The 72,089-nt window shown below is 38.0% G+C and overlaps 4 protein-coding genes across 5 annotated transcripts; 1 reads left to right on the forward strand and 3 right to left on the reverse strand.

Moving 5' to 3' along the window:
• Positions 1-7,971: 7,971 nt before the first annotated feature.
• Positions 7,972-14,456, forward strand: LOC104448972 (squamosa promoter-binding-like protein 14). 2 transcript variants are annotated; one of them, XM_010062946.3, is made up of 11 exons: positions 7,972-8,662; positions 8,970-9,578; positions 9,916-10,109; positions 10,186-11,027; positions 11,112-11,189; positions 11,311-11,418; positions 11,490-11,607; positions 11,811-11,943; positions 12,029-12,170; positions 12,351-12,971; positions 13,288-14,456. In XM_010062946.3, exons 2-11 carry the CDS (start codon positions 9,007-9,009, stop codon positions 13,714-13,716), a joined length of 3,237 nt encoding a protein of 1,078 aa, XP_010061248.2. In that variant the 5' UTR covers positions 7,972-8,662; positions 8,970-9,006; the 3' UTR covers positions 13,717-14,456. The 2 variants fall into 2 exon arrangements, with proteins under 2 accessions (XP_010061248.2, XP_010061247.2); XM_010062945.3 differs by having other exon boundaries at positions 7,972-9,578.
• A 2,112-nt stretch (positions 14,457-16,568) lies between these two features.
• On the reverse strand, positions 16,569-22,288 carry LOC104451714 (wall-associated receptor kinase 4). The gene is made up of 3 exons (XM_039315810.1): positions 21,362-22,288; positions 19,614-19,700; positions 16,569-17,894 (listed from the first exon to the last, which is right to left on the reverse strand). Exons 1-3 carry the CDS (start codon positions 22,227-22,229, stop codon positions 17,353-17,355), a joined length of 1,497 nt encoding a protein of 498 aa, XP_039171744.1. The 5' UTR covers positions 22,230-22,288; the 3' UTR covers positions 16,569-17,352.
• Positions 22,289-46,341: 24,053 nt separating this feature from the next.
• LOC120294381 (wall-associated receptor kinase 5-like) lies at positions 46,342-47,403 on the reverse strand. The gene has a single exon (XM_039314440.1). It carries the CDS (start codon positions 47,401-47,403, stop codon positions 46,342-46,344), a length of 1,062 nt encoding a protein of 353 aa, XP_039170374.1.
• Positions 47,404-49,194: 1,791 nt separating this feature from the next.
• LOC104448971 (wall-associated receptor kinase 2) lies at positions 49,195-50,892 on the reverse strand. The gene is made up of 2 exons (XM_010062944.3): positions 50,032-50,892; positions 49,195-49,272 (listed from the first exon to the last, which is right to left on the reverse strand). The coding sequence occupies exons 1-2, from the start codon at positions 50,890-50,892 to the stop codon at positions 49,195-49,197; spliced, it is 939 nt and encodes a 312-aa protein (XP_010061246.3).
• Positions 50,893-72,089: the final 21,197 nt, after the last annotated feature.

The raw sequence follows: 72,089 nt of genomic DNA on the forward strand, positions 1-72,089 counted from the left end.
AAGGCCGTCGCCGTTGATCCCGGAGAAATTATCGTCTGAACTCGGATGACGTTAGCCCACTTCATTTCGTCCGTGACTCAACGAGCACTCACGTGATCTAATGGCTGATACGGAATGGGCTTGCGCGTATCGTGTACATACCAATACTTGCAAATGTACGAACGAAATGCGAGCACAACGAGACCCCTCTTTTGGAGGGGGAGCCCATTTCATTTCCTGTACCTTGACCCGGTATTTCGCGGAGATAAGGCGTCGCGGGATCCAGGATGGGATCCTTGCCCTTTCCCCCCTAAAGAGGGATTAGGTTGTGACAGAGAGCCCTATATTATGTGAGCAGTTTAAGGATCTGCTCAGGTCCAAATGTAAACAGCACTTTGTCAAATCACAATACTTGACCTAATTACGATATCTTAACAAATCTAAGGAGGTTTTTAATACAATAATTCTCGCGTTAATCGAATCTAGTGTTGAGAAACTGATCGAATATCACGGAATACAATATACAAAAATTCAAACCCATGCATAACTGCGTGATTTTAGGTAGGATATGTAATGGGAACCATCCAAACCGGGAATAGATCACCCATAATTTTTTATTCCAACGGTTCTTAGGTTTTTAGGTTTGTCAAGAAAAAATTCTTATTTCAAGTGATACGAAAAAATCTCATAACAAATTTTAAAAATTTATTTGACAAATGGTTTAAATACTGATATTCCATTTCTCTCGTGAAAAATGACTGATTTGAAATATATATATTTTTAAATAATTTATTTTATTACTCAAAATAATTAATCAATAAAAATATTATCATTAATAAAAACAATTTCTTCTTTTTTTTTTTTATATATTCATTCACTTTTGTAAGTCATTACTTTAAAGAAAATGTCTTTCAAATTAGTTATTTTTCGTGAAGCTTATGGAATTTTAACTCGCTGATTTCGTGAATTGAATTGTAGTCACTTTTTTCGGTTGATCCGCACTTCACCAGCAGGGAGATTTCTCGTGCCTTTTTTAGTTTTTTTTTTGGGGAACTGTTTCATTCAGCATCCTTATAGTAAGATATTGGAATATACCCTCTTTCTTTTCTTTTTTTTTTTTCCTTTTTCGTGCTTCTTTTTTTTTTTTTTTTGGGTGGGAGGATATGTTCTTTATGCCTACCACGTTGTTAAAACACGACAACGATGGAAAGTGTCGGATTCGATAAAAGCCAAATTGGACCCCATCCTCCTTCCGTCCGGCTTTAGAGGGACCGAGAAAACTAGCATTTGCTCGCACGCGCGCACGGAATATAGATAATTTATATGATTTTATCAAGAATAAAATCGGTGGTGTATGTATATCTTTACACACTACATATATATTACTGTATATTATGAAAATTGACAATTTTTTATATTTAAAGAATTTTACATTTTTGCCCACGAATAATATATATTTAACTCTAAATAAAACGTTGCGAATACTCAATGAAGAAATATATGGAATTAGTTTCCTAAGAAGTAGGAACTACTCTTCTTTTATATGCTATAGTGAAGATAACAGTTTGACCGACGTATGAATTTTTTTTGTTTTCGTAGTATCCTGGGTGCTTATGGACTTTGACTCTCTTTTTTTTTTTTTCATGTTATTAGTTTATTGACCTTAAAATGATTCATTATGAATCCAATCCATAGCGTTAAAGTAATTTAAGTTTTATAGGAAACTGAACTAGTTGCTCATATAAATTAGTCCCAAACACATTGGACATGGTTTAGTCGTATTCTTATTTCCCAATTTTTAATGTTATAATTTCTATTGATATAGAGGGATTTTACAATGAAAACAAAGGAGCTTATTCTCTTGTTCATCTACCGCAATAAGAAGAAAAAATCAACAACAACACAACCTTCCCACAAATTTTAAAATCTGTACATAACATTTTACGCGTGTTGCCTAATTACAGCATATTTTATGTGGAGAAACTTCGAGATAGCTAGCATCGTGGAGTTGAAATGATGAGTTTGCCAATCTCAGCTTTCGAATCGTCAGTAGTGCGCAGCAATAATTATTTAGACTAAATATTCCGCAACGAGTGTGAAACTCTTACAGAAACGTTAAAAAATGATTATTGGTGTTGACCGCCCTTCGCATCATCAATATGCTATACCCTTCCTTTGATTCGGTGAGCATAGAAGAATTGGCTGTTCGTTGCTTTTCCCTCGCGAAGCCAATATGAAAAATGTGGGTGTCTTAATTGCAAAAACGTAAATTGCCGCCCAAAAAATAAAAATGAAAAATCGATAACGTTGTGAACAAAATTTCATCAATAAATGAAAAAGGACTTACCCTTTTCGAAATCCACAAACATCATCAAATTCGCATAATTATCACGTCTCGACACTATGGTAAATCGATGGAAAAACGGCCGTCACTATGGCTTTTATCTTAGAAAAAATAGACGTCCTTTATCCGACTTTATAACAACAAATGCTGTGGGACTTCCTTTACCAAAAGAAAAAAAAAATGCTGTGGGACTTCGGTCAATAAATTCCAAAAAAGAAAAATGAAGAAAAAATATAAAAAAAAGGACAGGCACATAAATATAAGCCGGACCAGATGCATAGCATTTGGAGGAGGGACCGTACCCGAATACAGCTGGTTCCCTCTCTCCCTTTTGTCCGGACGATAAGGTCATAACATCGCCCCTTCCCCGCCTACCTTTAACCCACCCTACCAAAGAAAAGTCCCCCCACGTGCTGTAAGGCTACTTTCGTCATTTCACGCTTACTCCGTCCCTTAATTTCTGCAAACTTTCATTCGACCGTGGAGGAAGAAGTCTTGTCCGGACCGGATCCGTGGGACCAAACGAGCACGGGCCGTCGATCGCGTGAGGTTCACATGTGGATCCAGAGTCGGGGCAGTACTTGCCTCGACGGGGCCTCGTTTGAGTAAAATGGAAATAGAGAGAGTTCTTCGAGTTTAGGTGAACGAGGAGCATCGCGTAGATGTCTTCCGCATGTCTGGCTTTCCTCCAGGAGCATCATTAGGGGTGTCAGAGGTTCGGCTCAGTTCGATATGTTAAGAAACCCGAATCAAAACGAACTGTTTAAGTGTGTATTAACTTTGAATCGAATCTCATCATGAAAGAAAAACTCTATTTGGCTCGAATTGAATTGCTTTGATATTTTATTTTCAAATATTAAAAAAAGGTTTGGTGGAAAATGAGAGAAATTGTGCAAATTGCACTATTAAGAAAATGGACAGTTTTCGGTTCGGTTCGAAGCCGGAATAAAAAGAAAAGAAGAAGAAATGGTTGCTTTTTAATTATCCGATTTGAAAATGCATGAAAATTTAGTTTTGTTCGGATCGGTTATAATTTCGTTTTGGTTTTTTTGATTTGGGTATTGATCCCCTACTCACAATACGACACGGTCATTTATTTTCTTTAGAAAACTCAATGTCACTTTAGACTCTTTAATCAAGTAGGTTAGGGTCTATCGGGGAGTTAATCATCTGTCATGCACCTTGCGGCTCAAATTCATTTTCATTTGAAGGGTCGCGACACGTGAAGTACAACGGACATTTCATGTGCCGCGTGCTTTATAGAAAAGGTACGACAAAAATGAACAAGGGTTTCGAAGGGTACACCAGGAAATGGTCCCTCCTGAAAGATCGTACCAAATAATTTTTTGGACTCGTTAGTCAAGATTTATACTATTCGTTATTTATTGAATTATGAAAAAAGCTTTTATACAAATTTAGGTTTTGTGGTTCATAGTTTTTAAAGTTTTAAAGCGCTACTTGACATAAAAAAGAATCTGAAGTCAACTACAGATGAGCGGGATGATAATAGAAAAGTCACGAGTACTTACGTGTTATTTATTCATCTAAAAAAAGAATTTAATTAACCAATTTATTAGATGGGAATAAGAATCCAGATATTACTGCAATATTCAGAGTGATCTCGAGCCTTGATTGAGGTTTTTTTATTTTATTTTAAATCTTGAATTATTGACTAACGAGCAAAATCTTAAATGATGTTGCATTTATCTTCTTTTTCATCTTTAATTTTTCAGAATTGCAGCATGGAAGTTTTTTTTTTTGATTGATTATCCATAGATATTTTCCTCGTGTTTTGATGCTCGTCATGAATTTACTGATTATCTATTGTTTTGATTGATTTCTTCAGTTTCCTTTACAAGCGATGGGCGTGCTCCTTTTCTAGTACCATATGAATGGAAAGCTTTCTTCAAAAAGAAAATAATAGTTCTGTAAACCACATACAGAATTCTTAGAATTACATTTATACGGTTTTTGAAATTCAACTAATTCGAACTTTTTTTTTTCATTTTTTATACTTAAAAAATGCAGCCTTTATCAATCATCCAAATGGAAAATCAAACCAAAAAGCATAAATTGATTAGTAAAGGGAGATTGCACGAATATATAGAGCGTATATGACCCGTTATCAATGAATGAGGGACAATCTTTCAACACTTCCTTACGTGCAAGCCGAATTAGAAGCGTCATGTAGAATTCAGCCGATGGAAGTTCGATTCGCATCTGTGAAAGGGACAGCACCAGCTTTGAATGTGTGGAAACCAAAATTGTAAATATGAAGTCACAAAAATGTCAGCTTTCGCGAGTCTAATTTCTCTCCTCATCTGGCTTTTGGAAGTATGAAACCATATGCTTTGTCAATTCCGAGTACGGCGATCTTTTTTTTCTCCGTGTAAAGTCACACATTCACATTTCTTAGCTGCCAAAAAATAAAAAGGCGTAGAAAATAGAAAAAATTGAAATGAAGTCAAAAATTTCACTATCGGTGGCGTGAAATCTTGACTGTTTTCACTTATCCAATGCCATAAATTCTTGAGTTTATCCAGAATAAATACGACTTTTTGTCACTTATAGCTGCTCCTGTCTTTTTTTTTTTTTTTTATTTATTTCCGGTGGCCCAAGAAAAAAATCTGAGATCAAGTCCAGGAGAAGAGGGGAGATCATGAATGGACTTTGTAAAAGGGGGAAAAAGTGGTAGGATAAATTGTCCATTATTTGAGAGGAGAGGAGGAAAAACAAAGATGATAAATTCGAAAAATATTCATCTACTTATACACCAAGATAAAAATAACTCACTTTTCAGATAACTCGAAATAGGATAAATTGTCCATTATTTGAGAGGACAGGAGAAACAAAATGCCTATACGAAAGATATTTATCTACTTATACGTCGGGATAAAAGTAACTCACTTTTTCAGATAACCCAAAAAAGTATGAATTTTCATTTGTGGGACAAAATCTAGTGAACCAATATTAGATAAATATTGTTTGGTGTAACTAAGCATTGAATTTTTCTAAAAATACGTTTAAATAAACTAAAACAAATAAATTGATTTTGTGGGTTATAAATGAAAACAAAATAATTTGACAAAACCAAGCCTAAGTACTTAAATTGGTTTCGGGTATTTGGCCAAACTAAAGAGAATAAAATTTGAGAAAAAAAATCATTCCATTAGGCTCCAATCGGCCAATATTTCGTCCTTAATTTATGGGGGAAATCCAAAATAAACCTCAAAAAAATGAAGATAGAAGACAAATTGGGAGAGTACTGTATAGTACTGTTAAGATAATGAACGATTTGTTCTTCGTCCAAACAACTTTGGGACTTTTCTTTCAAGTCTTCCAAACAACAATATGTCATGGGTATCCCTTCGACCCCTTTCACTTTTCCATGTCCAATCCCTTTATTTATTTATTTTTTTCCTAACTTTGTTTCTAAGGTAAACATGGTGGGTTTTCGATAAAATTTTTTAAAAAATAAGGACACAATTGTAACGACTGTGGATACAGAAAATTAAAAGATAAATTTGGAGGATAATAGCTGAAAAGATATAAATATAGTTGTTGGGCTTTACGCAATTAAGTGAATCATTTAAATATCTCTCCGAGACAACATGATTTATTAGATAAATCTTACAAAATATGAAATTGTGGACAGTGTGGGTACGTCTTACAAATCCAAATAATCGACAATAATCTAAATCTCACTAGATATATGTAGTTGAATGAAATAAGTAACCTCTTTTTTACTAAATTCGGTGTAGATTTTGACTTAACAAATATTTTAAATTGAATTCCTATTTCATTATTAGACATGCTAAATCTCATTGAATTCTTTGATTTTTAACACTTTAGGGGGTTTTTGAATAAACTTGACATTTGATTTTTTTTTTCTTAAGTAGGTGCGAAAAGTAAAAATTAAAAACATAGGAATGGAGAAATGATTTCCATCTTATCGCTCGTTAAAACTGGAAAGTAATGTAAGGAAAGTGAAGAGAGTTGAAATGATCTTGCGTGAAAAGAGAGGGAAAAATAAAGGGGACAATGAATATTTATTTCAAGTTACTATTGCATCCAGTCACCATCTTATGTTTTACTTTTACTTTTTGGGTTAAGTGGGCAGAATGTAACAACTTTCCACTCTAGCCCACTTTGGTCGTCCTGCTTGTTTTTTTTTGGTAGTGTTGGTCGTCCTGCCTTTTTTTTTTTTGGTAATGTTGGTCGTCCTGCTTGTTTCACTAAACGTATCATTTTTCCTTGAGATCACGAGTTTGATTCACATTGTTAGCGAATCTTTCAAAGGTCTATGCCATGTTATTCAACTGTATCATACCTTATGCCAAAGACTTCTTAATTGTCAATTTTAGACTTTTGGATTGAAAGTAGCGTAAAACAATTATTGTTGAATTAAAATATCATGACACGTGTAAAATCTCAGATAGTAATGTCAACAAAAAAATGGCTAGTACTGATAAGCACTTTCCTTTGTTTTTGGTCCATACGAAAATCCTGATAATTGAAAATTATGGCCATTTCGTTTTCTTCACGAGATTAACCCCAGCAATTCCTTTGCTTCTTCCGAACAAAAAAACATATTCTCATTCCAACTTTGCATCATCAGGAACCGCCTTGCAAGAATTCCACCTCTGTCAAGCACAGTATTAACCAACTGTTTTTTTTTTTTTTTTTTGGGGTCAAATATTCAATTGTTTAATCACTGCTTTTTCCACACTGATTTTTCTTTTAGCTTAGCATTATGAATTTCCCACTTCTAAAAAATGGGCATCGAAACTATTACAATTATCAAAATTTCATAATTTTTTTAGCATGCGCAATAAAAATCAAAACCGGACTCGACTAAACCCGAAACTCTTGACATTAATTTAGCACGGCCTAAGATCCCCAAAAGTCTTCATATTTGATTTTCAACACGTGCGAATAAAAAAAAAAAAAAAAAAAAAAGCTTTCTTACCGCTCGACTTAACCTGAACCCACGGTGTGAATTCAGGCCGCGACGGCGAGACGCCTTGCCCCGATTAAAAAGAAAAGCAAAAATCTCATTGTCCGGACCACCAACCTTAAAGTAACATAACCAGGACCGCCGAACGTTTTAAAATAAGCCGGGGGATAATAATGCATTAACCCAATTCCTAAATATTCCAAAAGAAAAAAAAGAAAAAGGAAAAGAAGGCCCACCACCAGTTGCTCTCCCTTGCGTAAAAGTCGTAGCCTGGGGGAAAACCTAATAACGCATTAATTATTCTTTAGGATTACGAAACCCCGTCAAATAAAGTATTAATCCGGGCAGCAGCAGCTGCAGCTGCAGCTGCCCCCACCTATGCCCAGCCAATGACGCGACGCCCTCTCCTGTCCCCAGTACGCCGGTACAGCCCCGGCTCGTACGGCACCCCAGAAGAGAGAGAGCGCGCGGCTCGAATTTTTACGTAAAGGGTAATCCTCAAGATCCTCTTTTTTTTTTTTTTTTTTTTGCCTTTTTCCTGCCCTTTTCTCCCCGTTCGCCATTTCTCGTTTTCTCGTTTTCCCATTGTTTTTTTTTTAAATTCTTTTTCGTTGCTGTTGTATGCGTTTAAGAAAAGGCAAGTTGATAATTACTGCATGGGAAGGAGGGAGGGAAGGAAGGAAGGAAGGAATTGGAGGAAAGAGAAAGAGGGGGGAGAGAGAGGGGGGCACCTTTGCGAGCGTGAGAAGGCTCTTGGATTCTTCGTTCCGTCCCCTCGGTCGGCATAGGTTCGGAGGCCCCCGTCGTTGCTTGGATTTACGGTTCCTGCCACCCCCTCCTCCTTTCCCTTCCCTTCGCACAGACGCACGCACACGCTTGCCCGCACACACACACACCGAAAGAGAAGTTTGTTGGAAGGGAGGTGAGAGAGAGAGAGAGAGAGAGAGAGAGAGAGAGAGGGGCACGAGAAAAGGTGAAGGGAAGGGGAGAGGAGGGAAGGAGGGAGGAAGGGATAAAAAGAAAAGGAGAAAGCCAAAAAGGAAAGTTGCTCTTGGTGCTGCTGTTGCTGTTAATGGTGGTGGTGGTTCGTCCTTCAAAGTTGAGATTTTTTTCTTTCTTCTCAGCGTTTTGCGGATTGGTCCTCTGTCAGTCAAGTATTGGGAAATTTCGGGGGGCGATTTTCTCTTCTGGGTTCTGATCCATTCTCTCTGGCGTTGTTCGTCTGCCTTTTGTTCTCTTCTTTCCCCCTTTGAGAAGCAAGAGGCTTGAAGGGTTATGCTCCAGATTTGAGTTTCGTGTGGATATTTAGATCTGAGCCCAAGCGGCGAGTTGTCCTGTGCTGAGCAAGATGTGGAACTGGTCGTCTCTGTGATTACTTTGAGGTATGGATTGATTTTGTCTTTGATTTCCACTGTTCATCTGCTTCCGGGGATTGTTCAAGACATGACCTTTGTGTGAAAGGATGAATCTGTGCTCAGTATTTACGTATGCCTGAAACAAAGACGCTCAAATCTGATTGAATTTGGTATAGTACGGATATGGACCTGAAAGTCCTGACTTCTCCTATATTGGGTCTGTTTTGAAGACCAGATTTAGCGTTTCTCTCTCTTGTTTGTGATGTGAATTTCCATGTATGGAGAGGTATACCATCATGAAAAGTCAATAAGGAAATTTTCTTGTTGGGTCCAGGTCGGTGGGATAGAAAAAGGTTCAATTTTTCTGAGCTATGGAGGAGGTGGGAGCTCAAGTAGCAGCTCCTATGTACGTCCATAGTGCTCTTCCTAGCAGATACTGTGAAGCCCCTCCTATGGCAAAGAAGCGTGATTATCTTTATCATCAATATCAGCCTGAGCAAATGCAACAGCAGATTCCCCAGATTCAAGATCTCAGAGACAATTGGAGCCCCAGTTCCTGGAATTGGGACAACGTTAGTTTTGTGGCGAAGCCGCTGGAATCTGCGATTTTACGGCCTGGCATGGCCACGGCTGAGCATAAGAATAAAGAGAGGGCTAATGGGTTGGAAAAGAATGGTGTTGGAGATGAAGCTGACGAGAACTTGAGGTTGAATCTGGGCGGTGGTTTGAAATATGTGGAGGAGCCGGTGTCGAGGGCCCCCAAAAGGGTGCGGTCTGGGTCACCGGGTGGTAACTACCCAATGTGTCAGGTGGACGACTGTGATGAAGATCTTTCGAATGCCAAGGACTATCACCGGCGCCATAAGGTTTGCGAGCTCCATAGCAAGTCTGCTAAAGCCCCGGTGGGGAAGCAGATGCAGAGGTTTTGCCAACAGTGCAGCAGGTTGAACATTTAATTGATCCCTTTGTCATGCATTTGTAGTTTCTGCTCGTTATGTGTTAATGAAATAGTTCCATTATTTCTCCTGGGTGTTTGATTTTATGGCGAAGACGGTGATCATAACTAATTTATGCATCTGTGAAAGTGGACAGCATTCCTGCTTGAGCTTGTAGTTGTGAAGCCTAGTGATAAAATAGTTAGTATTTTTTATCCGTAGCATTACATGTACTACTTGTTTCTGGCAATTTTGCTCTATTTGATGTTGGAAGTTGGGTTGATGCAATCTCATTTTCCCCGCCGGGGAATGATGCAAGTAACGCGTAAAATATTTTCTAAACAGGTTCCACCCCCTGTCCGAATTTGATGAGGGAAAGAGAAGTTGTAGACGCAGGCTTGCTGGTCACAATCGCAGGAGAAGGAAAACACAAGCAGAGGACGTTAATTCGAGGCCTTTAGTCCATGGAAATCAAGAGAGCACTGCTCCTGAAAATTTAGATATTGTCAACTTGTTAGCTTCTTTAGCTCGCCTCCAAGGTAATTTGGCAGTTTAGCAGCTTTTATTATTCGAACCTATGTTTCTCATTTTAATGTGAAGTCGCTTGTGCTGTAGGGAAAACTGACGAGAGGAGTGTCAATAATACGTTGGTTCCTGACAAAGAGCATATTATGAAGATTCTTAGCAAGATGAACTCCTTGACTTTGCCGAGGGACCTTGCTGCTAGGCTTTCCACTTTCAAAAACTTGGATGGGGCAGTGATGGGGCAAACATCTTCAAAGCATCAGGATGGATCAAACCATGATATGTCCTCACCGTCTACTATGGACTTGCTTCAAGTGCTTTCAGCCACTCTTGCTTCATCTGCTCCAAATGCACTTTCGGCTCTATCTCAAGGAAGCAGCCAAAGTAGCGATTCTGATAGAACTAAGATGAAAAGCCCTGACCCGTCCACTGGTGCCGTCATGCAGAGGGGTATTGTTGACTTAACTTCAGTCAGAGGAGAGAGGAGCAGTTCCAGCTACCAATCTCCAGTTGAAGATTCAGATTGCCAAATCCAAGAAACGCGGCCTAATCTACCATTGCAGTTATTTAGCTCATCACCCGAGGATGACAGCCCACCGAAATTAGCAACTTCTGGGAAGTACTACTCTTCTGACAGCAGTAATCCTACTGAAGAGCGATCTCCATTGTCTTCTCCTCTGATGGTGCAGAAGCTGTTTCCCATGCGGACCTTGAAAGAAGCTATTGAACCTGAGAAGATGTCAACCGGCAGGGAGATAAATGGGAGTGTTGAGCTTACTCAGAATTGTGTTCATACGGTGCCTCTTGAGCTCTTTAGGGATTCTGATAAAGGACCTGACTGTGGCCCGTATCAAAGTTCTCCATATCAGACTGGTTATACGTCCTCATCTGGGTCCGACCATTCGCCTTCTAGCTTAACTTTGGATTCCCAGGTAGCTTAGTTCCGTCAGTCATTTCTCTCAATGGTGGCCTGCAAGCATCACACTGAGTTTTATTTGGTTTCTTTTGTTTTTAAGCTGGATCGGACAGGCCGGATAATGTTTAAGCTATTTGACAAGGATCCCAGTCATTTCCCTGGGACATTGCGGTCACAGGTACTGTGTTTACAGCTCACTTAAAGTTGGTTTACTTTGTATAATTGACACACACCGCAATGGTCTAAGGCTCTTAGCCAGTGCGAAATCTATCGTCTGATTGCCAAATTACCTGTTTCAGATCTTCAATTGGCTTTCTAACAGTCCTTTGGAAATGGAGAGCTACATAAGACCTGGTTGTGTGGTTCTTTCTGTCTATATGTCAATGTCATCTGCTGCTTGGGAGCAAGTGAGTGAACTCTGTTTAAGGTGATTACCACATTTTATGTGGCTATTGTCTAACTCTCTAATAATTTGCAGCTTGAAGGAAACCTGCTCGAGCGCCTTCAGAGTTTGGTTCAAAATTCAGATACCGACTTTTGGAGAAGTGGAAGATTTTTAGTGCATACAGGCAAAAAGTTAGCATCACATAATGGCGGTGAGTAAAGGAAGAGCGGATGTTATTGCTTTCATTCTCACTCTTTGCTTCAATATCTGTATGATTTTAGGACTTTGGAAAGAGTTGCTAAATGTGGTATATATGATAAGCGATAGAGATGGAAATTTTGTGTAAGTGGGCCTTATTGTTACAACTGCCTTCAATTTTAATAATTCCTGATCGTTGTCGTTTGTAAATTTCAGGAAAGCTTCACCTATGTAGATCCTGGAAAACTTGTTCTCCGGAATTGGTGTTGGTATCTCCATTGGCCATTGTGGGTGGGCAAGAGACTTCACTTTTATTGCGGGGAAGGAATCTTGATAATCCTGGGACAAGGTAAGTTGGATCTGTTTTGTAGCTGAGCTTGTCTTATATAACTAATTCCTACATTGTGCTAGATATTTGCGTTTGACTTGTGCAGGATTCATTTGACATACGAGGGTGGATATATATCGAAAGAAGTCACTCAAGTGAGTAGTCAGGGATCCTTCAATGAAATAACTGTGGGGGCTTTCAAAATTAATGCCGGGCTGCCCAATGCTTTTAGTCGCTGTTTCATTGAGGTAGTACTTCTCCCATTAGATTTATGCCCCTTATTCGGGGCTTATTTCGATTTGTTGTAATTCGAGGGAATGGTGTTTGGTGGGTGGATGTTTCTGCACTTCGACATGTCATCATCTTAGTCAGCTTAGTTCATTGGTTTCTGATATTCATAGTGTCTTTCACATCGATTTTACCAACAGGTTGAAAATGGTTTCAAAGGCAACAGTTTTCCTGTGATCGTAGCTGATGCTAAAATATGCAAGGAATTGAGATCGCTTGAGTCTGAACTGGAGGAAGAGCCAAGATCAAGGGATGGCAGTCCAGATAAGGCAAATCAAGATTCTGGTTGTCGGGTCAGCTCGAGAGCTGAAATCCTGCATTTCTTGAACGAACTTGGATGGCTATTTCAAAGGAATACAACCTCTTCAATGCTTAGGGATCCTGACTATTCTCTCCGCCGCTACAAATATTTGTTCACTTTCGCAGTGGAAAGAGACTGTTGTGCCCTGGTCAAGACACTCCTTGATATATCGGTATCAGGGTACTTAGATGCGGATGGTCAATCAAGTGAGCCCGTGAAGGCTTTGTTGGAAATTCAACTCTTGAATCGGGCAGTAAGAAGAAAGTGCAGGAAAATGGTTGACATGCTTCTGCAGTACCATATAATTACCAGCGAGGGCTCTGGCAGCAAGGGCTCTGGCAAAACATACATTTTCGCTCCAAATATGGAGGGACCTGGTAGTATTACGCCTTTACATGTGGCTGCTTGTACATCAGGCTCAGTTGAGATAGTTGATGCCCTGACAAATGATCCACAAGAGGTATTAAAATTCAACTTGGTCATATTTTAGTGGCATGAAAAATTGTATTATGACGTAACCATGTAGGGCAACGCAAATCTATACCATACGTATCCCTTTTCTAGATAGCATGCAGTTTCTTTTTCATATGTGATGCTGAATACTTAGGTATTAATTGCTTATTATTATTATTATTTTTTTTTTTTTATATGTAGTAAGTTTTATGAAGTAGACATATGTTAAGTATAGGCGTACGCACATTAGCATGTACTCATGTGGTTGCTAGATCTTTACATCGGTCCTAACACTTACTATTATCATTTTTGTCTCTTTCTAGATCGGATTAAATGGCTGGAACTCCCTTCTGGATGCAAATGGGCAGTCGCCGTATTCCTATGCTGTGATGAGGAATAATCACTCCTACAATGAGCTTGTGTCCTGTAAACTTGCTGACAGGAAGAACAGTCAAATTTCTGTGATAATTGGAAGTGAAATGGAGGAATTGCAGCCATCAGTTGTGCAAGAGTCTGGCCAGTGTGCCCAGTCTCAGTTGAGTGCGGGCTCGTGCACGAGATGTGCGGTCGCGGCAGCAAAATATGGTAGGAGATTTCCAGCCTCGCGTGGGCTGCTTCATCGGCCCTATATCCATTCGATGCTTCTTGTTGCTGCTGTCTGCGTCTGTGTTTGCCTTTTCTACAGAAATTTACAGAAGGTTGGTTGTCATGCTCCCTTCAATTGGAAAGATTTGGATTATGGTGCTAGTTAGGGAGTACATCTACTAACATATAAGAGGAAGCAAAAGGAAGCTAATGTAAATATGAAGGCAGACTGGAGTGCATTTGTACCTGGAGAGGAACTGCTTCGTGATGACTAATGCAAGTGCAAGGTTTCAACACCCATCAAGAAATTAAGCAGGGTTTGGCATATCTGAATTTGCATACCCCTCTTTTAATAAGCTGTGATGTGAGAAGTACCGAGTCTTCTCTGACCTGGTGGTTCTGGAGAATACTTGGACATAGGAATCAGTTAAATTCTGTGTGTATCGCAGCACGAGAGTAATTTGGGAATGAGATGAGAGGAAAGATGTTGGGCGAATTACAACTGAATATATGTGGCGAGCCGGACAAAATGCGCTTTGCCATAATGCTGAAATCGAGGGAGGATGTCTGCAGAATGGGGATGAGCTAAAAAATTCTTTATCACAGAGGAAGTACTAATGTGGTAAGTTATATGTTTGTTATTTCTGTTCCTTTTTGGGTTTTTGGTTTCTGATTTCTTTGACTCATGGGTGCTAAACTAGCGATGCCGACTCTGGACGAGTAACTGAGTTTGTTTTAACTGTAAAGTTGATCACGACTCCTTAGGGCTGTTGAGATTATTGTATTATTTTATTAGTTGAAAATATTTGTTCGGGTATATCTTGCAATCTGCTGTATTTCCTCCTGGCCTGTTCGGTCATCACTGAATCTCGATGGCTTCCAACTTCGTTTGGGCGCTCGGTTTGGATGTTTGGTGCTTCTGTATCTTTGCTTATTAATTTGCAGTTGAGAATGAGACGCGAAATGGTCATTGGGACTTTGGATGGCACGTATCTGCATTCTTTACTGCACCGGACTTTCAATAATCGTTCTTCATTTTAGTTTGGAAAATTGCCTCTGTTCTAGCATCCTGAGGTAACGAAGTTTGGAGCCTATGTCCTTTAATTGTGAAATGTCTGACAGTGTTTGAAGATTAGATGTGATTAGGGCTTCCCGGGAAGATGGAGATTCTGGGATGTCCTTGTTCATTTTATAGATCGGTCGCATACTAATATGGTGCAAAAAGTCGATCAAGATGTTTATGCGCTGTGGATTCTAATCGACCTTGCGTCCGAGTTTTGAAAGATTGTGTTGCACTTTGACATTTTGGGTGGGTTCACGGATAGGAACTCTGGCGAATTGTTTTCTTGATTACTTCTGGAGATGCTGGATTTGTCCGTGTAATATGTCTAGTCATGCACCGATTCCATCGGCACGTCTTCAGCTTTTCGAATTGACAATGCCAAGGTCTGCTTTTTTTTTTTTTTTATCGATTTAGCTTTGTGAGAGTGATTTTGAGGGGAATATTCGATTAGCCTTATTGTTGTTTTGGGCTACGAGGAAATGTTCAAACTCACCAAATAGGACGAGAATTTTCTCAGAGATCTGCAAATATCTATTTAATCATCGTTGTAGGCAACCACTGTATACACCATTTCGGTACTGGAAAATCACAAAAATGGTGATGAACCTGTTGCAAATGTACCGATTCTGTTCTAATTCATTTTTTTTTCCAGTTAGGTCTTAAATTTTTTGTATTTGTATCAATTTAGTCAATTCGGCTAATTTCGAGCGGAAATTATTAACATGGACGCTGGTTGTGATAATGACTTGTGCTAACGTGGATAATTTTTAAATAATATTTTAGTATTTTTTCGATTTATTTATTTATTTTCTTTTTATTTTCTTCCCTTCTTCCTCCGGTTGGTTGTTGAGGTCCACTCGTGCCAAGATGACAAGCATAATATCAAAGATTTCCGGTCAAATTTGGCAAAGTTGATTCAATTAGCAATATTTGAAAAAGGTTTAGGATAAAATTGACATGATTAAAATGTTTATGACCGAATTAACTAAATTAATTCAATTGCGATAAGTTTTAAGATTTTTTTTGGTTACTCTTCCTATTAACAATAATTGCCTCTGAAATTGATTGTCAATTAATCGGCATGTCACCAAGAACTATTTCACTTTTTTCATGTATTTTCACAAGTAATTGCCTTTCTTGAATGTCTGCTCCTCCTTAATGTATGGTCGGTTCCACCCCCCCCCAACTTAATGAGGTTTCTTGCATTTGCTTTTGTTTTGTCTTTCGTTTGTGGTGATTATATTAATTTTAGCTTTCTTTAATTAATTTGATTGTTAGTTATGTGTTAATATTGTAATTAGCAATTCTTATTCTTTTTGCCGTCATCATATTTTTCACTCATCACTGAACTCTGGAGGTTTCGCACTCCATTAAGCCAAAATAAGTTATCCCCACTAATCTATTCCTTTAATTTCTGTTAATTTTCATTCGATTTTGTTACTTTTTTACAAAGTACTATTTGTTTTTCATTCTATTCATTTCACTGTTAGTGATGCTGTGTTTGTGTTTGGGAGATTGGGGAAAATGGCAGTGATGAAAATTTAAGTGGAAAAAGCTTGAATATTTTAAATTTTCCGCGAGATGAGAAAACGGAAGGAAATCTTAAAATTATACAATATGTTTTCCAATTTCGTTCACCCAAGGGCTCCCAAACAGAGCCTTAGCGTGCGATATCTATAGAACGCAGAAGCTTTCATTTAAGAAGAGAGAGAGAGAGAGAGAGTATCCAAATTTTGGACGGAGGGTTCGCCAAATCAAATTTCATGTTGCGAGTTTTTTTTAATAAAATTCTAAGCCCACGATGAAGTTATTATCAAATAAATTCCTTGATTCTTCTTTCTTGATCTTGTGATCCTCTCATATAGGTTTGGATAAGAACTCTTTGTTCTTATTCAATCAACTAGAATAATGTAAAGAGATTATGAAAGAAGAAGAAAAGATAAACGGGAAGAGAGATTATGATAATGTCGAAGGCTATATGTCAGCCTCCTATAAGTCCACTTCAACACACGGCTTTTACATATATTATATTAAATTCTCACGCTTGAACTTGCAAAGATGCTTCCACAAATATAAAGTCCAAAAGCAAATGGCACACATAACATATATTCAAAGCACATGATGAACCCTAGAAGTCCTTACGGGCAAATTGACAGACATGTCGCTATGGTAATAAAGGATCAGATGCAGGAATCCATTCCCAGACAGGAAAGACAGCTCGAGAGATCGTTTGCATCCACTTCTCGTTTGGTCTCTTTATCCTCTTCTTTCTCTTCATCCTCTTCTTTATCTGTCGAGATCGGGTAGACATTGGCGAGTTGCTCAGCCACAACGCTCATTGCCGGCCTGTTCGCACCGCTTTGGTCCAAGCACCTCACTGCAATCTCAGCTACGGTTCGTATTTTCTTCATTTCATCTTGACTAGCACTCTCAAAGCTTATGACATCGGAGAGTGTGTCACCCTTCACGGAAGAGATAAAATGATGGATGGTATTGATTGACTTTTCAGACTTCGTAACATGAAGTTTCTTTCCCATGAGCAACTCCATAAGGACAACTCCAAAGCTATATACATCGCTTTGAATTGTTAGCATGCCAGTGACTAAATATTCCGGATCGATGTAGTGCAGGGAGTCTTTTTTCTGAATGGCTACGATATGTCTATGCTCTGGTGATATAAGTACCGAAGTTCCAAAATCGGATATTTTCACTGAGTTGTTTCGACCCATAAGTATGTTTGCTAATTTGATATTGCCATGAAAGATTGGGGTTGTGTGTTGGAGTGCATATGATTGAGTGCAAGAGCAGCTTCAGCAGCTATTTTGAAGCGTTGTTCCCATGTCAACTCGTTCTGTTGGATGAGTTTGAAGAGGGTGCCATTTGGAATGTATTCATAAACCAGCAATGGTATTTCAGTCTCCAAACATATGCCTTTGAGCTTCACCATATTTTTGTGGCTCTTTTTCATCAGAAATTCAAGTTCATCTTGGAAATCCTGCCTTATTATAGACTTGTGCTCATCTTGAGGCTTCTTGACCACGACCACGGTGTTCCCTGCTATTATCCCTCCATAAACGGAACTGGAATGGTCGTTGTTGAGCTTATTATTGTCACTATAGTTGTTGGTTGCTTTTGCCAGCTCTTCCTCCGTGAAGATTTGGACTTTGCGTTGTTGCAAGAGCTCTCCTCCATTTCGTCTAAAGTTGATCTTTCTCAGTCTCAACCTCATTGTGACCGAGACAGAACCAGTAATAGTTACGCCGAAGACGGACACAGCAATTGCTGCCAAAGAGTATATGTTGCCAAATTAGTAATTCAAGCATGTAATCCTCGTACAATCCACATAATTCATTTAAAGAAATAAATTTCGAACACACAAACATTTACTTTTTTTTCCTGCGCAAAATCCATCGATCACTATCGATTTGGAAGTTAGTCAATATTTTAAAATATAATCACCCAATTAAATGTTAACGGAAATGGTTTATGTAACAAATGGGTTGCACGTATGGTCCAACAATCCTTACAAAAGTTCTTATTAAAAAATGACACGTGTCATCATAAACTGAACAAGTAATCAAAATGAACCAAAGTCTTCTATTACTCCTCAAATATCTGTCTTGATTATAATGGAGACGCTTAGTAATAAAACAAAAGAGAATGAGAAAGCATTCACCTCACATTGTTTTAGCTCTTTCCATTTACACATGGTACGAAGACTCTGTGGAATTTTATAACCACTTATGCACGTTATCACTATCATGATTAAATGTTTTTCCATCCATTTTATTAGAGGAAACTCCAACCGACGGGGCTACGGACATATACGTCACCCATATTCGCATATATATACGTATGATTCATAACCCACCAATGCAATGCATGATTGAAAAGATTTTCTCTAACTAAAGACCAAAAACATTTTCTTTTCATAGATTTTATCTTTTTCTCAAAGAAAAAAAAAACTAATCCACTTATTAGACGACCATTTGACATTTTTTTTTTCGTTTTTATAATTTTCATTAAAAAGAAAGGCCTCATGGTGGATTTTACAAAAAGGGCGGCGTCATGGGTTGCTTGTGGTATTAGAGGTATTATTGAGGTATTATTGAGGTATTATTATTATTATTATTATTATTATTATTTCATATTTTTGTAACAAACATATGTTTCTTCTTTAAATTGTACACGGGGTGGGTTTGCGGAAAAAAATTTGCCCCATTCAAGGTGGTGCCCCCCGGAACACAGAGTTCTCACGCCCCATGGCTATCCCGTGCCCACAAACATTCACGTTCAGATCCATTCCTTTTTTGTTGCTATCATTATCCAAACTTTCCACATTTAAATAAATATTTTCTAGTGTGTGTATATAATTTCATTAGCTTTATTTAAAATGAGAAAATATTTTTATAACCTGAAAAAGACTAATACATCCACTATAAAGTCTAAATTAAAATATGAATTATTATACTGTGCCGTCACGGCGTAATAAGATAATGTTGAGATGGCACAGTATAATAATCCAACCGTATCGCCTTCTTCAACAATCACCTTGATATGCTATTACTTAATATCGTGCTCCTTTTTACTTTTCCTTTTACTAGTTCAAATTCGCTCACTTTTCGCTAGAGATTTTTAGGGGTTTTTTCCCTCTTGAAATCTGCTGGTCTAGTTGTTCTTTTTGGCTCAAGATTTGCAGGTTTGGTCGGAGGAGGGATTTTCACTTGGATCTTGCAGTGTATCTTCCCACGAACGTAGTTTCAAAGTGCAAGCTTCAGATAAACGGGAAAAAAGGCTAGAAGGGAGGTAAAAGAAAAACAAAAGAAAGTTGTAAACGGGTTTAGCCTGGGACTGAATAGGAACGCGTGGTCTGCTTGTGCTTACCAGGAATTTACACAGGCTAATAATCCTTAAAACAAATATGCAAACCTACTGCAAAATCAAATATAAGTTAATAGAATATAAACCATCCAATGAATGGAGGGATATATTTGGAATTACCTGCACCAGCTATGGCGCCAGGAGCAATTGGGCAACGGTCTTTATTGTTCTTCTTTCCTTTGTACTTCTTTCCAAATGAGCAAATGGCTACATTATGCAAAAGACAAATTGAACTTATCTCGATTAATGGCAAAAACAAATTGAATAGGTTGGTGTAGGGATTATTAGTTAGGTAATGCTATCCCATTCAGGTCTTGGTTGTATTATTGCGACATGTATCCACTCTCTCTTAAGATATCTCTTCTTTCTCTACTCTCTATCTCTCTCCTGGTTGAATTTAAGCTCAACAATGGCATTGTTTGTTGCCATCAACGGAGATTGACGCTGCCTTGAACTTTTGCGATGATGGATGAAACCCTATGTTGCAAGAGGGAGGTGAGGTTTCATTGTTGCCATAATAGATATGGTCATTGGGGACGACGACTTGGCCTAGGAAGGAGGACATTGATCTTGACATGTGTACATGCATTTATTAATATAAGTCACTATTCTATGAGCAAAATGGATGTATAAATATGCATATATATCACTAAATATGATGGGGTCGACAGATTTGTCCATTTAAATGCATTTTAGTATCTGTACCATGTTCAATGAATATATATATAGGTCCTAAGGGGAAGGGGGACATTGATCTTGACATTGCAACATGAGGATAGAATTGCTATAGATGATCTTGACATTACTACCTTTCACTTATTCGAGTAGGCAAAAAGTTGGAATCTTCAAGAGAGATATTTTCTCTATATTTGGATTTACTTGATCGAATCTATCATAATTATTGATCAAGTGACTCACATGATTGAAGCTAGACATAGACCCCGGTCCAGGCAAGATTCCTTAAATTTTATATAGACCTCCTATTAAAATTATACCAATGAGAAAACACACTTTTCTCTCTTTTCCCATTGTCACTAACTACAGCCATCGTGACCATGGCATCACCATCCCCACCACTGTCGAGCCACGGCCTTGTCGTATCCTCATTAGTCTCTTCTGCTCATGGAAGAGACTAATCAAGCAAATCTCATCTCCTTCATTGCAAGGAAGATGGTACCGGGGACTTGTCACTGCAAGATGAGGTACAAGCCAGACTCATAAAGGAAGGAAGAGAGAGAGAGAGTCGTCATCTTTGTTGCTTGCAATGGTGGTACTGACTACTGGGGACTTGTCAATGCCGAGATGAGGTACAAGCCAGACTCATGAAGGGAGAGAGAGAGAGAGACATTAGTCATCTTTGTTGCTTACAGTGGTGGTACTGGGGACTTGTGACTGCCAAGATGAGGTACCAGCCAGACTCATGAAGGAAGGAAGAGAGAGAGAGAGAGAGAGAGAGAGAGAGAGAGAGAGAGGTCATCTTTGTTGCTTGCAGTGGCGGTGGCACTTAATGTCATCTCTAAAGTGGAGGTGCCGTTGCCGGTGGAGGAGAGGGAAAATTGTGTATCAGCGTAGATAGATAGATAGAGAGAGAGAGAGAGAGAGAGAGGCGGCTGTGGTGGTCCAACGGCTGGCTCGCCTAAAGTGGTGGCGGATGACGGTGGCAGCCGCAATGGCGTGAGTTGCAAGGCGGAGAGTGGAGGAAGAGGTTGCAGCGCAAATCGAACGGCGGCTAATTAAATGGGGTAAAACTAGATGGAATTAGTAGGTAGATACAATACTTCTCCATCAGGCTCTTGCATGTTGATTAAGTAATTACCCAGACAATTCATTCGAGTGCGATAATGAATGAGTTGGGTTCGTTGAATTACCTTTACATCCTTTGGAGGGATTATAGGGGTTCCCATTGTACCCATCCCTGCAAACGCAACGATAACCCGGTCCATTCCCGAAGTTTCTACAATCCGTGTTTTTACCACAGGCATAGCTCGACAGGTTTGACCTGGCCTTGTCGCAAATGTCGTCCGATTCGACCATCCAGTCCAGAACAAGGTCCAAGTTGTTACCCACATCCTGGAACGTCGGGAGAGTCAAGTTTGAGATATTGAATGACCAGTTGTCCACCATGAAGGCCCGTGCACAGCGGCCGCGTTCCGAGTTCGACCCGTTTTGGTCGAGGAAGGAGACGTTAATGTTGAGCGTCTTGAGCTCCGTTGGGATGGATGCTTGACAGCAACCTTGACCGGAGCAAGTGGTCTCGTTGGCGAAGTTGACATTGCCGCTGCAGTAGGAGACGCAACCGCTCTTGACCGTCCCTTTTTCATCGGCCACGGACGCAAGGGCGTTGCAGCCGACGACGGTGAGCTTGTTCCGGGTTCCTGAGAATCTGTACCGAGGATTTGGAGGTAGATTGATGGCCACAGGACTGCTTTCATTTACTAGCTTGCCACTCTGATTGTAGCACCTGTATGCTTCGGGGAGGCGGACGACCATGGTCGAGTCCCCGACCGAGATTTTGCGTATCATAAGATTCCCCAACATTAGTCGAAAACCGCTCCCTTCGGCGTTGGTGCAATTGAGCAAAAAATCTTTGGACCTCATACAATCGGGTTCGAGCCCGAATGGATAAGGTACGGTCACGTTCCCACACTGGTAATGTTTTTTGCACACGGCGGCAGCTCCGTCTTGTCGAAACCACCAGGCCACTGCCACCGTTAGAAGCCAATGCACTACCTTCATTCCCAAAAAACTCTCTCAAACTCTCTCTCACGTAATTTTTATCTGTTTTGGTACCTTTGTGCTTCTGTCCGTGTTTATAGAGTGGAAGCCGTTCTCCCCAACCCATTATATACAACAACGGAGGGCAGAAGGGCACATTGTGTCAATAGAACAAATTGGAGGGACCCGATTGCATGTGTCAACAAATGCAAGAAAGAATTGAAAAAAAAATGTGCAGAGGTTTTACACATAAAGGGTAATGCGCCCTTAATCCTTGTCCTAGTGAAAGGGATGGTCACAATAGATGAAAATGAATACATGATGGTGATTTTGAGGCTGCTTAGTAAACTTTGCTCTTTCCTGAATCTAAGAAAAAACAAGTACACATAGCAATGAGAAATTCGTGAAAATTACCAAAACTATTCTAAATTTATTGTGTTTGTGTTAATTCAGATTATAAACATTTCAATTGTACTAATTTAGTTTTACACTTATTGATAATTTGCCAATGTAGTCCTTTTAGCTATATCGAAAAAGGTTGACATAGTGGCCTAGTCAACACCAATTGTGCTATGTGACGTTCACAGTCTTAGCAATGGATAGATTTTTAAATTTTTTTGAACTTTTTCTTTTTTATTCTTAATTTTTATATTTTTTTTCCTTTTCGTTGATGGCCAGAGACTAGCTACAGGCAAAGGTTGGAGAGGGCTTGGTGAGGGTTGCCTGCACGGCCACCGATGAGGGTCGCCTCCCCGCGATTGACAAGGGCTTGCATGACTTTGCCCAGTGGTCAGTGAGAGTCGTTGGGCCTTCGCTAGCCCTAGCTGGCCGCAATAAAGAAAAAAAAGAAAAGAAAAGAAAAGAAAATAGGAAAATTCAATTTTTTTGAAAAGATTGTAAAAATTGACTATATCAACATTGACGGTGCCATGTTTGACAATTGGCATCTAGTTAGTGATTTTTGGCTATAATTGGCCATATGAATTATATTGACAAATTAATTTGGCTAAATTAAAAAAATTAGACTGAATTGACACAAATGTGATAGATTTATGATATTTTTGGTAATTTTTCCTAAGAAATTCTAAATCCATAAAGAACCCCTTCTAATTTTTTTTTACTTAGTGATATGACAAGTTTCAATTGAGGTCTTAAATAAGTGAGATCTATTCTTTGAATGTCTAGCTTATTAGGTACCAAAAAGAAATTATTATATTATTTATTATAGAAATTTTAGGGCGCTACTAGCATAACGGTGGCTGTAATGTCTTAAAATGATGGTCACCTATCGGCCATAGATTATTAGATTCCTCTACGGGAGCATGGCCAGACGACTTATAAGGTTAACCAAACTCAAGGTGACACTAACATGGCCCTAGAATTATGATGAGATTTAAACGGTTTATTAGAGTTATGTTTAAGATGGCCTTACAATTCTAAACTCGTACAAAAGGAAAATAACAAAGAAAAATTTTGTATAGTTCATGTTTGTGGCCATATCAGGGTATAAGATCACAAGTAAATCAAATATATACAAGACCAAAAACTTAAATAGAGCGTTTGATCATATTTATTGAGATTTTTCGTTGTTTTTATTGTGGCCAACTGTTTCAAAAGAAATAATTATAAATACAGAATTCAATGGGATTTTCCATCAAGAAACGAGATTATCGATTTCCTGAGGAGACCGGACAAGCAGGTCTCCCGATTTCCTTGAAAAATTACGTGATGGAGACAGCGACGGCGCTTTCATATTCTCAATCAAGAGACGCAAGCGGGGTTGATCCATCTAACATTCAACGTGCGGCTTCATCGGCCGTGACAAAAGCATGCCAACCTCCATTATTTTCACGAAATAATGGAGACCTCTATTGCACATGTCAATTCAGTTATTAACTTTTCAATTTTGCCGATAACACTTTAAACATTTGTGCACGAAATTCTAATGTAATCCTTTCAGCTAATTGCTGACGTGGCGTTTAGTCATCACTAGTCGTTCAACGAGGCACCTTGATAAAGACAACTTTACATGAGATGAAATCCTAAGTTTTAAGTTGTTTGAACACAATAATGTGTGATGCCACATTATTTTGTGAACTAATTTGTGATAAATAAATTATTGACGTGATTTTCAATGGCTTAAAAATAGTAAGACGCACGTTTGGTAAAGTTTTTGTTTCGGGGAACAATTTTGAACATAAATAGTTTTTATATTTTTTATTTCTAAAGAACAATTTTTGTGTATAAGAATGTCTTGGTAAGCTGCACAAAGTTTCTACTCTCGGAAAAGAAATGTGTTTGGTAAAATTGTATTATTTTATTGTTTATCTTAGTTTTTTAATAATTTTATTATATTTTCCTTTTTCTTTTCTCTCATTCTTCCTCTTTGTAGTTGATCGCCGGTCGCCGCGACCAGCGATAGGTTGGGCAAGGTTCGGCAAGCTCACCGGAGCCTCGCCGACCATTAGTGAGGCTCGGCCTCACCGGTGGCGAGCAAGCCTCGCCGGGCCACCGGTGAGGCCGAGCTCATCTTTGGTGAGGCTCGAGCCGACGAGCCTTGCCATGGCGCGACGAGCCTCGCCGTGGCGTGGCGTGGTGTGGCGTCTTCGGGCTGGCGACCCTGCGCAAGGTTGCTAGCCCTCGTCGGTCGATCACCGGCACTAGGCCATGGCCAAGGTCGGCGACCGGCCAAAAGAAAAAGAAAAAGAAGAAAATAAAGAGAAGAATAAAAAGAAGAAAAGATAAGAGAGAGAAAAATTGTTTCTCGGAATTGTTCCGGGAATAAGAAGTAACTTTTTTCTATTCCAAATCTGTTCTCGTGAACAAAAAATCAATCTATTTTTTTGTTAGGGAACAAAAGTTTTACCAAACACGTTTCCGTTCCTTTTTTTTTGGAGCAAAAGAACAAAAATTTATGTTCCGGAGAACAGAAACATTTTTACTAAACAGGGCCTAAATTTACCATGGTCTCAATGCACAATGACTTGAATTCCGACACTCCCTCTCAAATTTTATCTTGCCTGTTATTCCTATGATTCTCATATTCTATTAAGTCTTTCTACTCATTCATTATATCCAGTAGGAATATAATCACGGGTCAACTACATATAAAATTGCTTGTACAGAAATTTGTAGTCGGTGGTGTTCTAATTAGATTTTTATCATGAGTACACAGTTGGGAAGAAGATGCGTTAGACACTCCCCCATATGAACACATGCAATCTTGTCAATGAGTTTTGAAGAGTCCTGGTGAAGTATTCTATATGGAAAAGGTTTTGATTTATAAATATTAAATACAACTACTACTAAAAAATAATTAGTGTTAAAAGTTATTGGTATATTTATCAGGTTGCTTAATACGTGTCACACGGAGGACGCCTCTAAATCAAACGTTCAATCATCCAATCAATAATTTAAGGTTTTAAAGCAAAATGATTCGAACAGGACAAAAGTAACCAACAAATTTTCCGATCATGGAATCCACTTTCGGGCAGTCATTTTTTATATTATCCCCTGCCCCCTCCGATCGAGACCAATCCAAAGTAACGTCTTTCACGACAAAAGTGAAACATAGAGAACTACCTTTCATTAGCCTGTGAGGACCCAGTTGGCCCGACCCTGCACCCGAACATAAATAATATGCTCCGTATGTAAATGAGCTCAGTAGATATCCAACGTTGATTTATGTGAGCTCGACATAAGATCGACATCGTCTAACAGCTGAAATTCATCGGGATTTTGTGCTCCGGTTCATGCAAGTGAGGCCAGGTTCCGCACTACAACCTCTGGGCCAGGCGACCGCATGATATCACGGGAAGACTTGGCGACGGTGCACGAAGACTTACAAGTCTCGAAGTCTTTCGAAGAACACGACGAAATACGAGAGTAAAGGTAAAGAAAAGAGAGATAGTGGGATTCCTAAAAAAAAAAGAAATAGTTAAAGAATTATGTGGATAATAAAATTGGAGAATTTTTATATATTTCTATGTAAATTGAAGAAGAATACATGAGCTTATTTATAGATTGTATTAGGTGATTATGTGATGCCTTAGCTACATCACACACTGCAAGTGTCCTTTCCATTTATACTCATAATTATAATTACGCATGCGAAAGCACGACAAAATATATCACAACATGCCATATAAGAAATTCACACGAGTTTAATACATATGCTTCTTCTTCATACAAATACTAGTACTTATTATCACAATATATAGTCCTGGGACTTGTAGGTTATGGCCCACTAGTACTACTACTCATATATTAGTTCACAAGCAAGCCACCACCCAACTTGGGGGTTAATGGTCTTAGGCATCATGTCATCCCTTTCTCCGTCATATCCCAAAGGGACCATCCTACACATTGAAAAATAAATGATGTATCGAAGCTCAGTAAATGAAATCTCTAAGTTTAAGGTAGGAGATCGTCTTAGCACTTAACCTAGTACCAATCTAATAACATGAGTTCAAGACAATAATTATGCATGGACGAGTTCTTCTTCTTTACTAACACGATATGCCAATAAAACCATTAACCATATTGCAAGTTCATCCACTTATAAGCAAGCATATGATATGACCTAATATTTTATGATGCACTACTATCACCTATTGGTTTAGTACCATTTATAAGAGTATACTTAGCTAGGTCCATACTTGTCACGCATTTCACCACGCACAAAAGTGAATTCATATATGTCATGCATTTCTCCACCACTATGCATATCTTCCTTACTTGTCTCATCACCATTTATAAGTGAGTTCGAAATCATGCATATACGAGTTTATATGGGTCATGAAGCTCACCAACACTAACACATGTGACTTCATACTTGTCATTAGTAAGGACCCATCTTGACTTGTTGACACTTGATTTTTAGTCGACATATCATTAAAACATAAAAAATTGAGACTTAGGTTTCTGATTGCAACGAAACTCTATCTCCCAATAAAAACAAATGTTGTTTTTCATTTCTTTCTTTTGCATTGTCGTTTTTAAGCAGTTTTTAGTTTATTTTCAAGAAAAACTCGGAAAGTCAAATAGTTGATTTTCAGGTTGACTTTTTGGTCAACCCTTTGACCAAAAGTCAACCCCGAGTCAAAAATTGACTTTTTACTAAAAAAAATTCAATTTAGCTTTAATTTCACTTTTTTCAAATCATTTTCTTGAAAATTCAAAGATTTGATCAAAATATCAACCTTTTAGGAAAAGTCAACTAAATTGTTGACTTTTGGTCAAACCTTTGACCCAAAAAATTTAAAAAAAATGCACAAATATATTTCTTTTAATGCCAATTTGACTTTTGTGTAAAAAAGTTTCACAAAATTCTATTAAGAACCTTGATTTCTGATTTTTTTCAGTTTTAGGTTTTAAATCAACCAAAAATAAAATTACTTTTATTCTAGTCATAATTAGATGTAGTTCCTTCTTTGACATTTGGTTTAGGGACTATTTGAAATTTGTATGAGCATTCAATTTCGTGATTTACCGAGTCAAAATATGAATTGCCGTTTTAAGCCCTAATTAGGGGACCAAAATCAACCCTTCATAACTTGCGAACGGACAATTTTTTCTCACTCATTTTCTTAAGATAAGTTCAAATTCGAGATCAATTTTGCAAAATTCACACAAGAGCTCATCAATTTGAAGAATTTTATCCTCCAAAGCATTAGAAAGTCAAGCAATTAAGTTTCAATTGACAAAATTCGAATTGACCCATTCATGACTATGGTTTAATTTCATGAATCTAGGTCCAATTTTAATATTAGGCCTAGATCCATTTTTTGACCTAAGCTTGAGCACTTCAATTCAAGGTCAATTTGAATGCGGTAAGTGATCTTACCTATGGGTAGCTCATTAGATAGGGTAATTCTGACGCTAATTGAGTTTAATTTTAGTTAATTTACAATTTTGCCCATTAAATTGCAAATTTTACCATTTTAGCCCTTTAGGCCCAATTCAAAGCACCCATGGTTTCGACTTATTTTTTTTTCATGATAATCATTCAATTAGGTCAATAAAGACCCCTAGATCACATTCATAAGGTTTGATTAGCTGAATTGTATCTTAATTGGTCAATTTCTTCATAAAAGAATAAAATTCCTCTTCAATTAGGTCCTTTAGGGGTCAAATTACATAAATTTTTGACCCACAAAGCTCCCAAGTGGACAAAACACCGGGAACCAGACCAAACAGGTCAAGAACCGATAAAAATCTGGCCGAACCGGAACGAATTGATCCGGTCGGTTTGGCCGCCGCCGCGGGATTGGTCGATTCAGGATCTTTTGGCCGGTTCTTGGCCTCCATTCTGACTGGAACTCTCTCAATCCCAATTTCACTTCCACACCTTCAATTTTCCAAAATTTTACAAATTGGTCCTTGAATTTCGTCAAATTGCAAATTGACCAATAATTAGACATTTTGACGCAATTCCTGATTTTGGCTTAGTTTTTTGCAAATTAAACCCACTAGATCAATTACCAAACACCTCAAGATCATAATGGAGCCTTCGAAATGGATTTTTGACCGTTAGATTGAGATTTTGGCGGTAGGATCGAACCAACGGCCAAAATCACTTAATGTGGGAATCTCTTCTATTTTCGGCATAGGATCTTCATTTGCACGAATTTTTTCTCTCTCCTTAGCCTCTCCCCCTCTCTAATCTCTCTCTCTCTCTCTCTCTCTCTCTCTCTAAGTTTTGGTTCATCTCTTGGACCAATTCTTTTTTCTTGAGCCGGTGGTTCAATTGATCCCGATTCGAGCCGTAGTGACTTGATCTATGTTCTTGGAGTCTTGATTGTGATCCGGTGATTTGATCCGACTAATTGCGATAGAAATCGACGAAAAATGTGGAATAATTATAGGATATACAACTAGTGTAAACAAATAAATTTATTTATGGTTGATTAATTATAGGAAAAAAATTATTTTACATGAGTGGGCGCATACACCATTGACTTGAAAGAGTGTGTAGCTATAATCCTTAAATTAAGGATATAAAAGGCTGCCTATGTAAAATTTCTTTTATAATGGTGTGTGTATGATCTATTTTTCCAAAAAATATATAGAGAGGTATGCTTGCTAGATGATGTAGTATGTAATTGCTGGTTAAATGAAGGCACACTTCGTTGGTCTCATGCTTTCGGTAATTAATTGACCACAAGAATGTATGATGCCACATTATTTTGTGATTTAATTTGTGATAAATAAATTGTTGACACATTTTTTAATGGCTTAGATTTTTTTTGGGAAAAACAGTAAGTTTACCGTGGTCTCCGAACACACTGACTTGAATTCTGACACTCCCTCTCAATTTTCTCTTGCCTGTTATTCCTATTTTTCTCACATCCTGTTAGTCTTTCTACTCATTAATTATCTAGTAGGAAAATAATCACGTGTCAACTACATATAAAATTGCTTGTATAGAGACTTTTGTAGTTGTGGTGTTCTTTTTGGATTTTTATTGTGAGTACACGGTTGGAAAGAGGAGTGCTAGACATTGCCCTAAATAAACATATGACATCTTGTTAGTGAGTTCTTAAGCGTAATGGTGAAGTATACTTTATGGAAAAAGATTTGATTTATAAATATTGATTACATCTATTACCATAAATTTAAGTGTCTAAATTATCAATGTAGATATCTTTTTCTATTTGATTACTTACTAAGTGTCATAAGAGTACCCCTTCTTAATATGTGAAAGTTTATAGAATTCAGCAATCTAAATCTCTAAATTATTAGTAAATACAATGTGGTGTAATTAAGATCACTTATAGGAGAAGACTCTTCTTAGGCCATGAGCAGAACAACGATTTTATTTAAGTTTTGATTGTATTCATCTTAAATTAAATGGGAATTGACTTGCTATCACGATCCTGAAACTTTGAATATGATCCAAAACAAAATATTACCTTTTTTTTTAAATATAAAGAATCCAGACAATTTGCCTTAAACAAATGTCACGATGTACGCAATTCGCCTATTCCCATGCATTTAGTAAATTTTTATCTACATGGAGATGGGTAAAGTTATTTTGAATGTGAGAAGAAATCTATTGTATACAAATTAACATTCAATTAATAATTCAAGGTTTTAAAACGACATGAGAACAAATTATTTTGTTCGTCTAGTCCTATTTCGGGCGGTCATTTTTCATATTATCCATCGCACAGCTCTATCGAGACGGAACTAAAGCAACGTGCTTCACGACAAGCGGGAAACATAGAAAACCACCTTGCCCTCGACTTTTGGAGAGACCTTTTCCTTTCCAGTTGGCCTGACCCCGCACGCACAAACATTAACAACATGCTCCGTATTTCGTGATGAGCCCAGTGGATCTCCAACGTCGATTTATGTGGGCTCCACATGAGATGGACGCCATCTAACTGCTGAAAGTTCACTTGGATTTTGTGCATCTGGTCCGGGCAAGTGTGGCCTGGATGCGAATAAAAACCTCAGGGCCCAACGCCCGGTGACTGACCGCGTGATGTCTCGTACGGGAAGACTTGGTGACTGTGCACGAAGACTTACGAGTCGTCTCGAAGTCTTTTGCAGAACAAGACAAAATGCAATAGAAAAACTAAAGAAAAGGGCGATCATGGGATTCCCAAGAAAATAATTATGATTACCTAAACAAAGAATTATTTTTTTCTTCAGAAAATATTATTTTCAGGTTAATATTATGAAAAATTAATTTATTTATGATAAATTTACAAAAAATTAACTTTTTGATTACGAAATATCTCAAATTAATACATATGTGACCAATTTACCATAATATAATTTTTTAACCACTAAAAACCTCAAATTGTGACATTTATAATAAATTTACCCTCAATTAATTTTCATTAAATTTGATTAATATCACAAAAAGCCACAAGTCGGTATACTTATGACAAATAGAAGGTAAAACCCTAAATTGATATACTTGTTGACTGTCATGTTATTCAACTCAACAATTTGACTGTAAAATTTAATAGAAACTAATGAAATATAAATTCGTTACATGTGTACCCGTTTGGGCCAAATTTGTTCTATATGTATCAGTTTAGGATTTTTCCATAATATTAATCTTTTTCTAAAAAAAGTTACATTTCACATCTCGAATAACAAAGATAATGGTGTACTAGTGTTTGAAAAAAAGTAGTCCCCTTATATGTATATGAACAAATACCGTATACTCACTGCGAAGCCTCAACATGTATCCATAATCATATTTTTGGTCATAGAATATGTATTAAAATAAAAAAAATCTTGCAATAATCTCAAGTATTTTGTAATGATATACAATAGTATTTGGTTAAATGAGATAAGCATTCAAAAGTACATTTGAATAGTAGTTCCATAAGTGTAGTTAAATACATCATTAATTAATACAAAGAGTAATAGTGTAGTCATAGGACAATGTAAAGCATAACTTTATTATTATTATTATTATTATTATTATTATTATTATTATTATTATTATTATTATTATTATTATTATTATTATCGTATGCAAAATAAGATCTCTCTTAACCTTTAACCACCTAATTTATGGGTAGTGTTCAATGTTATTCTAATCTTTTAGTGGGGTAATTGGGCAAAATTGCTTTGAACATGTTTTCTTATCAACAAATTTCTTTTCATGTGCCTAGGACCATTGGATCAGATACACCGTGGCTTGATCATGTAGATCACACAAGTGAGTCCCACATGATCAACGGCTACAATTGCATTGAGTTGTTGTATGAGTCCAGGCAAGTGATTCTTTATTTACTGCAATGTACTTTTAATGGTCATAGTCCGTTTTGGTTGGAAAATTGCCTCTATTTAAAGGTTATAAGACAATGAACTTTGGAGTCATGTCCTTTATATGCATTATTTCAATATTTAGCGACCAAATATGGTTAAAAGTGACTGTAAGATGGAACTCCCTTTTCCTAGAATATTTTTCTTTATATTATGAATCGGTCGCATACTTATATGATGCAAAGTGATCACAATGTCCATGTGATGCAAATTCTAGTCAACCTTGTGTATGAGTTTTGAAAACTTCATGCCGCCTTGTTATGGAAAATATTGGATTTATACGTATCGGTTACACATATAATGATAAAAGTATTATTAAAAATAATTAATATTTGTTTTTGTTTGGTTACTTTTTTTTTTTGGTCGGTTTTGTTTGGGTACTTAATAAGTGTCATAAGGTGACACCTTCTTAATATTTATTGTTTGGTTACTTAATAATTAAAATTTATTTTTGTTTAGTTACTATAATGATGTTGCAATCTAATCTCTAACTATTAGTGCTACTGCATGTAGCCATTAAGATCATTCATAGGAGAAGACCCTTCTTTTAATTTTGATTGAAATCATCTTATATTAAAAAGGGTAATTAACTTGCTATCACAAGCTGAAAATCTTGACACGTAGTCCAAAACAAATTATTAGCTTCTCTTTTTGACAATGCAAAGTATTTAAACTTTTTGACTTAAATTAATGTCAGTATTGCAAGCAACTCGTGTGTTCACATGGATTTAGTAAATATCTAAATGTGAGTAGTTGTGATGGAATCTACCACATTTAAATTCGACATTTAATCACTTAGTCAATAATTCAAGATTTTAAAGAGAAATGATATGACTAAGGTGAAAGTTATCACCAAATTATTTTGATTAGAGTCTAGAACAGTCATTTTTTATATCAGATGGAAAGTTCATTTCACCCTAAAGTAAAATGTGTTACCCAACAAAAATTAAACATAGGGAAGTACCTTGTATTAACTCGTGATGAGACCTTTTCGCTTTTATGCTAGCTTTAGACTCGGTTGGCCCGACCTTATCCCAAGAAAAAGATTAAAGTAACATGTCAGGCGTCACGTGAAACTGACATCATCTAATAATTGATATTCGCTGAGATCTTGTGCATTCCGTTCATGCAAGTGTGGCTTGGATCCGCACTAAAACCACCGGGCCCTATGCCTGGTGACCACCACGGGACACTTGGTGATGGTGACACGAGACTGGCAACGCTCTCTTGATGCATCAGGGCTTCAAGTCGTCTCAAAGTCTTTCGAAGAACAAGACATCATGCCGGAGAAAAAAGATGTCGTGGGGTTCACCCCGATCCATCCGGAGGATGACGTTTCTCAGTGACGAAAGCGGACATTACGCGAAATGAGGATGTCAGGTTGGGAAGACAATTGAAAGATGCTTTCGCTCGGTTTGGTCGGCCAATGACCACTCTTTATAGCCATGGAGGACCGGAGGAGCGCAGGGTTCCACGAAGTGTGTTTCTCAGTCCTCTAAAACCTAAAACCTACTGTATTTTGTTGATGATCTCTCCGTCTCAGACCAAGATGATGAGGTATAACAACAGTGGAACCCAAAAATAGATAAGTGATGTTGTTCGCGCGATGCAGTGGATGCCTCTTCCTATTTTAGTACCTTCGTTTTAATGAGCTCTTATCATATAAGATCGTTGTTAATTTAATTATAATACTTTCATACATTTTAAGTCTTTCAAATCTTCGAAAACAGAAAATTTTGAATTCATACACTATAGATATATGTCTATAAGAGAGAAAAAGAATTAACAATTATCTTTCCAGCAAATTATTGATTTTACTCCGAGAACTATAGATATATGTTGGAAGATATGGATCTTATACAATATTCTTTAGGATTTAGACTGATATGCCAGATCAATTAATATCAGTCTAATATCGGAATTGATTTTGTAATATTCTTTATTTCCTTTTCTTGTACATGCCTAGTACATTACTTGAACAAAATAGAATATACAAAAATTTCCACGATTTTCCTTGTTCTTCCTTGTTTTCTTTCATGGTATCGGAGCGGGCTTCGATTCTGATTTAGTTTCAGCTTCCCCTTCCGCTTCCACGCCTCTTTTTTTTTTTTTTGATTGCCTGCTGGTATTCTTTTGAGGAACACGCTAACTTGCTAAACAACGTTAGCACTCCGACGTAAGAATCGGTTTCTCGAGGTAAAAAAGGGCAAGTGAAGAAAAGGAACACCTTACGGTCACCATGGCGAAGATCAACCGTCGTCTACTAGAGAGCATATCACAGAAGAGGAAATTCAAAACTCTACTGTGAACTTACCTCTTGAAGCTACCAAATTCCAAGTCCAACCAAATGCGGGATTTTTTCCATGGTAGCCCGGTCTAGGGCAACCCATTCCAGCTAATCCACATTGGGTCAGGCCATGGCAGGTCAACCATACCGGTGGGTACTTGTTCCTATTCAGTCCATCCCATGGTACTACAGGCTAAGCCCAAGTACTCCATGGCACGGAACCCAAATTTCGAAGACAATGTTCAGCCCAATAATGGCTCGCCAACCATAGACGGGGCAAGCGCAAATCTGGGTTTGGAAATCAAAATGCGGGATTATCAAGTGGGTCGCTTAACCCGGGTATGGGTTCAAATACCTACCCAACAATAGCACCCGAATTCTTGCCGTACCCTCTCTCTGCCGTTTCCGATCGGCCATAACTCGGTGATCCATTGTACATATCTATTGCCGATGGACTAGAGATATGACTCATTAGTCAACAACTAAGGGGATCTGAGAACTATTCAATCTGCGCTCAAGAATTTCGTCGAGCCCTTGTTACTAAAGATAAAGAAGGGTTTATCGATAGATCTATTCCCATTCCGTTCCGATAGACGAGAGGATGGTGAGACAATGGAAGAAATGTAATCAACTAGTAAGAACGTGGATTGGGAACTGCATTAGCCTAGAAATTGCCGCTGGACTTCCTCCCACAGAAGATTCAAAAAAGATGTGGGACAATATATGGGAAATGTATGGATAATTGGACCGTGCAAAATTTTTTTCCTTGACCCAAGCACTTTCTGAATTGAAACAGGGGAATACAAGCATCACAACCGTTTTTAACAAGTTGTCCGCTCTCTGGAACGAGTTGGAGGCAGCAGAGGAGAAACTTGAAGGGCCTAAGACCACTTTGCAGCAATACAAGGCGATACGAGACAGAAAGTTACCCGTTTCTTGCTCATTCTAAATGACTCTTACCTGACGTCTAGATCTTAGATCTTAGCCATGGAACCCATGCCATCGCTCGGCCGTATTTTCCAGTTGGCCATCTAAGAAGAGAGTCAGAGACTCACGGCAATGGAGCATGCGAGAGGAGCGAGACGCGGTCTTGGCGCTCACGGGGAGAAAGGAGACGGAAACTAGAAAGTTTCGGAACGAGGGATGCGGCGGAAGAGCTAGGGTTTTCACATGCTTTTAAAGTGCATGAGATGGACGGTCTAAATTGTGAGGCGCGATCGAACGGCTGGAAGGGGCCCGATTCCTCATCAGGATCGGACGGTGGGCATGCGGCTGTTTTTAAAGGATCCAACGGTCCACAATTTTCTGTGAGTTCAAAGGCTTCTGGGCAAAATATAAGAGGGAAAGATAAGTAATTTTGTGAATACTGCAAGCGACCCCACCACACCATTAACAATTGCTGGAAATTGCACGATAAGCCCAAAGTGAAAAGGAAAATGGGGAAGGAATCTTCAATAGCAACTTATTAGACCAGTGGTTCGAATAATGATCAGCTCATCACTCAAGCAAAAGTATCGGCGGCTTATGTAGGCATTGCAAAAATGGACATCTCCAACAAAGGAAGTAGCTTCTCAAGTATTTTCATTGTCGATAAATTCTATTTCTCAAAATTCTTGGATAATCGACTCGGGGCTAGTGATCATATTGTCTATGATAAGGGCTTCTTTTCCATTATTCATGAAAGTTTAAGTATTCATGTTTCTATACAATTGCCTTACCTATGTGACCACTACAAGAATTGTGAACCTTAGCCCTCAAATAACCCTAAGAAATGTCCTCTATGTTCAGCATTTCCAGTTCAATCTGTGTGTCTAGAGTCGCAAGGAAAACCCTTGTCAAATTCTTTTCAATCTTGATATCTTTTTTCGGGCCCTTTTGACCGGGAAATTGATGGGCTTGGGTAATCTCTCCGATGGACTTTTTTTTTTTTTTTTTTTTTCTGGACTAGCATTCCAAGAACTTTAGATTTATCTCAAGTTTTCTCCAATAAGCAATCATTGTGTAATGTCACTACCAATGATAAAAATTTCCTTTTGTATTCTAGAATGGGCCATAGTGCCTTGTTTCCTTACTTTCAGTGTCATATCTACTCACTTGCAAAACAATCACATGCACCCTTTCCGGTTAGCAAAAGTCGTTCCACTAGTGCTTTTTTGCTAATTCATGTTGATGTATCGTGACCGTATCATACACCTAATCATGATAGATCAAGATATTTTCTTACTATTGTTGACGACTATTCTTGAGCAACATGAATCTTCCTCATGTAAACTAAGGGTCAGGTTCTATCCCACTTAAAGGAATTTATTTCCTTATCAAAGACCCAATTTGGAAAATCTATCCAGCATATTAGAATAGATAATGGAAGAGAATTTTTCAACTATGAATGCGCATCATTACTTGCATCCTATGACATCTTGCATGAAAGTTTGTGCACATACACTCCACAACAAAATGGACTAGTGGAAAGAAAGCATCGACATATTCTGGAAGTGGCATGTGCCTTGAAGTTTCAAGCCTCTTTCCAGATAATCTTTGGGGAGATTGCATGATCATGACAATCTACTTAATTAATCGGATGCCAACAAAGGTGTCGAACGGTTGAAGCCCTTTCGAAGTCATTTTCCAGAGGAAGCCAAAACTAGATCACCTAAGAATATTTGGGTGTTTATGCTACGTTGCTACGGTAGGCCCTCGGGAAAAAATGAGTCCTCATGCCCAACGGTGCATATTCATGGGATACCCAAATCTCCAGAAGGGGTATCGCGTGTTTCAACCTTCTACAGGAGAATTCCTCATAAGTAGAGACGTAGTCTTCCATGAAGACATGTTTCCATTTGCTGAAGATCAATCCTCAAAAGAAAATGATCTCAATCCTTCTCGAGCTATTTTCTCTTAAGACGATATATCCAAGGATCCTGAATATGTTATGATAGGAAATTCGGGAACTTTCAATAGTCCTTCCACAAGCGATCGAACTGCTATTGAGGCTATTTCTCCGTCACCAAGATTTGAGGATGCAACTACTGAAGAAGCTCCGGATCTCATGACAGCACCACCTATGGAAGAGTCTCTACCATCAAGTTCAGATCCTCCTCAACATTTAGGGCGCGCCATACACCCACCAACCTGGACTAAGGATTATGTTTGTGCCACACACAACTCACCAGGTATTCACTAATCCCATCTCATCCTATGTCTCTTTCAATCAATTGTCTTGAACATAGACAATGTGTTAGTCGCATATCCGAAGAAAGGGAACTAGCTAGTTATGATGAAGCATCCATTGATACACACTGGCAAAAGGCCATGACAGCAAAATTGCAAGTACTAAATGACAACCATACATGGGATCTTATGACTTTACCTTTTGATAGTAAAGCAATAGGATGCAAATGGGTTTACAAGATAAATTTTCAGGGCAGATGGATCGATTGAATGATATAAGGCTCGCTTGGTGGCCAAAGGGTTTACACAACGAGAAGGATTCGACTATCATGAGACCTTCTCCCCAATAGCCAAAGATGTCATGGTCTGCTCCTTCCTATCAGTTGCAGCTTTCCAAGATTGGTCATTACACCAAATAGATGTCCACAATGCATTTTTACATGGCGATTTGGATGAAGAAATTTATGTGAAGCTTCCTCAGGGTTTACGAAGACAGGGGAAGAACAGAGTATGTCGTCTCCGTAAATCCCTTTATGGTCTCAAACAAGCATCCAAACAATGGTATGCCAAGTTCGCGAATGCTATCATAGCAACAGGTTTCAAACAATCCAAATATGATTACGCTCTTTTTAAATGGACGAAAGGTACGTCGTCCATATATTTAATGATATACGTTGATGATATACTCATTATGGGTAACGATGCAATTTCCATAAAGAGCTTCAAGGAATACCTGCACTTGACATTCCACATAAAGGATTTGGGATCACCCAAATATTTTCTAGGAGTAGAAATTGATTGATCAAATCAAGGGATTTCCCTTAGTCAACGAAAATTCGTGCTAGAGATCATATCATAAGCAGGTCTATCAGGAAGCAAACCAGCAATTGTTCCAATCGAACAAAATGTCAAGTTAACTATGGTGGGCCATGATGAAGGAAATCTCCAAGATGATCTGTTCTCGGAGACTCGTCGGAGTTATTAAAGGCTAGTAGGAAAGCTCATATATTTGACCATGACTAAACCATATATATGTTATGCTGTGCAGACACTCAGTCAGTTTATGCATAAGCCAAAGTAGTCCCATATGAATGCCGCCCTAAAGGTTGTTAAGTATTTGAAGAAATGTCTAGGACTTGGAATTCTTCTTTCAAATAGGTGCAACATGGAGATGACGGCTTATTGTGACGCTGATTACGCAACTTGTCCGATGAGCGGGAGATTTATTATAGGATTTTGTATCATTTGGGAAAATCTTTACTTTCTTAGAAGACAAAGAAGCACCAATAATTACCAAAAAAAAGAAGAAGCGACCAAGCTGTGACATCCCGATTTTCGATTCTATTTTCAATTAATTGAGACGGGCATTTCGTTGGCACGCATATAGTTCATTTCCTTGAGTCGGCCACTCATGTGGAAACTAGTCTATCGGATGAAGCTGTTAAGAATTTCTAATGCATCAGACTCGAGAATTTGACCAGGAAGCGATCTTTTGACCGAGCTAATCTGTAAGGGTCATTGCGGCACAATTGAAAATCGATTAGAGATCGGAGATAGGTCGACTCGACAAAGGCATGCGATCAGGTGTGGGTGATTCCACCAGATCGCACAATTCTTGTCGATCGGCACTGGATCGACTTTTCTATCGATTGGGTACCCTGTGTTCGTATTTGAAACCTTGAGATTACCCCGACAACCGAAAGTCGCCAATGTTTCAGAGATGTACATTGTGGCTTGAGATGATCAGCCACAGGTCAAATGCATGAAAATTTCTAAAGGCTACCCGATAGGTTGGATCGCGCTGGTATCGTGCCAAAGTGAAATTAACTGTGAAATTGAGATCGAATTCAGAAATTGGAAGTCGGGGTGTGTCACAAATCATTTCAGGATCATTGAATCATATTTGGAAGATTTTTCATGTAATCAGAATTTTTCAGCAAGTAAATCAGAAAATGGCTAATTTGGCTCGAGAAATTAGTAGGCCCGCTTTTGATCGTACTTCTGGGACTTAAGTTGGTTCTATAGACAAGTGAAGATGTGAATTGAAGTGTGGTGACATTGGATTAATTTTATAGGCTTTAATTTAATTCAATTGGAAAAGAATTGATGGGAATTGAAGAAATTGGATGTACAAGATTTGGACCCCGGTGGAAATGAAAGTGCAACCATTGGAGAAGTTATGGGAGGGGGTTTGAGTGAGTGGAGGATGACATAGGATGATGTCATGGTGGTTGAGGCCAAGGGTTGAGATCTTGACAAATGGAGGGTGGAGATTGGCTCTTGAAAATGTGGGCTTTCACTTCATCTTCAACCTTGGGAAGAAAAGAGAGAGAGAGAGGGGGAAGGAAGGGAGCAGCTCGTGCGTGCAGCAGCCCGACGGAAGCCAGCGAGCTCACGCCCGCACGCCCGTTGCCGGAGCTTGCCGTCGCCGCCGCCGCCGCCGCCCCCGCACCGCCCGTGTGCCTCACCGCTCGCCCTACCCGCTCGCGTCTCCATCTTCATCTTCTTCTTCTTCTTCGAAAGCCCAGCAAACCAGCGAACCAGAGAAGCTTCGTTTGAAGTCACCGCCGCTCGTTGCCATCGCCGGAGTTGTCGCACGTCCGCGCCCGCGCGCCCACCCGACCGCCCAACCGCTGCCGATTCCGCCTCGTTAGCCGCTGTTTTTGGTCCCAGCTCGTCGGAGAGCTGCCGTGTGACAAGGACCCTCCAGCCTTTGTCGTCCGATCGTCCGGCCGCCCGTTCGTCAGCCGCGTCGCCAAGGCCAGCGTTGTCGGAGGCCCCGCCTAGCCGCCGTGAGCCACTACCCGAGCTACCACCTCTTTCCTCCGCCGTTCCTCCACCCGATTAAGCTCGGATTTGCCCTCCTTCGGCCCCAAGCAGCAGCCAAGAAAATGGGTATGGCAGCCCATGTTTGGCTTTGGCCGCCTTCCCGAGCCCGGATGCTCGGCCCGCCTTGAGGAAAGTCGACTCTCGCGTTGTCCCCGTCATTTTGGTCCGCTCGGCTCGCTAATCCGGTGAGTTTAGCTCACTAAACCTCGCTTAGAGGGTTAATTATGCTTTAGGTGTGTTTAGCTTAAGTTGATTAAGCTTAGGTGATTAGTTGAGGTTATTTAATTGTGAATTAGATTAAGAGGTTGGATTAACTTAAAGTATGTTTGGTTAAGGTTAAATTGATGTTTATATTAGTATAATGGTGATTTGACATAAATGAATTACTTTTGGGATTAAATAAATATTTCGAAATTGTTTAATAATTTAATAATATTTTATTAATCGAAATGATTAAAATATTATTATTCAATTATTTTCGGAATAAATTTAATTATTTATTAAATTCCGAAAATTTTGTCAGGACCCTAAATTATCAGAATTTCGTGCCGCTCGTTTCTTTGTATAGGCAGATTTTGAAATTGACGATTGGATATTATAAATTGAGTGTGGATCGTGAAAGACATGGATATTATTATTTAATTAATTTTCGGAATAAATTTAATTATTTGATAAATTCTGAAAATTATTTTAGAACCTTATTCTATTGGAAAATCAAGTCTTTGATCATTCTTTGTGTATTTAGAATTTGAATTTGATGATTGATTGTGGCAAATGGAGTGTGATTGTGATAAATAGGGATTCCTTATAAAATCCTAAGTGTAGAAATTGATGGGAGATTGGCCGTGATTGACCACCTATTAGAGGTCGTGCCCAGTGAGGCCGTGATGTACCACCTAGGAGAGGTCGTGCCTAGTGAGGCCGTGATGGACCACCTATTAGAGGTCGTGCCCGATGAGGCCGTGATGGACCACCTATGAGAGGTCGTGCCTAATAGGGCCGTGATGTACCACCTAGGAGAGGTCGTGCCCAGTGAGGTCGTGATTGACCACCTATTAGAGGTCGTGCCGAGTGAGGCCGTGATGGACCACCTAATTGAAGGTTGTGCCGAGTGGGGCCGTGATTGCCACTGATTGTTAAACCTTTCTATAGGGCCGGGATTGAGAGCAATGATTGATTTGCTAGAATGACATGTAATCGGCTGAGTTGATTGATCGCTGAGACGATCTAAGTGGTTGAATTGTTTTGATAATGTGATTGTGCCATGGTTGTTTGGATATCATAATTGTACGTGGTGGAATTATATAAATTGTGCTAACACGCGAGATGAAGCCGAGGCGAGGTAAGTCCTGTGTGATGTGGCTAAGCCACCCGGGCGTATTTTCTTTCTAATAGGGGTTTAGGGGGTTGAACTTGCTGAGACATCGTCTCATCCCGGTTGTGGGATTAAAATTTTAGGTCCCTGGTGGATGGAGCGGCTAGATAGCTTTGGTTGGCCTTGAGCAGTTGAAGAGGTGAAGTCATGAGGATTAGAGAATGTGTCCGACTTGTAGATCGTAGGACAATTCCTTTTTAAGAGCCGGTCTTTTGTAGACTTTTGGCCATAGACCTCTGTTTGTAATTCTGTTGAATTATGAAAGTGTTATGTTGTGATTTGGTTTCCTGCTTTTCTATCCCTTAGTTTATTGTCAGGGGTTTTATAATATGCTTCCGCATGTGCATTAAAGATTGGATTGGGTCGGCGACTTAACCTGGGAACGTCGCATTTGATCGACCGCAGTGGGATGTGCTCGCGCTCGGGGTTCGGGGCGTGAAACCAACTGTGTCTTTATCTTCAGCAGAGGCTAAATACCGAGCTATGGCAAAGACCACTTGTGAAATAGTGTGGTTGTGAGGCTTGCTTCGGGACCTTGGGGTGCAAACAAAGGGACCAACCATGTTGTTTTGTGATAACGATGCAGCACTTAAACTTGCGTCCAATCCTATAGTGCACGAAAGAACAAAACACATAGAAGTAGATTGTCACTTCACTCGAGAGAAGATTCAAGAGGGGATAATCAAAACAAGAGGAATTGGGACTACAAAACAACGTGCAGATGTCTTCACCAAACCCCTATGAGACAACACACATATCTACTAAGCAAGCTAAGTGTCTTAGACATCTACAAGCCACCGGCTTGAGAGGGAGTGTTGGAAGATATGCGATCTTGTACAATATTTTTTAGGATTTAGATTGATATGCCAGATCAATTAATATCAATCTAATATCGGAATTGAATTTGTCATATTCTTTATTTCATTTTCTTGTACATGCCTAGTGCTATAACCGTAGAGCATTGTACATTACTTGAATATATAATAGAATATACAAAAATTTCCACGATTTTCCTTGTTCTTCCTTGTTTTCTTTAAATATATAACTGTGGGGGCTTTCAAAATTAGGTATTAATTGCTTATTTTGATTTTTTTTTATATGCAGTAAGGTATATGTAGTAAGGTCTATGAAGTAGACATATGTTAAGTATAGGTGTACGCACATTAGCGCACACTCGTGATTGCTAGATCTTTACATCGGTCCTAACACTTCTATTATTTTCGTCTCTTTCTAGATTGGATTAAATGGCTGGAACTCCCTTCTGGATGCAAATGGGCAGTCGCCGTATTCCTATGCTGTGATGAGGAATAATCACTCCTACAATGAGCTTGTGTCCTGTAAACTTGCTGACAGGAAGAACAGTCAAATTTCCGTGATAATCGGAAGCGAAATGGAGGACTTGCAGCCATCAGTTGCGCAAGAGTCTGGCCAATGTGCCCAGTCTCAGTCGAGTGTGGGCTCGTGCACGAGATGTGCGGTCGCGGCAGCATAATATGGTAGGAGATTTCCGGCCTCACATGGGCTGCTTCATCGGCCCTATATCCATTCAATGCTTGTTGTTGCAGCTGTCTGCGTCTGTGTTTGCCTCTTCTACAGAAATATACAAAGGTTGGTTGTGGTGATACTCCCTTCAATTGGAAAAAAATTGAATTATGGTGCTATTTAGGAGTACATCTACTAACACATAAGACGAAGCAAAGGAAGCTAATGTAAATATGAAGGCAGACTAGAGTGCATTTGTATCTGGAGAGGAACTGCTTCAAGATGACTATGCAAGTGAGAGGTTTCAAATACCCATCAAGAAATTTAGCAGGGTTTGGCATATCTAAATTTGCATACCCCTCTTTTTAATAAGCTGCGGTGTGAGAAGTACCAAGTTTTCTCTGACCTAGTAGTTCTGGAGAATACCTGGACATAGGAACCGGTTAAATTCTGTGTGTACCGCAGCATGAGAGTAATTCGGGAATGAGATGAGAGGAAAGATGTTGGGTGAATTACAACTAAATATATGTGGCGAGCAGGACAAAATGCGCTTTGCCATAATGCCAAAATCGAGGGAGGATGTCTGCAAAATGGGGATGAGCTAAAAAATTCTTTATCATAGAGGAAGTACTAATGTGGTAAGTTATATGTTTGTTATTTCTGTTCCTTTTTGGGTTTTTAATTTCTGATTTCTTTGACTCATGGGTGCGAAACGAGAGATACCAACTCTGGACGAGTAACTGAGTTCGTTTTAACTGTAAAGTTGATCGCGACTCCTTAGGGCTGTTGAGATTATTGTATTATTTTATTAGTTGAAAATATTTGTTCGGGTATATCTTGCAATCTGCTGTATTTCCTCCTGGCCTGTTCGGTCATCACTGAATCTCGATGGCTTCCAACTTCGTTTGGGCGCTCGGTTTGGATGTTTGGTGCTTCTGTATCTTTGCTTATTAATTTGCAGTTGAGAATGAGACGCGAAATGGTCATTGGGACTTTGGATGGCACGTATCTGCATTCTTTACTGCACCGGACTTTCAATAATCCTACTTCATTTTAGTTTGGAAAATTGCCTCTGTTATAGCATCCTGAGGTAACGAAGTTTGGAGCCTATGTCCTTTAATTGTGAAATGTCTGACAGTGTTTGAAGATTAGATGTGATTGGGGCTGCCCGGGAAGATGGAGATTCCGGGATGTCCTTGTTCATTTTATAGATCGGTCGCATACTAATATGGCGCAAAAAGTCGATGAAGATGTTTGTGCGCTGTGGATTCTAATCGACCTCGCGTCTGCACTTTTGACATTTTGGGTGGGTTCACGGATAGGAAATCTGGTGAATTGTTTTCTTGATTACTTCTGGAGATGCTGGATTTGTGCGTGTAATATGTCTAGTCATGCACCGATTCCATCGGCACGTCTTAAGCTTTTCGAATTGACAATGCCAAGGTCTGCTTTTTTTTTTTTTTTTTTATCGATTTAGCTTTGTGAGAGTGATTTTGAGGGGAATATTCGATTAGCCTTATTGTTGTTTTGGGCTACGAGGAAATGTTCAAACTAACCAAATAGGACGAGAATTTTCTCAGAGATCTGCAAATATCTATTTAATCATCGTTGTAGGCAACCACTGTATACACCATTTCGGTACTGGAAAATCACAAAAATTGGTGATGAACCTATTGCAAATGTACTGTTTCTGTTCTAATTCTTTTTTTTTTTTTTTTCCAGTTGGGTCTTAAATTTTTTTGTATTTGTATCAATTTGGTCAATTTGGCTAATTTTGAGCGGAAATTATTAACATAGACGCCGGTTGTGACATGGTGTGTCTTTGTGGATAATTTTTAAATAATATTTTAATATTTTATTGATTTTTTGATTTATTTTCTTTTTATTTTCTTCCTTCTTCCTCCATTTGGTTGTTGAGGTAAGATTTCCGGCCAAATTTGGCAATTGATTCAATTAGCAATATTTGAAAAAGGTTTAAGATAAAATTGACATGATTGAAATGTTTATGATTGAATTAATTGAATTAACTCAATTGCGATAAATTTTAAGATTCTTTTTGGTTACTCTTCCTATTAACAATAATTGCCTCTGAAATTGATTGTCAATTAATCGGCATGTCAGCAAGAACTATTTCACTTTTTTCATGTATTTTCACAAGTAATTGCCTTTCTTGAATGTCTGCTCCTCCTTAATGTATGGTCGGTTCCCCCCCTCCCCAACTTAATGAGGTTTCTTGTTTTGTCTTTCGTTTGTGGTGATTATACTAATTTTAGCTTTCTTTAATTAATTTGATTGTTAGTTATGTGTTAATATTGTAATTAGCAATTCTTATTTTTTTTGCCGTCATCATATTTTTCACTCATCACTGAACTCTGGAGGTTTCGCACTCCATTAAGCCAAAATAAGTTATCCCCACTAATCTATTCCTTTAATTTCTGTTAATATTCATTCGATTTTTTACTTTTTTACAAAGTACTAATTGTTTTTCATTCTATTCATTTCACTGTTAGTAATGCTGTGTTTGGGAGATTGGGGAAAATGGCAGTGATGAAAATTTAAGTGGAAAAAGCTTGAATATTTTAAATTTTCTGCGAGATTAGAAAAAGGAAGGAAATCTTAAAATTATACAATATTTTTTCCAATTTCGTTCACCTAAGGGCTCCCAAACAGAGCCTTAGCGTGCGATATCTATAGAACGCAGAAGCTTTCATTTAAGAAGAGAGAGAGAGAGAGAGAGAGGGAGTATCCAAATTTTGGACGGAGGGTTCGCCAAATCAAATTTCATGTTGCGAGTTTTTTTTAATAAAATTCTAAGCCCACGATGAAGTTATTATCAAATAAATTCCCTGATTCTTCTTTCTTGATCTTGTGATCCTCTCATATAGGTTTGGATAAGAACTCTTTGTTCTTATTCAATCAACTAGAATAATGTAAAGAGATTATGAAAGAAGAAGAAAAGATAAACGGGAAGAGAGATTATGATAATGTCGAAGGCTATAAGTCAGCCTCCTATAAGTCCACTTCAACACACGGCTTTTACATATATTATATTAAATTCTCGCGCTTGAACTTGCAAAGATGCTTCCACAAATATAAAGTCCAAAAGCAAATGGCACACATAACATATATTCAAAGCACACGATGAACACTAGAAGTCCTTACGGGCAAATTGACAGACATGTCGCTATGGTAATAAAGGATCAGATGCAGGAATCCATTCCCAGACAGGAAAGACAGCTCGAGAGATCGTCTACATCCACTTCTCGTTTGGTCTCTTCATCCTCTTCTTTATCTGTCGAGATCGGGTAGACATCGGCGAGTTCCAGAGCCACAACGCTCATTGTCGGCCTGTTCGCACCGCTTTGGTCCAAGCACCTCACTGCAATCTCAGCTACGGTTCGTATTTTCTTCATTTCATCTTGACTAGCACTCTCAAAGCTTATGACATTGGAGAGTGTGTCACCCTTCACTGAAGAGATAAAATGATGGATAGTATTGATCAAACGATGGATAGTAATGATCGACTCTCCAGACTTGGTGACATCAGGTTTCTTTCTTGTGAGCAACTCCACAAGGACAACTCCAAAGCTGTATACATCGCTCTGAGTTGTTAGCTCACCAGTGGTTGATTCCGGATCGATGTAGCCCAACGAGTCTTTTTTCTGAGTGGCTATGATATCTCTATGCTCTGGTGATATGAGTACCGAAGTTCCAAAATCGGATATTTTCACCGAGTTTTCTTTATCTAGAAACATGTTCGCCGACTTGATGTTGCCATGAACGATTTGGAATTTTGCATAGGAGTGCATATAATCAATTGCATGAGCAGCTTGGGTAGCTATTCTAAAGCAGTCTTCCCATGATTCTAAGATGGTCGACTTATTCTCATAGATGTGTTGGAAAAGGGTGCCATTCGGAATGTGTTCATATACCAGCAATGGTATTTTAGTCTCCAAACATATGCCTTTGAGCTTCACCATATTTTTGTGGCTTCTTCTCATCAGAAATTCAAGTTCATCTTCGAAATGCTGCCTTATTATAGACTTGTGCTCATCTTGAGGCTTCTTGACCACGACCACGGTGTCCCCTGCTATTGTCCCTTTATAAACATAACTAGAATGGTCGTCGTTGAGCTTATTACTGTCATTATAGTCGTTGGTTGCTTTTGCCAGCTCTTCCTCCGTGAAGATTTGGACTTTGCGTTGTTGCAAGAGCTCTCCTCCATTTCGTCTAAAGTTGATCTTTCTCAGTCTCAACCTCATCGTGACCGAGACAGAACCGGTACTTGATTATGCCGAAGACGGACACGGCAATTGCTGCCAAAGAGTATATGTTGCCAGATTAGTAATTCAAGCATGTAATCCTCATATAATCCACATAATTCATTTAAAGAAATAAATTTCGAACACACAACCATTTACTTTTTTTTCCTGCGCAAAATCCATCGATCACTATCGATTTGGAAGTTGGTCAATATTTTAAAATATAATCACCCAATTAAATGTTAACAGAAATGGTTTATGTAACAAATGGGTTGCACGTATGGTCCAGCAATCCTTACAAAAGTTCTTATTAAAAAATGACACGTGTCATCATAAACTGAACAAGTAATCAAAATGAACCAAAGTCTTCTATTACTCCTCCAAATATCTGTCTTGATTATAATGGAGACGCTTAGTAATAAAACAAAAGAGAATGAAAGCATTCACCTCACATTGTTTTAGCTCTTTCCATTTACACATGGTACGAGACCCTGTGGAATTTTATAACCAATTATGCACATTATCACTATCATGATTAAATGTTTTTCCATCCATTTTATCGGAGGAAACTCTAACTGACAGGGCTACAGACATATACATCACCCATATTCGCATATATATATGTATGATTCATAACCCACCAATGGAAAGCATGATTGAAAAGATTTTCTCTAACTAAAGACGAAAAACATTTTCTTTTCATAGATTTTATCTTTATCTCAAAGAAAAAAAAACTAATCCACTTATTAGACGACCATTTGACAATTTTTTTTTTCGTTTTTATAATTTTCATTAAAAAGAAAGGCCTTATGGTGGATTTTACAAAAAGGGTGGCGTCATGGGTTGTTTGTGTCTCCCAAATAAGTTCCAACCTTCTCGCATTATAAGGAGAGAGATTGTTCTTGAGGTCTTATTATTATTATTATTATTATTATTATTATTTCATTTTTTTGTAACAAACATATGTTTCTTCTTTAAATTGTACACGGGGTGGGTTTGCGGAAAAAAATTGCCCCATTCAAGGTGGTGCCCCCCGGAACACAAGAGTTCTCACGCCCCATGGCTATCCCGTGCCCACAAACATTCACGTTCAGATCCATTCCTTTTTTGTTGCTATCATTATCCAAACTTTCCACATTTAAATAAATATTTTCTAGTGTGTGTATATATATTTATAATTTCATTAGCTTTATTTAAAATGCGAAAATATTTTTTATAACCTGAAAAAGACTAATACATCCACTATAAAGTCTGAATTAAAATATGAATTATTATATTGTGCCGTCTGGGCATAATAAGATAATGTTGAGATTGCACAGTATAATAATCCAACCGCATCGCCTTTTTCAACAATCACCTTGATATGCTATTGCTTAATATCGTGCTCCTTTTTACTTTTCCTTTTACTAGTTCAAATTCGCTCACTTTTCGCTAGAGATTTTAGGGGTTTTTTCCCTCTTGAAATCTGCTGGTCTAGTTGTTCTTTTTGGCTCAAGATTTGCAGGTTTGGTCGGAGGAGGGATTTTCACTTGGATCTTGCAGTGTATCTTCCCACGAACGTAGTTTCAAAGTGCAAGCTTCAGATAAACGGGAAAAAAGGCTAGAAGGGAGGTAAAAGAAAAACAAAAGAAAGTTGTAAACGGGTTTAGCCTGGGACTGAATACCAGGAATTTACATAGGCTAATAATCCTTAAAACAAATATGTCAAACCTACTGCAAAATCAAATATAAGTTAATAGAATATAAACCATCCAATGAATGGAGGGATATATTTGGAATTACCTGCACCAGCTATGACGCCAGGAGCAATTTCGCAACGGTCTTTATTCTTCTTCTTTCCTTTGTACTTCTTTCCAACTCGGCAAATGGCTACATTATGCAAAAGAAAAATTGAACTGTTATCTTGATTAATGGCAAAAACAAATTGAATAGGTTGGTGCAGGGATTATTAGTCAGGTAATGCTATCCCATTCAGGTCTTGGTTGTATTATTGCGACATGTATCCACTCTCTCTTAAGATATCTCTTCTTTCTCTACTCTCTATCTCTCTCCTGGTCGAAGATAGTACCGGGGACTTGTCACTGCAAGATGAGGTACAAGCCAGACTCATAAAGGAAGGAAGAGAGAGAGAGAGTCGTCATCTTTGTTGCTTGCAATGGTGGTACTGGGGACTTGTCAATGGCGAGATGAGGTACAAGCCAGACTCATGAAGGGAGAGAGAGAGAGACAGTCGTTATCTTTGTTACTTACAGTGGTGGTACTGGGGACTTGTCACTGCCAAGATGAGGTACCAGCCAGTCTCATGAAGGAAGGAAGGAAGAGAGAGAGAGAGAGAGAGAGAGAGAGAGAGAGAGGCGGCTGTGGTGGTCCAACGGCTGGCTCGCCTAAAGTGGTGGGCAGAAATGCGGATGACGGTGGCAGCGGCAATGGCGTGAGTCGCAAGACGGAGAGTGGAGGAAGAGGTTGCAGCGCAAATCGAACGGCGGCTAATTAAATGGGGTAAAACTAGATGGAATTAGTAGGTAGATACAATACTTCTCCAACAGGCTCTTGCACGTTGATTAATTAATTACCCACACAATTCATTCCAGTGCGATAATGAATGAGGAGTCGGGTACGTTGAATTACCTTTACACCCTTTGGAGGGATTATAGGGGTTCCCATTGTACCCATCCCTGCAAACGCAACGATAACCCAGTCCATTCCCGAAGTTTCTACAATCCGTGTTTTACCACAGGCATAGCTCGACAGGTTTGACCTGGCCTTTTCGCAAACGTCGTCCGATTCGACCATCCAGTCCAGAACAAGGCTCATGTTTTTACCCACATCCTGGAACGTCGGGAGAGTCAAGTTTGAGATATTGAATGGCCTGTTGTCCACCATGAAGGCCCGTGCACAGTGGCCGCGTTCCGAGTTCGACACGTTTTGGTCGATGGAGGAGAGGGTAATGTTGAGCGTCGTGAGCTCCCCTGGTATGGATGCTTGACAGCAACCTTGACCGGAGCAAGTGGTCTCCTTGGCGAAGTCGACATTGCTGGTGCAGTAGGAGGCGCAACCTCTCCTGAACTTCCCGTCTTTATCGGCCACGACCGCAAGGGCGTTGCAGCCGACGACGATGAGCTTGTTTTGGGTTTCTGAGATTCTGTACCGAGGATTTGGAGGTAGATTGATGGACAGGTTTCTGTTTGCTAGGGTGCCATTCTGATCGTCGCACTCGTAAGGTTCGGGGAGGCTGACGACCATGGTCGAGTCCCCAACCGATATTTTGAGTATCGTAAGATCCCCCAACATTAGTCGAAAACCGCTCCCTTCGGTGTTGGTGCAATCGAGCAAAAAATCTGTGGACCTCGGACAATTGGGTTCGAGCCCGAATGGAAAAGGTACGGTCACGTCCCCACACTGGTGTGTGCACTTTTTGGGCAACGCGGCGCTGCCTTGTTGAAACCACCAGGCCACAGCCACCGTCAGAAGCCAATGCCCTATCTTCATTTCGAAAAAACTCTCTAAAACTCTCTCTCACGTAATTTTTGTCCGTTTTGGGACCTTTGTGCTTCTGTCCGCGTTTATAGAGTGGAAGCCGTTCTCACCGACCCATTATATACACATCGACGAATTGGCGAAATTTAAGTACAACAATGGAGGGCAGCAGGGGCAAATTGTGTCAATAGAACAAATTGGAGGGACCCGATTGCATATATCAACAAATGCGAGACAGAATTAGAAAAAAAAACAATATACAAAGGTTTTACACATAAAGGGTAGTGCGCCCTTAGTCCTTGTCCTAGTGAAAGGGATGGTCACAGCATAAGAAGATGAATACATGATTGTGATGTTGAGGCTATTAGCAAACTTTTCTCTATCTTGTATCAAAGAAGAAACCAGCATACATAGTAATGAGAAATTCTAAATGCGTAAAGAACTCCTAGTATAACTTTTTACCAAGTGATATGACAAATTTTAATTGAGCATTCAAATAAGTGAAATCTATTCTTTGAATGCCTGCCTTGTTAGAAGCCTAAAAGAAATTGTCACATTATTTATTATAGAAATTTTAGGGTGGCTGTTACATTTTAAAAGGACATTCACATATCGGCCAAAAGTTCCACTATAGGAGAATTGCCAACTGGCTTGAAAGGTTGATGAAACTCAAGGTGACACTAAAAATAAGATGGCCCTAGAATTACGATTAGATTTAAACATTTTTATTAGAGTTATGTTTACAATTCTAAATACAAAGGGAAAAAAGCTGAGAAAATTTTCGTATAGATTTTTTTTTGGCCATCATGGGTATAAGATCGCAAATAAATAAAATCTATACAAGACCAAAAAATCAACTAGAGCTTTTGATCACAATCATTTTACAGTTTCTCAGGATGCAAGATTTTAGGTTCAATTGGAAGATTAATACCAAAGAAAATAATGAAGTTTATCTATGACCCAGAATCGGAATAGAATTTTAATATGATTTCTTTATAAATATAGCATTACTCTTATAGAAATAGTGAAGACGAAGTAAAACGAACATTAGGAATTATCACCATTGGGGAAAAGGCTTACTTCCTAGTAATTTTAGAACTCTTGAGCCTTACTAGTCACATGTTTGAATTTGCCCAGGTTCTTCTTGACCTCGAGAAATCTTAATTCGTTTCTTGTTTAAGTTCGACTATACCATGACATAGGATTGTCCTTATTGTACTCTCATTATATCTTGGTAAGTTGATGGTGATAGGCCTATCCAAATTAGGAGTAGCTTAAATGGAATATAACGTCACGCATGTGGAACTCTTATGGTAATTCTCTGAGGTAGTCACCAGTAGTGGTCACCCTTTCCTCCCATTATACCTATCAAATAATATTATCATAGTAATGCTATTGTGACGTACAATGGTAAATTTATTGCATAATTATCCTTGCAAGATGAGAAATGCTATACCGGAAAAAATGTGGAATAATTATAAGATATACAACTAGTGTAAACAAATAAATTTATTTGTGGTTGATTAATTATAGGAAATAAATTATTTTACGTGAGCGGGCGCATACACCATTGACTTGAAAGAGTGTGTAGCTATAATCCTTAAATTAAGGATGAAAAAGGCTGCCAATGTAAAATTTCTTTTATAATGGTGTGTGTATGATCTATTTTTCCAAAAAATATATAGAGAGGTATGCTTGCTAGATGATGTAGTATGTAATTGCTGGTTAAGTAAATGAAGGCACACTTCGTTGGTCTCATGCTTTCAGTAATTAATCGACCACAATAATGTATGATGCCACATTATTTTGTGATTTAATTTGTGATAAATAAATTGTTGACACATTTTTTAAGGGCTTAGATTTTTTTTTGGGAAAAACAGTAAGTTTATTATGGTCTCCGAACACATTGACTTGAATTCTGACACTCCCTCTCAATTTTCTCTTGCCCGTTATTCCTATTTTTCTCACATCTTGTTGGTCTTTCTACTCATTAATTATCTAGTAGGAAAATAATCACGTGTCAACTACATATAAAATTGCTTGTATAGAGAATTTTGTAGTTGTGGTGTTCTTTTTGGATTTTTATTGTGAGTGCACAGTTGGAAAGAGGAGTGCTAGACGTTGCCCTAAATAAACATATGAAATCTTGTTAGTGAGTTCTTAAGCGTAATGGTGAAGTATACTTTATGGAAAAATATTTAATTTATAAATATTAATTACACCTATTACCATAAAATTAAGTGTCTAAAATTATCAATTTAGATGTCTTTTTCTAATTGATTACTTACTTAGTGTCATTAGAGCACCCCTTCTTAATGCGTGAAAGTTTATAGAATTCAGCAATCTAAAGCTCTAAATTATTAGTAAATACAATGTGGTGTAATTAAGATCACTTATAGGAGAAGACTCTTCTTAGGCCATGAACAGAACAACGATTTTATTTTAGTTTTGATTGTATTCGTCTTAAATTAAATGGTAATCGACTTGCTTTCACGACCTGAAACTTTGAATACGATCCAAAAAAAATAATAATACCTTTTTAATATAAAGAATCCAGATTATTTGCCTTAAAACAAATGTCATGATGTATGCAATTCCTATTCCCACGCATCTAGTAAATTTCTATCTACATGAAGGTGGGTAAAGTTATATTGAATGTGAGAAGAAAACGACATTCAATTAATAATTCGAGGTTTTAAAACGACGTGAGAACAAATTATTTCGTTCGTCGAGTCCTCTTTCGGGCGGTCATTTTTTATATTATCCATTGCGCAGCAACGTTGACAAGGGGGAAAGGTGTTTCACGAAAAGGGGGAACATAGAAAACCACATTTGTCCTCGAGACCTTTTCCTTTCCAGTTGGCCTGACCCCGCACCGCACCCACAAGCATTAACAACATGCTCCGTATTTTGTGATGAGCCCAGTGGATCTCCAACGTCGATTTATGTGGGCTCCACATGAGATGGACGCCATCTGACTGCTGGGAGTTCACTTGGATTTTGTCCATCCGGTCCGGGCAAGTGTGGCTTGGATGCGGATAAAAACCTCCGGGCCCGGCTACTGACCGCATGATGTCTCGTCCGGGAAGACTTGGTGACCCTGCACGAAGACTTACGCGTCTTCTCGAAGTCTTTTGCAGGACAAGACAAAAAGCGATAGAAAAACTAAAGAAAAGGAGATCGCTGGATTCCAAGAAAAAAATTATGATTACCTAAACAAAGAATTATTTTTTCTTCATAAAATATTTTTCGAGTTAATATTATGAAAAATCTTAAACTGATATATTTATAATAAATTTGCAAAAAAAAATTAACTTTTTGATTATGAAATACTTCAAATTGATACATATGTGACAAATTTATTATAATATATTTTTTTAACCACTAAAAACCTCAAATTGTGACATTTATGACAAATTTACCCTTAATCTATTTCCATTAAATTGGATTAATATCACAAAAACCACAAGCCGGTATACTGATGACAAATAGAAGGTAAAACCCTAAATTGATACACCTGTTGATTGTTACGTTATTCAACTCAACAATTTGACGGTAAAATTTAACGGAAACTAATGAAATGTAAATTTGTCACATGTGTACCTATTTGGGCCAAATTTGTTGTATATGTATCAGTTTAGGCTTTTTTCATAATAGTAACCTTTTTCTAATAAAAGTTACCTTTCACATCTCAAATAACAAAGATAATGGTGTGCTAGTGTTTGAAAAAAAGTAGTCCCCTTATATGTATATGAACAAATACCGTATACTCATTGCGAAGCCTCAACATGTATCCATAATCATATTTTTGGTCATAGAATATGTATTAAAATCATAAAAAAATCTTGCAATAATCTCAAGTATTTTGTAATGATATACGGTAGTATATGGTTAAATCGAGATAAGCATTCAAAAGTACATTTGAATACTAGTTCCATAAATGTAGTTAAATACATCATTAATTAATAAAAAGACTAATAGTGTAGTCATAGGACAATGTAAAGCATAACTTTATTATTATTAGTATATTATAGGATGCAAAATAAGATCTCTCATAACCTTTAACCACCTAATTTATGGGTAGTGTTGAATGTTATTCTAATCCAACAGTGGGGTAATCGGGCAAAATTGCTTTGAACGTGTTTTCTTATCAACAAATTTCTTTTCATGTGCTTAGGACCACTGGATCAGATACACCACAACCGTTGATCATGTAGACCACACAAGTAAGTCTCACATGATTAATGGCTACAATTGCATTGAGTTGATGTATGAATCCAGGTAAGTGATTCTTTATTTACTGCTATCTACTTTCAATGGTCATAGTTTGTTTTGGTTGGAAAATTGTCTCTATTTAAAGGTTCTGAGACAATGAACTTTGGAGTCATGTCCTTTTATATGCATGATTTCAATATTTAGCGACCAAATATGGTTAAGAGTGACTGTAAGATGGAATACTCTCCCTTTTCCTAAAAATATTTTTCTTGATATTATGAATCGGTTGCATACTAATATGATGCAAAGTGATCACAATGTCCATGTGATGCAAATTCTAGTCAACCTTGTGTATGAGTTTTGAAAACCTCATGCCACCTTGTTATGGAAAATATTGGATTTATAAGTATCGGTTACACATATAATGATAAAAGTATTTTTTAATAATTAATATTTTTTTTGGTTACTTAATAAGTGTCATAAGGTGACACCTTCTTAATATTTATTGTTTGGTTACTTAATAATTAAAATTTATTTTTGTTTAGTTACATATAATGACGTTGCAATCTAGTCTCTAACTATCAGTGCTACTGTGTGTAGCCATTAAGATCATTCATAGGAGAAGACCCTTCTTTTAATTTTGATTGAAATCATCTTATATTAAAAAAGGGGTAACTAACTTGCTATCACAAGCTGAAAATCTTGACATGTAGTCCAAAACAAATTATTAGCTTCTCTTTTTGACAATACAAAGTATTTAAACTTTTTGATGTAAATGAATGTCGGTATTGCAAGCAACTTGCCTGTTCACATGGATTTAGTAAAGTTCTAAATGTGAGTTGTTGTGATGGAATCTACCACATTTAAATTTGACATTTAATCACTTAGTCAATAATTCAAGGTTTTAAAGCAAAATGATTTGACTAAGGTGAAAGTTATTACCAAATTATTTTGATCAGAGTCTAGAATAGCCATTTTTTTTTATATCAGATGGAAAGTTCATTTCACCCTAAAGTAAAATGCGTTACCCAACAAAAATTAAACATAGAGAAGTACCTTGTATTAACTCGTGATGAGACCTTTTCACTTTTATGCTAGCTTCAGACTCGGTTGGCCCGACCTTATCCCCAGAAAAAGATTAAGTAACATGTCGGCTTCACGTGAAACTGACATCATCTAATAATTGAGATTCACTAAGATCTTGTGCATTCCGTTCATGCAAGTGTGGCTTGGATCCGCACTAAAACCACTGGGCCTGATGCCTGGTGACTACCTTGGACACTTGGTGATGGTGACACGAGACTGAGACTGGCAACGCTCTATTGATGCATCAAGGCTTCAAATCGTCTCAAAGTCTTTCGAAGAACATGACAGCATGCCGGAGAAAAAAGATGTCGTGGGGTTCACCCCCATCCATCCGGAGGATGACCTTTCTCAGTGACGAAAGCGACATTACGCGAAATGAGGATGTCAGGTGGGGAGACAATTGAAAGGTGCTTTCGCTTGGTTTGTTCGGACAACGACCATTCTTTATAGCCATGGAGGACCGGAGGAGCGCAGGGTTCCACGAAGTGTGTTTTCTCAGTCCTCTAAAACCTAAAACCTACTGCATTTTGTTGATGATCTCTCCGTCTCAGACCAAGATGATGAGGTATAACAACAGTGGAACCCAAAAATAGATAAGTGATGTTGTTCGCGATGCCGTGGATGCCTCTTCCTATTTTAGTACCTTCGTTTTAATGAGCTCTTATCATATAAGATCGTTGTTAATTTAATTATAATACTTCAATACATTTTAAGTCTTTCGAATCTTGAAAACAGAAAATGTCAAATTCATACACTATAGATATAAGAGAGAAAAAGAATTAAGAATTATCTTTACAGAGAATTACTATTGATTTTTCTCCGAGAACCATTATTTTCTAAGATTAGTCACTTTTTACATTTTGGATTTTGGAGATAATGACATTCTGGTATTTAGAAAAAATAGTCCTCCAATATATATGTTAAAAAAATATCGTATTCTCCGTGGAGTCTAGACCCATAGCCATATTTATGGTCACTTGAAGATGTATTAAAATCATAAAAAAAAAAAAATCTTGTAGTAATCTTGAGAGTTTTCTCATAATATATGGCAATATTTGGTAATATGAGATTACCATCCAAAAGTACATTCGTAGTTCCAAACCAATGTAAAAAGCAATTGACTTCAAATTGTGCGCTGAGCATGCTGATGAAGACTAAATAATGAAGGGCAAATACGAAAAGCAGGCAGTTTGCTGAAAAATTGTCCAAAGTTCTAAACCTATTATTATGTGATGGCCAATTTAATTTTAAACCTTTTACTTGTGTCAATTTAGTCCAAATTTTTTTGATAATTTATCAATTTAGTCTTAAACATTTTAACAATTTACTTATTTAGTCATTCCAGCCAATTTTGATTGGAAATTAATAATGTGGACACTTTTTGCTATTTTTCTTAGTTTTTTGAATTTTCTTTTCTTTGTTGATCTTAGGTGAGGGCGTCCTTCACTAGCCCAAGCGTGGGCATCCCTCATCCGACCTTGCTTGAGTCTAGCAAAGGGAAAAAAAGTTCATAAAATTTTTTAAAAAATTATAAAAATTGTTCACGTTAGCGCCGGTTAGCGTCAATCATGCTAAGTAGCATAACTGGCGCTGATTTGATTGCCACATCATGTGGCATTAAGATCACTTGTTGCCATGGCACCAATAACTTGATATCCACATCTTTGACGTAGACATCGTCATTAGCTGATATTTGAGGTCCGTTGATATTGTTCATGGAAAACCCGTATTGGGACGTGTTGTATTCTTTTATCCACTAGATCACACTATGGACATTACTTAATCCTTTGTTACGAACATCTACACGTACCATAACAAATAATATACTAAGGATAGTTTGTAAATCATCAAAATCATTTGGAGATGTTTCTTTAACAACATACATTTTCACTCCAAATATGGTGGGACCTGGGAGTATTACACCTTTACATGTGGCTGCTTCTACATCGGGCTCAGTTGAGATAGTTAATGCCCAGACAAATGATCCACAACGGTATTAAAATTGGACTCGATCATATTTTTGTGGCATGCAAAAACGTATTATAACGTAACCATGTAGGGCAACGCCAATCTATAAAGTACCTTTCCCTTTTTGAGATAGCATGCAGTATCTTATTTGGGAAAATTATCCAAAAAGTCCTAAACTTTTTTACCGATTTAATCATAAACCTTTCAACTTTGCCAATTGAGTCCTAAACCTTTTTACATTTTGCCAATTGAGTCAATCCAGCCAATTTGGTAGGAATTTACTGACATGGATGTTGGTGCTGCTGACGTGGACAATTTTTTTTTTAATTTTTAAATATTTTTGAAATTTTAAATTATTATTATTATTTTTATGTTTTTAATTTCTTTCCCTTTTTTTTTTTTTCCTCTGGTTGGTTGCCTAGCCTCTAGTGTCGACCGCAGAGGCCACGACTCAACGAGCATGGGCCTTGCCGGCCTCGGGCAAGTTCACCCTCGTTGGGATCTAACTAGGGCGAGGCTCACCCTCACCAAGTCCGGTGAGGTGGCCCTTGCCTAGGGATACGCGAGGGCGGGTGAGGGGTGACCTAGCTAGCTGTGAGTGAGGCTCGCCCTTGCCGGATCCGGCAAGGGCGAGCTTGCCCAAGGCCGACGAGGTCGCCCCTTGCCGGATCTTAGCAAGGGCAACCTTGCTTGAGGACCATGAGGTCGACCCTTGCTCGCCTCGCACGGGGACAGCGAGGTCGCCCCTCGCTAGATAGCGGTGAGGGTGACTTGCTCGAGGCCGGGGAGGCCGATCCTCGCCGGTCGTGGCCTCTGGCCGGTCGCCTAGTCTTCGGCAACCGGCCAAAGGAAGAAAAGAAAAAAAAAGAAAAGAAAAAAGAAAAGAATATACAAAAAATAATTAAAAAATAAAAAATATTTAAAATAATAAATCTCGTCTATGTCAGGCCTTTGGCCGTGCCACGTAGGATAAATTTTGGCCAAAATTGGCCGGATGGACTCAATTGGCAAAATATTGAAAGGTTTATGACTCAATTGGCAAAGTTGAAAGGTTTAACTCAATTGGCAAAAGTGCAATAGGTTTAGGACTTTTTGAACAATTTCCCCTATCTTATTCATATGAGATGCTGAATACTTCAGTATTAGTTGCTTATTTGGAGCTGTTTTATTATTTGCAGTGTGGTTTATGAAGTAGACAAATGTTATGTACAGGCGCACGCCATGAGCGTGCGGTCATGTGATTGCTAGATCTTTATGTCGGTCCTAACACTTATCATCATCATCATCATCATTATTATTATTATTAATCTCTTTCTAGATTGGATTAAACGGCTGGAACTCCCTTCTGGATTCCAGTGGGCAGTCGCCGTATTCCTATATTGTGATGAGGAATAATCACTCCTACAATGAGCTTGTGTCGTGTAAACTTGCTGACAGGAGGAACAGTCAAATTTCTGTGATGATTGGAAGTGAAAATGAAGGAATCGCAGCCGTCAGCTGCACAAGAGTCTGGCCAGCGTGCCCACTCTCAGTTGAGTGCGGGCTCGTGCTCGAGATGTGCGGTCGCGGCAACAAAATATGGTAGGAGATTCCCGGCCTCGCATGGGCTGCTTCATCGGCCCTATATCCATTCGATGCTTGTTGTCGCCGCTGTCTGTGTCTGTGTTTGCCTCTTCTAAAGAAACTTACAGAAGGTTGGTTGTAATGCTCCCTTCAATTGGGAACATTTGGAATATGGTGCTATTTAGGAGTACATCTACTAACAAATAAGAGGAAGCAAAAGGAAGCCAATGTAAATACGAAGGCAGATTAGAATGCATTTTTATCTGGAGAGGAACTGCTTCCAGATGACTATGCAAGTGCAAGGTTTTAAATACCCATCAAGAAATTAAGCTTTGGCATATCTGAATTTGCATACCCCTCTTTTTAATAAGCTGCGATGTGAGAAGTACCGATTATTCTCTGACCTAGTGGTTCTGGAGAATACTTGTGTTGGGTAAATTAGATTGCTAATTAATATAAAGAAGTAGTAATAGATTCTTGATGTTTTGATGCGTGATGACAATCACTGTCCTTAAGGTATTATTTGTCCCCACTATTGTTACTATCGAGTTTAGAACAAATATACCTCAAGAATATATACCAAAGCCGTAGAGAAATGAGTTCAACAATTACTCAATTTCTTTCTTGGAATTTCACTTTGAATATATTGTTAAAGTTGTGTGTATGAAAAGAGAAGAAAAAGAGTTCGAAAAAATAGTATTTATGAACGTTTGTGGTTGTTACAAATAATATGTGAATTGGTCTCTATTCACATACAACCAAACAACATAATTATTGGAAATAAGTATCTTTTCTCAACTATCATCACTCTTCAAGTCAATAATAACTTCATTTCATAATTATGGATAACCTCCTTTTAGGACCAAAAAGTCACCTCTTGTCATAACTAAGAGTGATGTATTCTTTTGATCAAAAGTCATGTCTTCTCTTAATCAAGAGACACCTTTTTTATTATAACAAACTATTTCAACAACTTGGACATAGGAAGTAATTAAAATCTTTGTATATCGCAGCATGAGAGTAATTCGGGAACGAGACGAGAGGAAAGATGTCGGTGAATTACGACTAAATATATGTGGCAAGCAGGAGAAGATGCACTTTGCCATGGGAAGAAACTAATGCCGAAATCGAGGGAGGATGTCTGCAAAACGGGGATGAGCTAGAAAATTCTTTATCATAGAGGAAGTACTAATGTGGTAAGTCATATGTTTGTTGTTACTATTATGTTCCTTTTTGGGTTTTTGGTTTCTGATTTCTTTGACTCATTGGAGCTAGACGGGCGATACCAACTTTGGACCAGTAACTGAGTTTGTTTTAATTGTAAAGTTGATCGCGACTCCTTAGGGCTGTTGAGATTATTGTATTATTTTATTAGTTGCAAATATTTGTTCGGGTATTGTCGTGACCTACCCCTCGGTATGGAGGGAAACATAGGTTTAGGGGTATTGTCTAGAAGACGGGCCTAACGGCTCATAATTTAAACGTGGACTCTCCTAAGCTTATATCTCGTGTGACGTTAGGCTTTCAAATTAACGCTATGATTTTTTTTTTTTAAAAGAGTCGCCATTAGTCTATTAAGGTCGGCTAGAAACCAAGTGAAGTATGGGAGTGTATTTAGTATCGGAGACTTGATTACACTAATTAGCGATTAGTGCTCTTTCGGTATCGATCTTATTCATTTAAAAAGATTTTTTTGTCAAGTAGTTTGAATTGATTTTAAACCTATCCACTAATACATGAGAAGACCATGTAGATGTGCAATCACTAACATAATAATCAGCAATCAAGAAAATTATTAAGTAAACTGCATGGGATAACAAATACCTAACACTAAGAAAAAGATAAATGTTACTCCTAACTAGACTAAATGGAAGCCAAAATCAGTGTAAGCACACAATAAGGACAATTGTCTTTAAGGACAATTGAAGCCCTAAGGTAGAGCTCTAAGGGTTTGTTCAATTTTTTAGTGCAATTTTAAGTCAAGAGGCTTCCGTTTTTTTTTTAAAAGGAAAATTACCTGAAAAGACTATTTTAAAACTTTTTCGAGGGACCCGATTGCATATATCAACAAATGCAAGAAAGAATTGAAAAAAAAAAAATGTATAGAGGTTTTACACATAAAGGGTAATGCGCCCTTAATCCTTGTCGTGGTGAAAGGGATGGTCACAATATATGAAAATGAATACATGATGGTGATTTTGAGGCTGCTTAGCAGACTTTGCTCTTTCTTGTATCCAAGAAAAAACAAGTACACATAGCAATGAGAAATTCGGGAAAATTACCTAGACTATTCTAAATTTATTGTGCTTGTGTCAATTCAGTTCTAAACATTTCAATAATGTTAACTTAGTTCTATATCTTTTGATAATTTATCAATGTAGTCCTTTCAATCATATCGAAAAACGTTGACATGGTGGCCCAATCAACGTCGATTGTCTTACGTGACATTAGGTGTTGATGTGGACAATTTTTTAAATTTTTTCTGAAAATTTTATTTTTTAATTCTTAATTTTTATATTTTTCTTTCCTTTTCGTTGATGGCCAGAGACTAGCCATAGGCAAAGGTTGGAGAGGGTTTGGTGAGGGCTGCCTGCACTGGCCACCGATGAGGGTCGCCTCCCCCGCGGTCAGCAAGGGCTTGCAAGACTTTGCCCAGTGATTTGTGAGGGTCGTCGGCCTTCACTAGCCCTAGTTGGCTGCAATAAAGAAAAAGAAAAGAAATAAAAATAACAAAATTCAATTTTTTTGAAAAATTGCAAATATTGTCCATATTAGCATTGGCGGTGCCATGTCGGACGATTGGCATCTAGTTAACGATTTTTGACTATAATTGGCCAGATGGATTATACTTGGCAAATTAATTTGGCTAAATTAAAAGATTTAGGACTGAATAGACACAAGTGTGATAGTTTTAGGATATTTTTGGTAATTTTCCTAAGAAATTCTAAATCCATGAAGACCTATTAATTTTTTTTTTTTTACTATGTGATATGACAAGTTTCAACTGAAGGCTGAGATCTATTCTTTGAATGTCTAGCTTGTTAGGTACCAAAAAGAAATTATTATATTATTTATTATAAAAATTTTAGAGCACTACGAGCTTAACGGTGGCTGTTATGTCTTAAAATGATGGTCACATATCGGCCATAGATTCCACTATGGGAGAATGGCCAGGCGACTTGTAAGGTTAACCAAACTCAAGGTGACACTAATATGGCCCTAGTATCATGATGAAATTTAAACGGTTATTAGAGTTATGTTTAAGATGGCCTTACAATTCTAAACTCGTACAAAAGGAAAATCGCAAAGAAAAATTTGTATAGTTCATGTTTGTGGCCATATCAGGGGTATAAGATCACAAGTAAATCAAATATATACAAGACCAAAAATTAAATAGAGCGTTTGATCATATTCATTGAGATTTTTCGTTGTTTTCATTATGGCCATGTGTTTCAAAAGAAATAATTATAAATACAGAACTCAATGGGATTTTCCATCAAGAAATATCCCATTAAGCGAGATTATCAATTTCCTGAGGAGACCGAACAAACGGGTCTCCCGATTTCCTTGAAAAATTACGTGATGGAGACAACAACGGTGCTTTCATATTCCCAATCAAGAGACGCAAGTGTCACGGGTTGATTCATCTAACGTTCAACGTGTTGCTTCATCGGGCTATGACACAAGCATGACAACCTCCATTATTTTCATGAAATGATGGAGACCTCCCATTGCACATTTCAATTCATGAATTTGGTTTCGACCAATATATATATCATGAATTTGACAATGAGACAGATAATTACCATATCGATCATAAATTTATTATACGAATGTCAATTCAGTTCTTAACTTTTCAATTTTGTAGATGATGCGTTAAACATTTGCGTGCGAAATTTTAATGTAGTTCTTTCGACTAATTGCTGACGTGGCATCTAGTCATCACCGACCGTTCAATGTGGCACTCTGATATAGACAACTTTACGTGAGATAACATCCTAAGTTTTAAGTTGTTTGAAAACAATAATGTATGATGCCGCATCATTTTGTTATCTAATTTGTGATAAATAAATTATCGATGCGATTTTCAATGGCTTAAAAATAGTAAGTTTACCATGGTCTTAGTGCACAATGACTTGAACTCCGACACTCCCTCTCAAAATTTCTCTTGCCTGTTATTCCTAAAATTCTCATATTCTGTCCGTCTTTCTACTCATTCATTATCTAGTAGGATTATAATCACGGGTCAACTACATATAAAATTGCTTGTATAGACAGAATTTTGTAGTCGGTGGTGTTCTAATTAGATTTTTATCGTGAGTACACAGTTGGGAAGAAGATGCGTTAGACACTGCCCCATATGAACACATGAAATCTTGTCAATGAGTTCTTAAGAGTCGTGGTGAAGTATTCTATATGGAAAAGGTTTTGATTTATAAATATTAAATACAACTATTACAAAAAAAAATTAGTGTTAAAAGTTGTTGATATATTTGTCGGATTGCTTAATACGTGTCGCACGGACTACGCCTCTAAATCAAACATTCAATCATTCAATCAATAATTCAAGGTTTTGAAGCAAAATGATTCGACTAGGACAAAACTAACCAACAAATTTTCCGATCATGGAATCCACTTTCGGCCAGTCATTTTTTATATTATCCCCCCCCGATCGAGACCAATCCAAAGCAACGTGTTTCCCGACGAAAGTGAAACATAGAGAACTACCTTTCATTAGCCTGCGAGGACCCCAGTTGGCCCGACCCTGCACCCGAACATAAATAATATGCTCCGTATGTAGATGAGCCTAGTAGATATCCAACGTTGATTTATGTGGGCTTGACATAAGATCGGCTGAAATTCATCGGGATTTTGTGCTCCGGTTCACGCAAGTGAGGCCAGGTTCCGCACTACAACCTCTGGGCCAGGCGGCCGCATGATATCACGGGAAGACTTGGTGACAGTGCACCAAGACTTACAAGTCTTGAAGTCTTTCGAAGAACACGACGAAATATGAGACTAAAAGTCAAGAAAAGAGAGGCAGTGGGATTCCTTAAAAAAAAAGTTAAAGAATCATGTGGATAATAGAATTGGAGAAAATTTTATATATTTCTATGTACATTGAAGAAGAATACGTAAGCTTATTTATAGATTTTATTGGATGATTATGTGACGTCCTAGGTACATCACATGCTACACGCGTCCTTTCCATTTATACTCACAATCATAATTACGCATGTGGAAATACCACAAAATACATCACAACATACCATATGAGAAAGTCGCACTAGTTTAATATATATGCTTCTTCTTCTTCATACAAATACTAGTACTTATTATCACAACATATAGCCCCGAGACTTGTAGGTTATGGGCACATTGGTACTACTACTCATATACTAATCCACAAGCAAGCCACCACCCAACTTGGGGGTTAATGGTCTCAGGCATCATCTCATCCCTTTCTTCGTCATATCCCAAAGGGAACATCCTACACACTGAAAAATAAATGATGAATTGAAGCTCGATAAATGAAATCCCTATGTATAAGGTAGGAGATCATCTTAGCATTTAACCTAGTACCAATCAAATAACATGAGTTCAAGACAATAATTATATGTGGACAAGTTCTTCTTCTTTACTAACACGGTATGCCAATAAAACCATTAACCATATTGCAAGTTCATCCACTCATAAGCAAGCATAAAATATGACCTAACATTTCATGATGTACTAGTATTACCTATTGGTTTAGTACCATCATATTTAAGAGTATACTTAGGCAAGTCCATACTTGTCATGCATTTTACCACGCACATAAGTGAATTCATACATGTCGTGCATTTCTCCACCACTATGCATATCTTTCATACTTGTCACAACTCTCACCACCATTCATAAGTGAGTTTGAATTCATACATATATGAGTTCATATGGGTCATGAAGCTCACTAACACTAACACAGGTGACTTCATACTTGTCATTAGTCAAGACCCATCTCGACTCATGGGACATCCCTTTACACGGGGTATACACCAACTCTTGGGGGGACGGAATCATAATTACCTCTTTGCTATACCACACAACTCAATTATCGCGAGCATTTTCTACATCGATGAAGATAAATATGCCACTATATCACCGCATGATGATGGTCAACACAAGTTTACTCAAGCCAACTCAAGCTACACAAGCCAACTCATATTGTAAATTATAGGACTTTCAAGTCCCCTCAACCTTGTAAAGAATCGTCTTATATGATAGAACATCTAGCTAACTTAGAGTCTTTCGCACATACTCATACAAGGGAACCGAGTGTGGCAAAGGTTTTCCTTACATGGCATCATGGGCATACACATCCTTATAAAATATCAGTTGTCATGCTATTTATGTCATTTCTTATGCAATTAATGATGACCAATCAATTACAGCACTTTAGCAATCAGCATCCATTTCATAACACATTTTCATGCATATTGTTACCTCACTCTTTCAATAACTCCTCGATCAACCATTCCCCCATCGTTGTCGGCCCTTCTTGAAGATAGTGGGGAGGCAACGGAAAGGGCTTACACAACCCTCATTGAACGCTAACTGCAATTTTTTTAATTTAATTAAAATTTATATTAAAATTCAAATAAGAGGTAAAATGATGTTGTTTTAGCTCTTCTTTGTTGACTCAGCTTTTCGGCAAACCACGCAGGCAACTTATATTATTAAAAATAAGCTATGTCCGATTTCCGGCACTTTTCATAAGAGTTAGCACTTAAATGTTTCATTTTTCAACGAAAGTGGCACTCAAGTGTCTTTCGGAATTTTTGGCATTTAACTATCTCCTGGTGCTAAGTTTTGGCTCTTGCGCTGTACTTCTATCCACAAAAATTAAATATAGAAAAGTACCCCGGATTTGGGGAGACACCATTACCTCTTGATGTTGGCTTTGGACCTAGCTGACCTCGCCTTGGACTCAAGAAAAAATAATAATAACACTCTTTGTACATAAATGAGGTTAGTCGATCATGGACGGACGTTGATTTATGTTATTCTCATATAAGACTGACATCATCTAACAATCAAAATTCATTGAGATCTTGTGACCTAGTTCATGCAAGTGCGGCTTGGATCCACACTAAAACCACTGGGCTCAATGCCTAGTGACGGGGACGCGAGAATCTCTCTCGGTGCATGGAGAGAGAGTCACACGAATCGTTTCGAAGTCTTTCGAAGAACAAGACAAATGCCAGAGAAAGAGTATCCAGAAAATGATGTCGGTTTTCAGCGTGATCCACGCGGAGGATGACGTTTCTCAATGACGATATGTCTGCTACGCGAGATGGTCATCTCTCGACCATCCTCTATCGCCATGGACGACCAGGAGAGCAGCACAGGGGCTCCACAGAGTGTGTTTCTCGGTCTTCTTAAACTTGACCGAGAAGATAATGATGAACTATAACAACAGCGGCGCCCAAAAGTAGATAATGATGTTTTTTCACATTTCCGCAGATTTGTATTCCTATTTTAGTATATTTATTTCAATGAAGTTGTGTCACATGACATCGCCGTTTAATTTAATTATACTACTTTCATATGTTGTAAGTCGCTTGAATCTTGAAAAACTGAAAATGTTGAATTTATATAGTACAGATGTACGTCTATACTAGAAGAAAGTATCAACCATTATTTCTGTGGAGAATGACATTTTCGTTTAGGGAACTATTAATTTCTGATAGATGTCACTTTTTATTTCTTGAATTATAGAGATGATGACATTCTGGTGTTTAAAAAAGGCAATCGGCCTATTTGTATATTACCAAATATCGCATACTTTCCGTGTGGTCTAGACATGTACTCATGACCATTTTTATGATCATATAAAGATTATCATCAAAATAATAATAATGTTGCAATAACATTGCAATAATGTCAAGAATTTTCTAATAGTGTACCGCAATATTTGGTTAAATAAGATTAGCATCCAAAAGTACATTTGCAATTGTATTTCCAAACAAATATAAAAACAGTTGACTTGGAATTGTGCATTGGATATGCTGATTTTGACTATAAATCAAAGGCAAATATAAGAAGTAGCTGACTTGCTGTGAGAGTAATAATTGGTAGCACAAATGATGATAATAATTTTCATCATGAAACATGCTCAATTTACATAGAAATCGGCCATTGATTGACATGTATTTTCATGTGCCAACAGATGAATATAGTTGCCAGAGTCCCTAATACGTGTTTTATCCTCATCATAACTTTTTTTTACAATGTTCCATCAAACTCGTAATGTTTTTATTTTTGACCGGGTCCTTTAAGTATATGTATTTTTGTTACTTGTATTTGGCCATATATTTGAGAAATTGACAAAAGTGCTCATAACATGGCATCGATTTGCAGTTGATTGCCATTCTAGCATCACATGTGATGCTAGATATGTCATCAAAAACCTTAAACAATGTGGAATAACAAATATTTTTTAAAAATTCAGAAAACGGGAGAGTCGATCAAGCGTGACGAGGGCCTTGCATCTCTCGCCAGGCTTCAGCAAATGCAACATGGCCTAGTGTTTCCAAAAAAATTATGGAGTTTATGGAATCTATAATGGTAGCTGTGTGGCATACTTTGTAATAGTAGTCAAGGAAAATTAAAAAAAGTTACTCATTGATTTTGGTTCATCATTTACCAGCCATACTTGATTCCAACCAAATAACATTAGAAAAATCAAAGTAGATTTCTATCACTATTGCTCTTGATTTTAACCCTCTAAAGCAGAGCAATAGCTCCTTCGGCTTGAACCAAAGATATATTCGGGGCCATTCCTTGTCCAACCAGCAGATGCAATTGACAAAAGCAGCGTTGGATCCCAAAGTGTGGGCCCCAGACATCATCCATTATCCGCTCTCATTACTAATGATTCCTTGACAAGACCGTTCGTGCTATCTTGATGTTGGCCTTGACTTGGAAGCCACAGCAACGACTTACATGGCCAACTCATAGCTCTATGATTTGGGCTTCAATAATTGCTCAATCCGATCGGGGAGGTTTGCTTTTATTAGGAGCCTGATTGCGATTGGTTGAAGGAATAGCCAAACTGAGTTTAAAATGATTAAGATTGTGAACAGATTTTTTTTTTAATCCTCTACCGATGAAATAAATTAGTTTCAATGGATTGATCATCTATACAAACTTGACATCATATTTAGATCTTTGTATACAAACTATTATTTTGATATAGAATAGATAGAATTAAAGACAAATTAGATCACTAATCCCAAACCTAACAACTATACCCCCAACTTTTGTGGGAAATCTAAAGTAACAATTATATGAACAAGAGACTCTCTATACAAGTTGTCTCTATGCCTCTTAAAATATCCATCACTTTCGAATGAAATACCATGAAAAAGATGTTTTGTTATGACGTGTCTCTCGAAGGTGGTCAATAGCATGTTGTTTTACTGAAGCAGCTTTTTTGAAATTCCACCAACGTGTTCTGACCTCAGCATACAAATTTTGCATGATGGACCTATGTTTTTTTTTTTTCTTGAATCATTTTGTGATCTTAATTTGCAAATTCAACCTTTCTATTCAATGCGATCTCTCACAAACTTACGTTATATTCAAATAATGAGTCATGTGAATTGTGAAATTCTAAATAAATACAAGAAATTGACATTTGTATTGGTTCATATTCCTAAGATCTAAGGGAAAAATTTAAATGAATGCCCAAAATTATGCTTCTATGCTTTTGATGAGTATAATAAAGCATTTGGACCGTTTGACTTAAACAAATGTCACGAACATATGCAGTTCACCTGTTCAAATGTATTTAGTAAAATTTCTCCATAGTGTGGTTAGTGATACTTATTTTGAAGGCAAGACGTTGTGATGAGAATTACCACATATAAATTAAACGTTTAATCATTCAGCCAATAATTCAAAATTGCAAAACAAAATGACTTGATTGAAAGTTATCGCCATATGGTTTTGATCGTGGAGGCTTTATGAACCGCCTTTTTCTTATATTAGATGTGAAGTCCATCACGCCCCCACTCTTTTGACCAAAGTAAAGTAACGCAGGTCACACAACAAAAATTAAATATAGAAAAGTATCTGGGATTAATCTAAGGGAGACTTTTATCTTTTATGCTTGCTGCAGACAGAGTTGGCCCACCCCTGGACCGAAGAAAAAAAAAAAGGTAAGACAGGCTTCGCATGTGAGCGAGCTTAGTCGATCAGCAACGTTGATTTATTTGGGCTCCATATGACTTACCTTATCCGACAATTGAAATTCATCGAGATCTTGTGCACCTGATTCATGCAAGTGCGGCTCAGATCAGCACTAAAACGACCGGGCCCAACGCCTGGCGACCAACAGGGGAGACTTGGTGACAGTGACACGGCTCACAATGCTCTCTCGACGCATGAAGACTTCAGTCGTCTCGAAGTCTTTCGGAGAACAGGACAAGATGCCAGAGAAAAAGCATACAGAAGAGACGAGACGTTGTGGGGTTCTCTCTGTCATCCATCCGGAGGATGACGAAATGAAACTAACGCGAATTGAGGACGTCACACGGGAGATTCCACAGCGAGGAAACGTGTATCACGCGAGCCGGTCGTCGCTCGGTTCATTATCTATGGCCATGGACGAGAAATAGGAGTACAGCAGGGGTCCACCGAAAGCGTTTCTCATTCTTGTTGCATGTGAATTCGAAAAAGCAAGGAAACGCCACATTAAAAGGAGAAAATGACAACGCCGCACGTGCTTCGAGCTGATTTGACCTCTCCACCTAGTTTCTTCTATATTAGGTCATCAAGTTCACTGTCTATGATAATAGACCAACCGATTGGCCCATACCGTTGCTTGATGAGCTGTATACAGTCTTCTTTTTCTTTCGAAATGGAATGTTGACAACATAGCATAGACTTAAAAAGGTTACTTTCTTCTCAGATTAGAATCACTTAAACGTAATAGCAATGACACCATTATTATATGCACTCGATATATTAAGACCTAGTGAATACGATTTGTTAGATTATATAAATTTTATGTGAGATTCATACACTTGACCTGCCACTTTGTGTGGAAGCAATAACATCGCATCGAGTAAATATGAACTTTAAAAGGATCTTGGTAGGGAAAAAAACATAATCCCACCCTTCATCAAAATGTATATGATATGGCAACAATAAAAAGAAAAGTAGTGGGGAGGGGGAAGGTGTAGAGGGGTAATGGTGGGCACTAAAACAGATTTCAGGAACGTCGTTATCAACAAATTCCAAGGACGGGCCAATCAAATCTCTTGACAGCCAAGCGAGAAAGCAGTACATCCATGCAAAACAGTAATTGCGATTTTTCTGCATCTCTGTGCTCCTTTTTATTCAAAAGAGACTTGTTTACATTATTGAGTTGACGAGGACTGTCCAAAATCTTGCCCTCTGGAGTTAAAACAAAATCTTGCGCCATTTTGCGTGCCAAATCCTTGTATCCCCTATGGTCCACCACTAAATATTCTTGTTTTCCATGATGATCTATGGGATTTGATTGATGATCTCTCGGTCTCATAATAGGATGATCTAGTACCACAACAACACTGGTACCCAAAGAATATAATGATGATTTTTGCAACACTAGATACGTCTCCCTATTTTCATTTCAACGAGCTCTTGTCACATGACATTTTTTGTTAATTTAATTATGCTGCTTTTATAGGTTTTAAGTTATTATGATTTTTGAATGTTGAAAATGTTGAATTAATGATTGTATCCGTAGAACTATTAGTTTCTAAAAGAAGTCACTTTTTACCTCTCGAAGTACAAATATAATGACTTTCGGATGCCTTACAACAAAGTAACCATCTTCTATGAATATTAGAAAATATCGGGTACTCTTCACATAGACTTGACATATACTCATAATCATATTTATTGTCACGTAAAGATGTATTAAAATCATAAAAGAAAAACTTGCACTAATTTTTAGAATTTTTTTATCAATGAATTGCAATATTTATTTAAAAAAGATTGGCATCCCATAATACATTTGTAATTGTAGTTCCAAGCAAATATAAAAAGCAATTGACTTCGAATTTTGTGCTCAGTATGGGCAAATAAAAAAAAGAGGGTTATAATTGGGAACAAATATGATAATGGTAATTATCTTCATAAAATATGATCGACTTAGATAGAAATATAAAAAGCAATTGACTTCGAATTTTGTGCTCGGTATGGGTAAATAAAAAAAGGTAGACAATATGCTGTAAGAGTTATAATTCGGAACAAATATGATAATGGTAATTATCTTCATAAAATATGCTTGACTTACATAGAAATTGGCCACTAATAGACATTTTTTTTTTTTTTTTCATGCCAGC

The sequence above is a fragment of the Eucalyptus grandis genome, chromosome 6, assembly GCF_016545825.1.
Source record: "Eucalyptus grandis isolate ANBG69807.140 chromosome 6, ASM1654582v1, whole genome shotgun sequence".
Classification (NCBI taxonomy): Eukaryota; Viridiplantae; Streptophyta; class Magnoliopsida; order Myrtales; family Myrtaceae; genus Eucalyptus; species Eucalyptus grandis.

Coding starts and splice junctions, on each gene's coding strand:
- LOC120294381 (XM_039314440.1), bottom strand. CDS start 47,403: ATGAGGTTGAGACTGAGAAAGATCAACTTTAGACGAAATGGAGGAGAG.
- LOC104451714 (XM_039315810.1), bottom strand. CDS start 22,229: ATGAAGGTAGTGCATTGGCTTCTAACGGTGGCAGTGGCCTGGTGGTTT. Junction 19,701..21,361: donor TCCCTCCAAAGGATGTAAAG/GTAATTCAACGA, acceptor TGCATAATGTAG/CCATTTGCTCATTTGGAAAG. Junction 17,895..19,613: donor TGGCGCCATAGCTGGTGCAG/GTAATTCCAAAT, acceptor ACTCTTTGGCAG/CAATTGCTGTGTCCGTCTTC.
- LOC104448971 (XM_010062944.3), bottom strand. CDS start 50,892: ATGAAGATAGGGCATTGGCTTCTGACGGTGGCTGTGGCCTGGTGGTTT. Junction 49,273..50,031: donor TCCCTCCAAAGGGTGTAAAG/GTAATTCAACGT, acceptor TGCATAATGTAG/CCATTTGCCGAGTTGGAAAG.
- LOC104448972 (XM_010062945.3), top strand. CDS start 9,007: ATGGAGGAGGTGGGAGCTCAAGTAGCAGCTCCTATGTACGTCCATAGT. Junction 9,579..9,915: donor TTTTGCCAACAGTGCAGCAG/GTTGAACATTTA, acceptor TTTTCTAAACAG/GTTCCACCCCCTGTCCGAAT. Junction 11,944..12,028: donor CTTGATAATCCTGGGACAAG/GTAAGTTGGATC, acceptor TGACTTGTGCAG/GATTCATTTGACATACGAGG.